This window comes from Vicia villosa, linkage group LG4 (genome assembly GCF_029867415.1).
Source record: "Vicia villosa cultivar HV-30 ecotype Madison, WI linkage group LG4, Vvil1.0, whole genome shotgun sequence".
Classification (NCBI taxonomy): domain Eukaryota; kingdom Viridiplantae; phylum Streptophyta; class Magnoliopsida; order Fabales; family Fabaceae; genus Vicia; species Vicia villosa.
In genome coordinates this window covers 174763394-174835482 of record NC_081183.1, presented here as the reverse complement: position 1 = coordinate 174835482, position 72089 = coordinate 174763394, and the positions used below count along the sequence as shown (strand labels likewise).

The 72089-nt window shown below is 34.5% G+C and overlaps 4 protein-coding genes and 1 non-coding gene across 6 annotated transcripts; 3 read left to right on the top strand and 2 right to left on the bottom strand.

The window, feature by feature from the left end:
• Window positions 1-8314: 8314 nt before the first annotated feature.
• LOC131596039 (probable inactive receptor kinase At4g23740) lies at window positions 8315-11692 on the bottom strand. Of its 2 annotated transcripts, XM_058868595.1 has the most exons (4): window positions 11548-11692; window positions 11396-11457; window positions 9533-10828; window positions 8315-9219 (listed from the first exon to the last, which is right to left on the bottom strand). In XM_058868595.1, the coding sequence occupies exons 3-4, from the start codon at window positions 10755-10757 to the stop codon at window positions 8570-8572; spliced, it is 1875 nt and encodes a 624-aa protein (XP_058724578.1). In that variant the 5' UTR covers window positions 10758-10828; window positions 11396-11457; window positions 11548-11692; the 3' UTR covers window positions 8315-8569. The 2 variants fall into 2 exon arrangements, with proteins under 2 accessions (XP_058724578.1, XP_058724579.1); XM_058868596.1 differs by lacking the exon at window positions 11548-11692 and having other exon boundaries at window positions 11396-11529.
• A 23626-nt stretch (window positions 11693-35318) lies between these two features.
• On the top strand, window positions 35319-36035 carry LOC131598354 (uncharacterized). The gene has a single exon (XM_058870967.1). The coding sequence runs from the start codon at window positions 35319-35321 to the stop codon at window positions 36033-36035; it is 717 nt and encodes a 238-aa protein (XP_058726950.1).
• Window positions 36036-37369: 1334 nt separating this feature from the next.
• LOC131600356 (glycolipid transfer protein 3-like) lies at window positions 37370-41664 on the top strand. The gene is made up of 6 exons (XM_058872528.1): window positions 37370-37686; window positions 37819-37874; window positions 40380-40510; window positions 40991-41126; window positions 41210-41353; window positions 41469-41664. Exons 1-6 carry the CDS (start codon window positions 37521-37523, stop codon window positions 41502-41504), a joined length of 669 nt encoding a protein of 222 aa, XP_058728511.1. The 5' UTR covers window positions 37370-37520; the 3' UTR covers window positions 41505-41664.
• Window positions 41665-46546: 4882 nt separating this feature from the next.
• Window positions 46547-49679, top strand: LOC131596038 (uncharacterized protein C57A10.07-like). The gene is made up of 3 exons (XM_058868594.1): window positions 46547-47352; window positions 48230-48354; window positions 49112-49679. The coding sequence occupies exons 1-3, from the start codon at window positions 46764-46766 to the stop codon at window positions 49427-49429; spliced, it is 1032 nt and encodes a 343-aa protein (XP_058724577.1). The 5' UTR covers window positions 46547-46763; the 3' UTR covers window positions 49430-49679.
• Window positions 49680-56788: 7109 nt separating this feature from the next.
• LOC131600904 (small nucleolar RNA Z221/R21b) lies at window positions 56789-56875 on the bottom strand. The gene has a single exon (XR_009283506.1). It is a non-coding gene; the product is annotated as a small nucleolar RNA Z221/R21b (small nucleolar RNA).
• Between the last annotated feature and the right edge of the window lie 15214 nt (window positions 56876-72089).

Below are 72089 nucleotides of genomic sequence, written 5' to 3'. Positions count from 1 at the left end.
TACATAGATAATTGTTAACCTAAATGTAACAATACATTTCATCATCAAGTTGAACTTTTCAACAACTTCAGAATGTCTTTGGTCGATCTCGTAATCTTTGCATCCCCTCAATCAGACATTTTATTTCGTAACAGTGAAATGAACATCACTTAATAGTAAAATTTGCATCTGTTTTCAACTCAAAGACGTTGTCGAATTGTATCTTTCTTTCGTTGTTATTAAAGGTGAACGTTAATAGAGCTTTCAAACTTTTCTATTGTTTAGATACATATTCTCTAGTATTTAGTTTAGATCAATAAGATGAGTGATCTATGTGAACATAAGTTGAAGAGGGGCTTCTCGCCGTTTGAAATAGACAAACGTGAGATATGCATATTGAGACATTTTGTGTTTGAGTTGTGTGTATTTGTGCTATGACACCCATATTTATATGTGTTTTAGATTAATATGGACCTTATAAACTCAATCATGTCTTAGAGATTATTTTGAACATATGTGTGCAAATTATATTTTTAAGGAAACAAATCCAAGCACATGTATGATTTCAAACATTGCTATATCATTTAATGTTACTTTTTTTAATATGTAGGGTTAATCTAAGGCAATTAATTTAGAAGTATGATTGTTTGAATATGAAGGTAGTGTTTTTTGTTTTTGATTTTTTTAATGTTAATTCGAACCTCTATGTTTGAAGGGCTTTATATCAGGTAGAAATATTAAAGATGGAATTTGTCTCACTTCTGAGGCAATTAACATCTTAGGTAATAAAAGCTATAGTGGTAATGTGGCCCTCAAAATTGACATTTCCAAGGCTTTTTACTCTTTAAATTAGGACTTTATATTGAAAACTATGGACTGCTTTGGCTTTAACAACAAATTCTAGTTGGATCCACACTATTCTTAATTCTGCAACTCTTTCTATAGGAGTGAATGGCAAGATGGTAGGTTATTTCAAATGCTCTAATGGGGTGACATTGGGACCCTCTCTCACCCCTTCTTTTCTATTTGGCTGAAGATTTGCTCAGCAGAGGCATCATTTATCTGGTGCAAACAATATGCTTAACCTCACTAAAGCCAATAGATATTGTATTGTTCCATCTCATACTCAATTTGCGGATGACATCATGATTCTTTGCAGGGGGGTTGTAAATCTCTTACTTCCATTTCTAATCTCCTAAAGGAGTATGCTCTAAACTCTAGTCAAATATGCAATGGAGATAAATCCATTATCTATGTTAGGGGTTTGTCAATGAATAGACACCGCAGGCTTGCTCAAATTATAGGCTTTTCCAAGGCCACTCCTCATTTTGTCTATCTTGGTGTTCCCACATTTGTTGGTAAGCCTAAAGCCTCTGACTTTCTTCCTCTTGCAGGTAATATCAGACTCAAATTAGCAACATGGAAGGCTAACCTTCTTTCAATGGCTGGAAGAGTCCTATTAGTCAGAACTGTTATTCAAAGCATAATGGTGCACAACATAACCATTTATGATTGGCCCTCGAGCATTATAAAAAGTATAGAAGGTTGGACTACAAATTTCACTTGGAGTGGTAACGTTGAGAAGAGGAAGCTGGTGACTGTAGCCTTGAGAAAATGATGTACCAAGGAAACTGAAGGAGGGATTGCCATCATTTCTCTGAAGCATTACAACAAGGCAACCAACCTTCACCTCTACTTGCATTTTCTCAATAAAAGTCTATCGTGGTCAGCTCTCTTGGCTGCTAGGGTCTTTAGAAATGGGAGAATTATCAAATACTCGATCAAGTCTTTTCTGTGGAAATGGCTTAAGGATTGGCATAACACTGTGATTGAGAATAGTGTGTGGATTCTTGGAAATGGCAAGAAAGTTAATTTCTGGTTGGATAATTGGACAGGGGAAAATCTGGCTTTTAAATACAGGATTCCATGTAAATTTCATGCTAAGATCACTACAAAAGTTGTTGATTGCTGGAAGAACAATGCTTGGTCTTTTCATGACAACATCTTGCTTTCAATGCCTTCTCTTCTTGAAACAATCAAATCCTATTCCATTTCAAATTTAGACTCTGAAGATGCTTTTGCTTGGAGGAATGTGGAAAATGGAAAACTATCTATTAAGATTGCTTATGAGATGATAAAAAAAAAGCTGACAAGTTTGATAAATGGAAATCATTTCCTTGGGACATTGACTTTGCTCCTACTCATTCAATGGTTGTTTGGAGGCTTACGCATAACAAAATACCTACTGATGAAAACCCAACTTTGAGGGGTCTTTTCTTCCCATCAAAATGCATGTTGTGTGATAGCAATGAGGAAAACTCCAATCACCTATTTTTTATTGTACTTTTGCAGTCAATTTGTGGCGTTGGTTCAACAATCTTCTGGATGCTCCTTTCGTTATCAAATCCCTTGCTGATTGTGTGCAGGTTTTAAATGGAGACTCGAATCCTCAAGCATTGGCAGTGATTAAGGCCAGCTTGATTTTCATTCTGTACCAAATCTGGAAGGCCCGCAATATGGCAAGATTCGATAATAATTTTATGCATTGGAAAAGGTGCATTACTAATGTTACAGCAAGCGAAAAAATGGTAGGGAACCTAACTGCCAAAAAGTCTGATAATTCAGTCAGTAGCTTCTCCTTTCTAAAGAAGTTTGATATCTAAAGGCATCCTAGAAAGTTGAAGGTAGCAGTTGATGTTTTGTGGTGTCTTGCCACTGGTGACTAGATTAAATGCAACATTGACGGGGCAGCAGCCTGTTCACCCTTACTTGCGGCGAGTGGGGGGATTGTTTGTGATGCTGAAGCAAATCATATAATTAGCTTTAGTGTCTTTTTGGGTGTTGGAACTCCAGTTTTGGCAGAATTCATAGCTCCAATTCTAGCTATAGAGAAAGCCAGGCAAATGCATTGGTCGAAACTATGGTTGGAAACTGATTGTGTTCTGGTTGTTAAAGCTTTTTCGAACTCTAACCTGGTGCCGTGGAAAATCAAATCTCGTTGGCTTACGTGTTGGGCGTTTACTCTTTCCATTGATTTCATAATCACTCATATATATATATATATATATATATATATATATATATATATATATATATAACATTTTTTTGGCTAAAAAAATCTAAATGTTGTATTTATTTTTTCATTCAACCCTTTTATTCAATTGTTTCCTTCATCTCATCATTGTATATGTGTCTGAAAGCTATATTTGTGTTTTCATCTAAACATCTTATTATAATTTTAATGAAGTGTTTGTTGTTGAGTTTTTTTTATATTCATTGAAACCTATATATTTTAATCTGAATGTTGTATTCATTATACCTTTTTATCTAAGCCTATTTTTCATTTGTTATCTTCATCCAAACGTTGTATTTTTGTATTTGTCTTAACATGTTATTTTATTAATTTTTTCTTTTAGAGGTAGTATGGCTAGACCACTTGAACTCATCAAGGATGTTACTAACATGAAAGAGCTGTGGAAAATATCACTTAGGATTGAGGATCTTTGGTTTTCACACATAATCAACCTTTTTTATTATGACAAAAAGGGGGAGTAATGTAACTGAAGTAATTTTAATTTTCATAGTCATATTTCTGAAATAAAACTGCTCACATTCTAACCTCATAAACTTCTGGTTCTTTTAGAATCGTTTGTTTTTTTCCAGGTTCCACGAACTCCGATTGGAATCAGGATCTGAAAAGTTATGAACAAAGTTTGTGTCTAATTTTTGGAATCAGACTCAAAGAAGATGTTATCCATAATTAGGCCTCGTACATGCAAGATCTTATCTATCAATCAAGCTCTAAAAAATTCTTTCAATATATGAGTTTTCAAGATTGGAAATCAGGCTCTGAAAAATTCTTTCAAGATCAGAGTTTTCAAGATTGGAAATCAGGCTGTGGAAGAGAAAGATCTCACCTATCAAGATTCTCAAGATCTAAATATCTTATCTATTGGAACCAGGGGGAGTTACCCAGAACAGTTCATAATCAGGATATCTGATCTTCATCGAGTCTTAGACTTAGGGGGGGTTTCTCACTTAAAGGATAAGTATTCCTTACCCTTATCTTCTAAAACTTTTTCTGATTATGTACAAAATTGTATCATCAAAATACATAGTTTTGTCATCATCAAAAAGCGGGAGATTGTTAGAACAAGATTTGGTTCTTCAATATATCTCTGAGTTTTGATGATAACAATGAGTATGTTTGTATGAACAGTTTTGGTACCCTAATGTTTGTTATCTTTGAGTATCTAACAAACATGTTCTGCATCTGATAAAAGGCGCTTCCAACACATCAGAAGATACCAAGTTCCGCTTCTACGTTACACAAGTTATGATGAACAGTAGAAAAATGCTTCAGAAGGACTCTGAAGTGTGAGACTCTGATACACCATCTAAGAAACCAATCTGAAGATCAATTGCTGAAGACTCTGTAGACGCAGTTCAAGAAGAATCGAAGATAACATTACGTAGAGCTGACAAAACGGGCTATTCGGCCCGTGCGGGCTGGCCCATGACGGGCTCAGGCTTTTATCTGGCCGGGCTAAAAAGCCCGAAATATAAACGGGCCAAAATTTAACTGTTCAAGCCCGGCCCTTTGCGGGCTACAGGCTTTCGGGCTGGCCCGCTTTATATTTAATATTTATTATTTATGTTAAAATGATTTTTTTTAAAACACTTCTTATAAAATAGTGGTGAGAGTGAGAGACAACAATTTTGAAATTGTTTAAGATATGTTTAAATTAAATATAAGACATTGCAATTTTGATGTGTGGAATAAATTATGAGAAAACTATATTCGTACAATAATTTAAGATAATAATGGATGATAACATTGTAACAATCAGAAAATGAATTAGACTAATGGTATGTTTGGGTTACTGGCAGAAAATGAAAAAAGCACGGTGAAATATCACGGTACTGTAGAAGCTACCTTTTGTAGCTTTTAGTTTTCACGGTGAAACACTTCCCAAACGTACGTTGGCGGTGGAAAAAAAGTTAATATAACCAAACACACGCTAAGTTAATTGCAATCTTCCTTTATATACAATGTGTGGATAGTAATTATTTAAATTGTGAAAAGATTGATTATAATAAAATTTACTGTATCTATGAAATATTAACTTGTGAAAAGTCTAAATTAGCTTTTGATTCTGTTTGGTAAGACACAATTTTGAGCTTATAGCTTACAGCTTATAAGCTCATATGAAAATTTAGATATGTTTGGTAATCGTCTTTTTATCTCGAGCTTATAGCTTATTTCACAAGCTTATGACATGTTTTTTAGACACTATTTTAAATAGCGTTTTAGCTTATAGTTTATCATTCTTTCTTTCTTTTTTATCCTTATTATTTTAGTAAGAACTCACTTTTATCCTTTATAATTTATTTTAATCTAAAATAAAATAATTATGTATTGAATATCTTTTATGTCATTTTACATTTATAAGTTACTTGAACCGCTAATTTTACCAAACACTTCAATTAACTTATCCGTTATCACTCTCAACCACCAGTCATAAGCTATAAACTATCAGTCATCTACCATCAGCTATAAGCTATTAGTTAGCTTATCAGTCAACCGCTATTTTTTTATCAAAAATACCTTAAATGTCTAATACAGTTACTTATTGATGATATATCATGATGAGAATGGCTACTGAGTATGTGAATAGTTGACAACATTTGTAGGTTCTCATGGGTTTAATATGCCAATTTCATGTATTAAAGTTGCTGGTGAATTAGTTAATATAGCAATAATAATAATAAAGTTTCTATTTTGAATCAAAAGCATTCTATCATTGTAAACAAACCTTTATTCAAACTGTTGTTTATTTGTTCCTCAAGAGATCGGTTGGTTAGAGTTTCTTGGGAAGTTTAAGACTTGTGTGTCTTAAAGGTTGCATTGTTAGTCACTCGCGGTTAGCTTGTGCACTGTAATAATCTTGAGACTATTAGATTAAGTCCTTGTTGATAAGGCGAAATCACCTTGGCGGGTGGAGTAGATTAGCTTGATAATTTTCAAGTGAACTAGTATAAACATACCTTTTTCTTTCCTTCTTGCAATTTATTGTTATTATCAAGAGTGAAGTATTTTGTTGTTTTTAAGAGGGGATTTGTTTTTGTGGCAAAAGCTTTGTTTGTTAAAAACCCTATTCAAATCCCCTTTTCTAGTGTTTTTCACACCTTTAGTTTCTTCCACAAATATATGCTCATATCTTGGAGGATTTTGAACCAAGTCATGAAAGCTCCATTAAATTTTAAATCTAACAATTTACACTTCATGTCTCCCCAGGCGTGGTAATAATTTAGTATGTTATCGACATGTTCGACGTGTTCATTTGAATCCCTAACATAGTCGTAACTTTCTAGCTTTAAAGGTTTCTCGAGAGACTATGGGATCTTGCTGTCAAGAATGTCTGTGAAGAGTGGGTTCCTCTTCCACTTAAAAATTAAGGCATATATGTGTTGTACCTTTCCCTTTGGGGGAGTCGGGTGCTGGCGAGCTATGGGGCCAGCGAACCTCTGGTGGAGTGTGAGTGTCACTTCCCCCTCCGATGTCAGATGTGGGAGTACGATATCTTACGACTTGGTGACTTCGGAACTGCTCCGCGTAGTGCAGTTGCATTTACTGGAGCAGACTGTGGTATGACGTCGTGGTCGCCACGTGAGACCTCCTTGCACATAGTGTTAATTCTTGGAGGAGTGCATTGCATGTTCTCTTTGATTTTGAATATCCTATCTACTAAAGCTTGGGAGTTTTGTTGATGTAGCATGTATCACGTTGTCAACACTATTTTAGAGGTCGACTGCTCCTTTCATGCTTAGGTTGACTTCTAACTGTTGAATGTTCATGAGCATCTCGTGTCCAAGCATTCAGGGTTGTGAAAAAGGTTGCCCTTGGAAAAACTATTGCATAGGTTGGAAGAATGGTAAGACTTTGAACATTCTCCAATCAATTCTTAAAGGAGAAAGATCTACTTGTGAAGAAGCATACAAAGAAGACACTAGAACTGGATCATTCACTACCGAAAGGAGAGATGTAGCTTTGTTGGCTTTAGCGGTTGCAACAACGGTGTGACGTTGAGGGATAAATCTGATAACATTTGATGTCATTGACTTTAATAGTTCGTTATATGATATGTTTGAGAAAGAAAATAGTGTTTCGCAAGAGGATGATTGGTGATTTGTCCTCTACAAATAGATGGTGATCTTTATAGAAAAGTGTCAGGAATCAAAAATTGACTCACGCATAAAATATCAATGTTCCGTTGTAAAACCAAAAATGTGTAGTAAGTTGAAAAGTTGAAAAATTAGAAACTAACTTGTACAATAATAATGAAACTATAGATATTTTAGGTAGACTTATTCAAACTAAAAAATTAGCAACAAAAGACGGGTTCCCTCTCTTGATATATAGAGTAGCTACAATTTCAAGGTCAACTTAATATTTAAAATATCTTAATCAATTGTTTACATATCGTAGTTCAAAGAGTAAAGTAATTAAAAATTTCCACAAATTATGTGTGACAAAGACATAGCATAACATAATATAATACTTGCTTTTGTGGTGGGTGTCTCCTTTCATTTTCAGAAATGCTATCTATACACTGAAACTAACACCCACACCGTATAATGATACGGTTTTGTTTTTTTTTTTAATATTTAATATTATTTTTTATTTGGTTGGACACACAACCATTCACATGGCATGTTTGTATTAGATACGGTGTACATCATAGGTGTTAGATTTTGGTGTACACCTAGCAAGCCTCTTTAATTTTTGAACACTGCAACGTTTTATCTCTTTCTCACTATCTCAAACACAATCTTTGTGGACCTTTGCTACATGCAAAACACCAAATTCATAAATAGTAGTACGTTTCTTTAGACTAACTTTTGCGCTTCACATAAAGGGAAATTGCTCCGTAATTTTATTCACACTTCACACCCGTGACAAACATGCCCACACAAATTATGCACTTGTAAAATAAACACATCCAAATACTAAGGTTTAAATTATTTTTTTCCTTTTCATTCACTTAATTTGACTAAAGTTTGTGATCCTTTAACTTCTTGGCAGAGAACAATTGTAGACCCCATTCCCTCAATCATGGCTCAAAATAAGATTCCCTCACCAAATAATACCAAATCAATGGACCCAACTTGATACTTCCTAGTTCCTACATTTGGTTACTTAACAACTTATACCACCAAATATATTCTCAATTTCATACCAACTGTCATTTCTATGTTTTTCTTAAAACTCGTGTCCGGCCGGCCCTAGAAATCTGAGGAAGATCAATTTCACTGTCTATATCTGAGGACCTCATTTAAAGGCAGAACAAAACTTTATATGAAATGACTTAACACCTAGTAAAATTCAAATCTAAGACCTTGAGATGAACACATTCTCATTCTCAGGTCTCACTGTAGTGACCAAAATCTCAAGTCTTCGTCAAGTCAAGATATCACTGTAGTGACTAAAATACATATTTAACAACCATTCACTAAAATAAGCAATAAGAATATATTCAATGCATATTGATATAAACTAGTTTTGCATTGACAATATACTCAAAGAATCTCAATGTGGAAGAGAAATAGGTGTTTCCATTACATGAGGAGTTATTGGAGTAGAACCATCTGATCTAGATTCAGTGGAAAGTCTATTTCCACTAGTACCCCTATGAATGTCTTCAACCATTCTCAAAACTTCATCCATTTTTGGTCTTTGATCTTGCATCCTCACAACACAAGCCATACCAATTTGCAACATCTCAACCATTTCCTCCTCTATATTAGGATATCTCAATAACTCCAGATCAAACACTTCAGAAGTCCATTCTTCTCTAACCACAGAATTCACCCACCTAACCAAATGAACAACTTCCTCACCTACATGTAAAGGAGATTTACCAGTTAAAAGTTCAAGTAACAAGACACCGAAACTATAGACGTCAGCCGCTGGAGTTGCTTTTCGAGTTTCGGTTACTTCAGGTGCAAGGTATCCTGTTGCTCTTGGAGATGTTGGACTTATTATCATTGTTGCTAGACCAATGTCAGAGATGGAACCATACCCTTTGGAGTTGAGGAAAATGTTTGAGGCTTTTATGTTTCCATGGACTAGTTTTCCTTCTTCTTGTGCATGGATGTATGCAATGCCTCTTGCTACACCAATTGCTATTCTCAACCTGGTTTCCCAATCTAAAGGAATTCTATCTGCCCCTCTTTTGCCTGCAAAGTGGTACATCATGCCAACTCATAATTAAAATTCATAAAAATCACATACACCCGACACTGACACATTAACACCAGTAATAATTTGAAAAAGATTGAATAAATTCAACGTAATCACAAGTATTGCTGACGGTTTCAGATATTGACACTGACACAAATACCTTTTTTCAAAGGTGTCGGTGCTACAGAAGAACTATCTCAATGAGATACAAGTCACATGTATTGTAACCCGTAACATATTTCAACTGCATTTAGAACTAAGTAATTCAAAATATCGGTTAGATAGGAGAGAATGTTAAGAATAACATACCATGCAACATTGCTGAGACACTGCCTTGTTCATAAAAATCATAAACCATAAGTTTCTCCTCCTTTGAATAATAATAAGCCCTTAGTGCAGCCACATTCTCATGCCTAATCCCTCCAACCATCTCCATCTGCTGTTCAAACTCGCGCTTCCCGACCGTAACCTCCTTCAGCCTCTTAACCGCGACTGTCGTTGCCTCCTCTAAAGCAGCCTTATAAACAGTACCAAAAGTTCCCTTTCCAAGCACCTCAGCAGAAGCTCTCAACAAATCTTCCAAGTCAAATACATAATTGCAATCTTCAAAGAAAACAATTTTGTTTCGTTCTAGACTCTCAGAAGATTCTTTTTTATCAGAAAAAACTTCTTTGTTATTCTGAGACTTAACAAGTTGTCCCGCTTCACCGTGTTTCTTGTAACAGCACACAATCCAGAAAACTCCTATGATTAAAATTCCTAGTACACAACCACCAATGATGATACCTAATAACGCTTGTTCTTTAAGCCCTTTGGTTTTTTTCCTTTTCTTATGAGAATTTGGAGGATAAACATCTACAAATGTAAGATTGTTACCTGAGAAAGACAATCTTGGAAATCTATGAAGTGTTTTAGGCACAACACCACTAAGATTATTGTTTTCCAAATTGAGATCTTTCAGGCTAGCAATATTGATATCAGGAATTTCACCTGAAAGAGTGTTATTAGCTAGAATCAAAGAAGTGAGATGAGTCAACTTCGAAACTGATAAAGGAATGCTTCCATTAAAACCATTGTTGGAAAAATCAACAACAGCTAGATTATTCCAAACTGAAAAATCGAATGGCAATGGCCCAGAAAACTTGTTGAATTGGAGGAAAAGAGAGGTCAAATTTTTCAGCTTATAGAAATCAGAAGGGAAGAAACCAGTTATACTATTGGAAGCAAGATTCAAATTTTGAAGTGCTGTGAGTCTAATAAGAGTGTTAGATGGAATTGAACCATTCAATCCAACACTTTGTAGCTGAAGCGATATAACTCTTGATTTTTCGGTATTGCAGGTAACTCTAGTCCATTTTTTGCATACAGAAGAACTCTTGCTCCAATTGATATGTGCAGAGTGATTCATGTTGTGAAGGAAATCCAGTAAAGCTTGTTTATCTGCTACTGGTTCAGCTCCAATACAAATAAAGAACATTGCTCCAATTATGAAAGTTTCTGAATAAAAGCATAAAAGGGCCATCTTGTTTCTCATTCTTGTAGATTGAATAAAGAAATTTGGATGTAAACTTGTAAAGCAAAGCAAGTATATGAAAGTTTTCAAAGCTGAAATAAGAAAGAGAATTGGGTGAGAAGCATGATAGAATCTATTCTCATGTGCTTTATATATGTAACTAGATGATATATTGGAGTAATTTTCTTAAGTTTGACATTAAAGGCTAAAACATAATCAACTATAACTAAAGTGTGTTTTGTAGTCAAAATAAGCAGCACTTTGACATGGAAAATAAGCTAATTAGCTTTTTGCTGTTTACCTACTTTGTTCGTTTCCCAAAGGAATCCAATCAAAAAGATGTATACCAAACTTTGAAACTGTGCATTCATTCATAACCTCAGTATCCAATAATTTAATGACAAAGACATTGTCACTATATCAACAAAAAAAAATGTATCATTTTGTGGAATATATACACACATCATTTTCCATATGAATACTAAAAATATCATGAACAAACCATATACTAAAGATAACTTTTTCCATAAGAATAAAAATAGAGCATTTGAAGAAACCATACTCATTGAAGCAATAAGACAAACACATTAAAGGCTATACATGATTTTGTTATGTCACATACACACTAATTTAGTTAGAATCTTAAGCTTAAATCATACCTGTGTTGCTTCTTCTCTTCCTTTATTTCTATGTTTTATGAACAAAACTTTCTATGATTCTTCTGCATATAGAGAATTGAGTGATGAGTGAGGAAATAATGGAGATGCAATTATAAAGAGGAGTGTTGATTGAAAGACTAGACAGAGGTTACCTCATAAGCTTTGTCTTGAGCTTGGTTTACCCATGTGCTACAATATAGCTATAGCTTATAGTGTATTTCATTTAATGTAGCCTATAGTTTATTTCATTTAGGTCTATCATGTCAAAATGTTATTATTATTGTTACTATCATCTTTGAATTAAGTGCTGCTTGGACATAGTGGGATCTCAATGCTCTAGATTCATTTAATATGTGATAATGAAAATAGTAAATATAGTACCAAACTTATACTGTACATGAGAGTTGGTAGCTTTATGAACCAAAATATAAATACTCCTTCACTTAAAAAAATTCATATTATATATATATATATATATATATATATATATATATATATATATATATATATATATATATATATATATATATATATATATATATATATATATATATATATATATATATATATATATATATATATATATATATATATATATATATATATATATATATATATATATATATATATGAGGGCATATCATATGAGAATGACATGTTTATATGAGAATGTGAGAATGAATCTGAACCATTGAATTTTAAAATAAATAGTGGAGATTATGAGTGAATTTTTTTTTCTCACTCCTATATTTTAAAATAAATGGTGGAGATTATGGGTGAATTTTTTTTTCTCACTTCTATATTTTGAAATAAATGTAGGAGAGAGAAAAAAAAGATCCACCCATAATCTTCACCATTTATTTTAAAATTTAATGATTCAGATTCATTCTCACTTTCTCATATAAATATGGCATTCTCATATGATATGCCATATATAGGGGACGACTCAAGTGAGAACACTTGGTTATTATGAGAAATGAAAAGAAAGAATCACGACCATTAAATTTTGATTTTGTTGATTTTAATGGACTGGATTGGTTTCTATTTCTATGATCCTTAATATTTATTTTAAATCAACCTAAAAAGAGAAACCAATCCAATTCATTAAAATCAACAAAATCAAAATTTAACGGTCGTGATTCATTATTCTCATTTCTCATAATAACCAAGTGTTTTCACTTAAGTCGTCCCCATATATAACTCCAGAGTACTTAATTCGAGTGATTAGTCTTTCTAGTTGCGTCAAAAATTTTAATTACAACAAAATTATATTTTAAAAAAAAAACATTGTTTGGATACGGATGAAGACTGAAAAAATGAACATACATAGGTTGGTAATACAATAGATAATTTGTCTTCTTAGGTTTACATTACTCAACCTCGGAATAAATAAAGATCAATGACTTAGTTGACTAATTTGGGATGGATTAGGATAAAATCAACATCATAAAATGATGATATTACTTCACCGAAAGAAGAGGTTTCAACATTGTTGTTATTAGGCACCAGCACCACCCTCTATTCCTAACCAATGGCATCTCATTTTTCACGTGTCCTTTCAAAACTTAGTCAATACTTATTCATTTTTTTCTGATAAGGTTACGTTTACAAGTTGTATTACCAAAATACAGGATAATTTAACAAAAATGCTACTAGTAGTTTACATAGAGTATAATTATTTGAACAAAAAAAATGAAGAAGAAAAGTAATCATTAATAACTATCTATTGTTATTTATTTATTTACTCATATCATATTAAAATTTGATATAACTCATCCTTATAAAATTAATTTATAAAATAAAAGAATCACTTAATATAAACTCTTTTAATATTCTATCTTTAAAAATCTTTCTTATAAAAGTTACAAAACGCTGTGCATAAAATCAAAGAAAAGTTTGAAAACACACATTATTGCACTGTTACCTTCTTTTGAACAAATCGTGTAAATGGAATCTAACTTCTAGATTATTTGTTCTCGTTTGAGTGTTAAAATAACCACAAATTTAAATATCAAAGACCTAAACAGTCTATATGAGACTCATCCTCGTTGTCAAACAAAGACTGTAGCTTACATATATTTTTTATAACATGCTACTTAATGATGACAATTATATATTGTTATGTACCCATTTTGGAACTGCTTCTCCCACCAAACTACCTAAGCCCACACAATAAGTAACATAATAAAATATGTTATCATAATAAGACAACCAACAATCCATTAGGAAAACTGCGGATAGGCAGGGGAATTTCTTGCTGATTTGAAGGTGCTTTCTTCAAAAAGTCAAATAACTAGCATGAATTGATGCTTAAAATAAAATAATCATAAGAAACTTAGTAAACAATACTTCAAAGTTTCTCCAGCACCCTGCTGCATTAGTCTATTGGAGTCCGACAATAGATTTTGTCCTTCCATCCTTCTCTCTCCTTCAACCAAATTACATGTAATATACTAGTATAGTGAGAATTTAGAAAAAAAATGTTAAATAGAAGAAGAGAGAAAAATTGTTGGAGAGATAAAGGAGATAGTTGAAGAAAAAAATGTTGAAGGAGAGGATTCAAGCCCAATCTCCTTGTATTTCTGCCCTTATTCCTAAACATCTATTTCCTCATCAATAAATTCATATTTGCTTAAATTGTGAGCAGGGCCGACCCAATTGATTTGGAGGCCCTGTTCTAATTTTATACATGAGGCTAAATTTTTTAAAGATATATGTTTTTAATACTTATTTTAAAAAGGCAGCCTAGAATTTTTATATTTAATGTTCCATTTATTTTAAATATATTTATTTCCAATAAAAAATTGAATCCCTAAAAGTTGTACAACTAATTACATTTGTGAAGGATAAGGGCTGACTTAAGTTACACCCTTCAAATTTAACTAGAACATACAGGTTAATCTACTCCACCCTTCTTTCAAACTCCTATTAATACAAACTCCTATTAATATTCCTACAAGTATATCATGATAAAATGCACTGCAGTTATTAATGCTTCATAACCATAATACACACTATTTAGAACTTTTTTCAAGCTTGGATCTCTTATCTCTTGGAATATGAACAAAATCTCTGCATCTAAACACTCTCAAGTGATCATAAGAGACATCTTTCTCTGTCCATACTCTGTTTATAACATCACCATCAAGTGGAATAGAAGAAGAAAGATTGATTAAATCCACTGCAGTTATTAATGCTTCATCCCAAAATACTTTTAATTATTTTGCATGAGAGCACACACCTAATTCTATCATTAATAGTATGATTCATTCTCTCTACAATTATATTATGTAGAGGCGTCTTTGGAACAATCTTCTCGAGCTTGATTCTACAATATTTACAATATTCTTCAAACGAACCTCTATATTCACTGTCATTATCAGCTCTGACACATTTTAACTTCTTTCCTTTTTCTCTTTTAACACTTGCATGAAGTTCTTGAAAAACACCGAGTACCTAGTCTTTAGATTTCAAAGCAAAAGTCCACTTTTCTAGAGTAGTCATCAATAAAAGTAAAAAAATATGATTCACCACCTAAGGATTTACCATCCATCATGCAGACATCCGTGTGAACGAAATCTAGAATATTTGGCCTTATACGAGGACCATTACTATTAAAGGAAACTCTATGTTGCTTACTAGAAAAACAATGAGTACTTGTTTTTAGAGGAGTATCTTTCACCTGAAGAAAAATTTTCTTTGCAAGAATATTGAGTCTTTTCTCACTTAAGTGACCAAGGTGTGTATGGCATAAATCACTAAATGCATCTCCAACTGCACTCATTTCCTCCTTACACAAATTTACATGCACCCTATAAAGAGTTATGAGACTTTACTCATTCACTACCACTAGTGACCCTTTGGTAATCTTAAATATGCCACCACTACCGAAGTAAGTGTGATAACCTTCAATATCCAAGGCTTTGACTAAAATCAAGTTGAGATGAATATTGGGAACATGTCTCACAGTCTTTAATTTAAGCTTGCATCCAACACCACTTTCAACCTAAACATCTCTCATATCAACAATTTCCCAAACTCCCTAATTTCCCATTTTTACCGTTTCAAAATCACCAATACTATAAGATGAGAAGAAATTACAACTAGGAGTAACATGGTACAATGCAACTGAATTATTAATCCAAGTTGAATCTTGACATGCAAGGCTTAAGGAATTATCACCATAAACAATACATAGACATCACAGTCACATGCAAATGTGGTCGTGTCTTTATTCTTTTTCTTCTCATTATCTTAATCTTTTTCCCTTGAATATTCTCTTTTGAGAAACATGCAGTTCATTTAATGTGTCTCACCTTGTTACAATTGTAGCATATGATTTCTTTTCTAGTTCTTGACTTGCTTATTGATTTTCTGCGACTCTCATATTTGACACACTTATGAAAAGTTTTGGTTTTGCTTCTCCCCCTTGACTCGGTAACTAGAGCTTGAGACTGATTAGAAGTAACAATCACTCCACGCTCATTTCTTCTAACTTATTTATTAAGCATGTTATCTTTCTAGTAAGTGTCATAACACAAACTTTCTAGTTATTAGGTAAGGAACCAAGTAGTAATAAGGCTTGCAATTCATCATCCAACTTAATATTAGTAGCTGCTAACATATTCACAATACTCTGAAACACACTCATATGCTTTGCCATTGAGTCACCATCCTTGTATTTCACATTAACCATCTTCCAACTGATTCACAATATTCTGAAACACACTCATATGCTCTGCCATTGAGTTATCGTCCTTGTATTTCATATTAACCAACTTCCAGCAGATTCACAATATTCTAAAACACACTTATATGCTCTGCCATTGAATCATCATCCTTGTATTTCATATAAACCAGCTTCATGATCAAACGTATTTTATTATGCACGTTCTTGTGTTGATACAACTCTTTTAATTTATTCTACATTTTCTATATATTAATTTCAGATATACATTTAAGTTCAAACATTGTTTAACTAGTTGCCTTTTTTTTTTTTTTAGTTTATCTTTCTGTTATTACTACTGTGTGACTGTTATAGAATTTGTTATAGTTTCCTTTGTTATAGGATTTCACTCCATGTATATATATTTGATCAAATACTTCCTCGGGTCCTTAATACAAAATAAAAATCAAACCTAATATAATGATTATTTATGGTCATTTTTTGAGTGTTTTTACAAACACACCTTATAAAATTGTGAAGCATAAAATATATCTATTTATATTAAAAAGAAAGCACTAAATAGAGATTAAGAAGTATTTTAAATTATAAATATATCTTAAAATTGTGCATTTTCTTATGGTTAGAATCAAGAAAATTTTCAAAAAGTTTCTTATAATAAAAATCAAAGATGTAATATCCAAGAGTTAAGTACAATTTCAATTATCATTCAGATTCTATTATCAAATTGACTTCTTGTTTTTCTATATTTCTAACATATATACAAATTTCTAATTAAACCTCAACTTTAAATAACAACAAATTTAATCTTTGGAAGAAGAGGAAGAGCCGGTGAGGCGTTGAACGAGGCTCATGAATTCATTTGGTGTGGCGTGAATAATCTTTGGAGAGACTGAATAGATGATAACCGGTTTGTAAATTTGAGCTTGTGGACACAATGGTGGTTTCTTGATCTTATGAGAGTTTTTGTTTATCCTCAAAGTTGTAGGTCGAGGTCCTTGTAATTGGAGTTCTCTATTAGGTGATCTTCCATTGGAAACATCCTTAGGGAAGTTCATGTTGCTAATGAAGATATATGTATTAAATTAAGGGAGGGGGGAAAATACGGTGTTGAGAATAGCTTGTGCGTTTGTAATGTATTTATATATCGTAATATTTTGGAATTAGGACCATGTCATAAGATATATATGATGAACTAGTGTATGATTGACGGAGGATCCCCAGCTCATGTGGATTTCTGATGATTGGACAAAGTAAAGACTTAAGACTAAGTCACACGGGGGCTATTTGATTATGTCTTTTGTGTATGCATGAAACTTTGTTATGTTATTTTTCTCAAAGTTAGTTGAGTTCTCTTAATCAAAAGGAGTAGATACAAATGATGTACAATTGAAAATTTCCAAAAAACAAAAAAAAAACAAAGAAAAGAAGAAGAAGTGAATAAAAAGTTCGATTTCTCTTTTGTATTTTAAAAAAAAAAAAATTGAAAATAATTTTAAAATATTAAAAGTTTGTTTTAACTTATTTTTTATAAGTTAAAAAAATAATTTTGACATATAGTAACATAAATGTATATTATTGAAAATTAAAATAAAATAATTATTATATAATTTTTTTAAAAAGATATCTCTAAAGTGACATTTATGAAAAGTTGTTCAAAATAATTTTAAATTTAAGTAAAAAAAAGTTTTAAAATATCTAAAATAACATTTTATGAAACTTAAAACTTCAATTATTTTTTAAAAAATTTAAATCAAAGTAGTGATGCACATTTAAGCTTTTGAGGGTATATTCTTATGGGGTTGTGAACCTCCTTGATGAAAAGATAGAGCATGACTTAAAGGTTAATGGTTGAAGAGTAAAACAAAAATTTGACGATCATCTCTAAAATAAAGATCACCATATATCTTAATGAAACATAATTTTTTTGATTAAGTAAGACTGAAGACTTCACAAAACTAAGGCTTTGTTTGGATGACGAAAAAAAAAAAGAAAAAAATTTTAAAAAAATCAAAAAAGAAAATGAGTAGAAAATGAATGAAAAGTGAAATAATAGCATAGTTATTTGATAGAGAAAAGTTATTCTTACACTGCTTACACCGTAAAAGTATAGCTATATTCTACTAATTTTAGTTTTTTTAATAATTTAATCTCCATTGATTTCTGTGCATGAATGTTTTGCAATGTAATCATATACGGTGTATATACTGGTGTATTGAAAAGTGGTGTAGAAATAACAAGCCTGTATTTGATATGAATGAAAGTGAACAAAAAATGAAAGGAAAAGAAATTATATATTTTTAAAATGTCATAATATTCTTACATTTTAAAATAATTTTTTCTTATTATACATATATTCACATTGTGCTATATTTACTTTAAAAAAATGTTATATAAATTGTCCCAAGCCTAATGTAAAATAAGTATAAAAAATATTGAATTAAAATAAAAACAAATCTGTTGAAGAAAATAGAACATAGTGTACATTAAAGAAAAGCATGCTTTAATTAGATGGATATTGAATGGGAAGTTTCTAGACGTGGGATCCACACAATTAAGACGTTCTTTCCTCTATAAGATATAGTGATCAAAGGCAGGGCCGGTCTTGGGCCAGGGCAACCGGGCCCACAGCCTAGGGCCTCAAAAAATTTGGGGCGTCAAAATAATCGTTGATGGACTTGATAAAAAACATTAAGTTTTGTATATATAATTTGTAATGAAATCACTATATGTATTATAGTTGCAGCCAAGTGGATGATGATTGTTGTTTTTAATCAAAAGGCAGTGTGTTCAAATCTTGGCTCTAGCAAATATTTTTTCCTTTATCTTCAAAGAAGAACTGTAAATTGATACTATGCATCATACATACTTTTATTGTTATTATTTTTGTTTTATTTTCAGAAAGTAATCCTTCTTTTTTTTTTCAAAAAAAACTATAACCTTATTAATATAGGTAGATAATATTAATCTAATAAGTAAATAAAAGTTCACATCTTTCTCTAAAATAAAAGGGTAAAGTGGTGATTTTCTCCTTTTCTTTTTCTCATAAACAAAAGAGAAAAATAAAATTCAAAAATCAAAATTCAAGATTGATTACTTAATTTTTTTTCCTTTTCTAATTGGTAATTTTTTATTGTTTTTATTTAATTTGTATAAATTTTTCAAATTGAAATTTGTTTAGTTCGATCGTGTTTGTTATAACAAAAATTGTTTTGATATAAATTCTTCAAAAATCAAAAGTAATTGTGAAAATTTTGTTTTAAAAAATATTAGAAGAGAGACTTTTTTTAAATAGCTAGAAGGTATTTTGATAATATTTATTGGAATATGATTTTTTTTTATTGGTGATGCTATTTACAGTTTAAATAAATGATATTATTTTTTTAAAACAAATATATATTATTTATTAGGGTCTATTTTTATTATTCGTCCCGGACCTCTAAAAAATCAGGACCGACCCTGATCAAAGGAGAGAAACACGGATTTCAACAAACTTTTCTATCCTTCATCTTTTCACTTTTAGCAGGAAACTTTCCTCTATAAAATGCTGGAAGAATTTTTGATAGCATGGTACTCAGTTGAACTTCCAACTTGAAAAAAGAGTTTGATGTGAATCTAACTAATCCCACACAAAAAATGAAAGAAGTAATAGTGTGGGGGTAGGGGAATCTATTTTGAAGCTACCGTTAATATGCATTATGCATATTGATGAACTATAAGATACTTAACTATGCAACTCCTAAACATAGTTACATGCTTCCTTGATCACATATTGTATATGTCAATAAGTATGCGTAAGAGAAAGACTAAAAAGAATTAAATAACACAGGAATTGAATGCAATTAAGGTCGTTAAAGAAATATAGTAGTACCAGGTCTAAGTCTCACAAAGAGAATGACTCCTTAAATAGCAACAAAAGTCCCGATAGAAAGCTTGGTAGAATTTTTTATTTGAATGCAATTGAACCTCTAAAAGTGCGTGACATCAATCTTCAAGAATATTGATTGTAAATCTTGATTGACCAAATCTTGAATATATATGAAACTCTTAAACGTACAAAATTCAATCTTACTGAAACCGATTCAGATTTAATTTTTTTAAACCAAACACCCACATAAACTATATATAAAATCTCTAATTGGACATAAAAGAAAACGAATCTCAATAAACACAAAAATTACTACAATTAAATTGCACGCAAAACAACTTGAGCGAGACAAGATGTCTTATACAATGTGTGACATTTTTCTTAACATGATACTTTCTACTAAAGTGTCTTGATCACTTTGAGACAAAATGTCTCACAACTTTGTCAAAATATCTTACACATGTTATCTATAAAATATTGTCAATTATATATAATATCAACATTAGGATCTATTCTCGCCAAATTGTCCTTGAAAATTCACTGATTGCCTTGTTTAAACTGTTTCTCATTGATAATTGCAACAATTGGCTGATCTACTTACCAAACCATTAACCTATATGGCTTTTCCCAGTTAGTTTTTAAACTTCATCTTCATTGCATTTGTTAATATATTGTTTCGTTATTATTGTCACAGTGACTTTGATGGAGTTTGTTATGTTTTTCTTGATTATTGGATTTCACTCCTTGTATATAGATTTCATCTAATACTCCCTCTCACTCTGGTTCTTAATATAAAAAAAAAATTCAAAAATCAATGTAATAATTTATTTTGATAACTTTGAGTATTTTTACAAATAAGTCCTCAAGCGAAATTGCCAAGCATGAAATATACTACTTATATTAAAAGGACAAACATTAAATGAGGGTTAAAAAAACTCTTGTAAGCCATAAATATAGCTTAAAAATTGTAACATTTTCTATTTATGTTTCATTGCTACCATTCCCAATTTGATGCTATTTTATCCTCAATTGTTTAAACTCTACCCTCCTCGTTTGTAGTACAAGATACCGCAGTCAACATTGTTGTTTCACAACTATTGTTGTCGTTTAAAGAATTACTTGACATTGATACCGTTTTGGATGATGGTGAGGAAGAGAAGGAACATGTGAGACGTTGAACTAGGCTCATGAACTCACTTGGTGTGGTGTGGATAATCTTTGGAGAGACTGTATAGATGATAACCGGTTTGTGAATTTGGGCTTGTGGACACAATGGTGGTTTCTTGATCCTATGAGAGTTTTTGTTTATCCTCAGAGTTGTAGGACGATGTCCTTGTAGTTGGAGTTCTCTTTTAGATGATATTCCATTAGAAATATTGTTAGGGGAGTTCATTTTGCTAGTGAAGAAATAATGAATTTGTAAACAAATTAAGGGAGGTGGAAAATATGATGATGAGAATAACTTATGCGTTTGTATTTATATATCGTAATAGTTTTGAAGTAGGACTATGTCATATATGGTGAAATAGTGTATGATTGGAGGCTCACGTGGATTTCTGATATTAATTACTTGACATTATGATTGGACAAAGTAAAGACTAAGACTATGTCGCATGTGGGTTATTTGATTATGTCTTTTTGTGTATGCGTGATACTTAGTCGAGTATTTTTTTTCTTCAAAGTTAGTTGAGATAAAAATGATGAAAATTTCAAAAAAATGAAGTGATAAAAATAATCAAATAAATCCAATTATACAAACTTGTGAAGTGATAAAAATAATCTAATAAATCCAATTATACAAACTTGTGAAGTGATAAAAATAATCTAATAAATCCAGTTATACAAACTTGTGGAAATTTGAGAAATATGAGGATGTGTCTATACTTGTGAGTTAATACTTTGGGAGAGTGTGTGGATTTTCTATATCATCTTCATCTTGCAAAGTTTGGTTGAGCCAAGGACCATTTGGAGAACATCTTACCCAAAATATTAGGCAATTTTTTTTCTCCCTCTTATGTGTTGTCTTCAAATAATTTCGAAGATAAATCTCTGGACACATCTTATTTTATTTTTGTCAAAAATTGGTTTGGAGATGTATTTCTGAAATTTTTAGAATTAATTCATAGATGCATCTCTGAAAACACATTGACCTTATTTACTACACGTTTTTCTTAAAATTAGCGTCGCAGCCAGAGACTTTGTTGATTTTAACCAACATTAGAGTCATAGGAATTGTATCCTCGCGTTTTGGCCCTTTCCTTCCAACATTTTTTGCCTTTATGCGAACTAGCGTAAAAAACTCGATTTTCTAGAAAATCGACTATAAATCGAAATTTTATCGTGCCATTTCATCAGAAGAACTATGGGACACCACCCTAAAAACCATAAACTCCTTGTTTTTCTATTTTATTTGATTTATTTTCTCTTTTCATATTTTCAAAAAAATAATCTGAAAAAAATTGTAGACTCTTAATTTGATTTTTAGTTGTATATTCAAATTTTTATAATTTTACTTTAATCGTTTTTCTATTTTTCAATTGTTTTTCTTAATAGGGACATTGTTGGTATATACATATTTGTTGCATACACTCAATATTAAATTAAAAAAAACACACCATGGCACTTTACGGATATACATATTCGAAAATACCATTTTCTATTAAAAAAGTGTTTATTTGGACATGCATCTCCAAAATTAATTATTATATGGTGACTCACCCATTTTCGTTCAATTTTGTGGAAAATGTTTGCGTTCAGAGATGCATCTCCAAACTCTAAAGACATTCTTGGGTTTTCACCAAAGATTTACGCCTAGATTCCTGGGAGGCCCGAAATATGTGACTGTTGGGAATCTAGGTGTAAAAGTAGGAATCTTGGATGGCTGCCCGTAACTAGTTGTTGGTCGGGCAGAGATGTACTTATGAGCGGAAGAGGTTCCCAACGAGCAAGAGGCCACGTTGTCCTTGACTAGGGGGAAACGCGGATGTCTTGCTGCTGGCACAAACAGAGGTCTGGCCGGGGAAGTCCATGGTCTACTGTCCTCAAGGAAGGTAGTATTTGTTGTTACTAGCAGTCATAACGATGTTATCACTTTTAATTTTGAGTGTCCTGAGAAGTTAAAGACCTTTAGAACTCTTTTACCCATCTTGGCCTTTAGGATGTAGTGCAGAAACAATTTAAGTGCAGACTTGAACCAGTTGTTATGCGATGCTACACTCAGACGAGTTTCTCTTGAGAATGTCATTGGTCTATGAGCAATCAATAAACCAGTAAAATCTGAAAGAGGATCGTAGACTTAAGGAACTTTTAGAAGCTTGTTCTACATGTGTTTTAACCCTTAGTACATACCTTGGTGGTTGGTTCTTATCCTTGACTCCATGCTCGTGGTTTCTCGTGTGCCTTTTGCAGTTTTTACCTGTGGATCTTGTAGTGATGCATTGCATAACATTGCATTTCATTGCATCATTTGCATACTTCATGCATATATCCAGGTTATCCAGAAAACTTATTCTCGTATGTCCTCATCTTCAGAGTGGTTTGTCTAATGTCAAGATGTTTCCTCAACACAAATATGGAACTAGAGCCAACATCAGAAGAAGAGGAAGAAGAAGAATGGAAAATCAAGAACAACATAACGCAGAGGTCAGAATGGAAATTGATGAGTTAAAGTCAGGCATGACCAAACTCACTTAAATGTTGCAAGTACATATTGCTAAAGGTGAACCACCTCAGAGGAGTGTCATCTCTAAAGTCACAAGTGTTGTTGTTGACCCTCAACATGTTCAGCAACCAGCTTCTACATGGCCTGAGTTACACTCCTCCCTATGAGAAGACTCCTGAAGTGTTGTTGTTGTTGCCACCGAATTACACTCCTCCCTATGAGAAGACTCTTGGGATTGGTCAATCTTCAAAGTTTGTGATCGGTCAATCTTCACACCCAGTGTTTCTGAGCCTATTGCTTAGCCTACTTATGAGAATCCTGTTTTTGAATATCGTGTTGCACGTCCCCAGAACGGAAGTCAAGGAGATGCTGGATATATTGAAGATGTCAACGAGAAGTATCAGACTTTAGAAAAGAGAATGATAGCAATGGAAGGAAATGATTACTTTGGGGTTGCTACTGAAAAACATGTGTTTGGTTTCTGACTTTGTCATGCCTTCAAAATTCAAGACTCATGATTCTAAAAGTACAAAGGAAACACATGTTCAAGAAGTGACTTGATCATGTACTACTGCAAGATGGCTACTTACACCAAGAATGACAAACTGCTTATTCACTACTTCCAAGATAGCCTGAGTGGAGCTTCATCGAAATGGTATATGGGACTTGAGAGGAATCGTATTCATTGCTTCCAAGATTTGGATGATGCTTTCATGAAGCAATATAAGTATAATCTGGACATGTCACCTGACCTCCGACAACTACAAAGCATGTCTCAAAAAGAGAAAGAATCCATCAAGGAGTACGCTCGTTGTTGGAAAGAGCTAGCTTCTTAAGTGGAGCCACCCTTAACTGAGAAGAATTTATTGGCATGTTTATGGACACTCTTTCACCTTTCTTTTGGGAGAATATAATAGGCAGTGTATCTTCAAACTTCACAGACTTTGTGACCATTGGTTATACCTATAGCAGACCTAGAATAGACAACGCTTAAAAGTGCTTCCTAAGGTCTTATTTGACATAGTGTCATCCTTATTACTTCTAGTCAGGACCTTCGTAAAATAATCGTGTCACTCTTGGCCTCGGCGTTTGTGATGAAGGATCTGGGGCCTTTGCGTTACTTTTTGGGTATTGTAGTATCTTGTCATCCTTACGGCACCTTTCCTAGTTAAGGCACTTATGCCTCCGAGATAATTAACGTTCTGGCATGGCGTACTGCAAACCGTCAGCCACTTCTGTTGACACCAAGCATAAATTCAGCACTTCTTATGAGGATCCATCTCTCTATCATAGTCTTGTAGGGGCTTTATAGTTACTCACCTTTACTCGATCTGACATATCATATGTTGTTCAACAAGTTTGTCTTCACATGCATGCACCTCGCACAAAGCACATGGTTGCTTTCAAGCGCATTCAGCGCTATGTTCAGGGCACGGTACATTTTTGGGTTACACTTATCACCATCTCCTATTTCAAAGCTTATATCATACACTGACGCTAATTGGGGTGGATGCCCTGACACGAGACATTCTACATCTGGCTACTATATTTCTCTTGGTGATAACCTCATCTCTTGGTCTTCCAAAAGGCAATATACTCTCTCTCGTTCCAAGGTTGAGTCTAAATATAGGGGTGTTGCCAATGTTGTCTCTAAATCGTGTTGGACGCACAATCTTCTCATGGAGGTTCACTTTCCTCTTCCTCATGTCACTTTGTTGTATTGTGACAATGTTAGTGTCATCTATCTATCTAATAACCTTGTGCATAATCAATGTACCAAGCATATTGAGATGGATATTCATTTTGTTCGGAAAAATGTAGCTCATGGACAGGCGCGCGTTCTTCATGTTCCCTCTCTATACCAAATTGTAGATATCTTCACCAAAAGGCTTCCTCACATTCTCTTTGATGATTTTCGAATCAGTCTAAACATTTATAAACCTTCTGCTTCGACTGGGTGATGTGATAGAATAAAATATTTAAATAGTTGGCTGAACGTTATAAATTGATGTATTTATATTCCTTCCACTTAAATGAGAAAAACAAACTTTTAGTTATCTTACATTTACAACAATAATAATTTTTGTTACATAAAACTTTATAAACAATTTTATATATTAAAACAAAAACTAAAAAAGTACATCTAGTACGTATCTCACACAATTTACAAAAATATATATGGACACTATATTCTTCTACATTTAAGTTTACAAAAATAAAATGCAAAGCAACTTCCTATGGGGAGGCGGCTCGGAGGAGAAAAGGAAAGTGCATTGGGTTAGTTGGAATGATTTATGCCTCCCGGTTAAGAAGGGTGGTCTCGGTTTTAGAAGATTGGAATATTTCAACAATGCGCTTCTATTAAAGTGGAATTGGAGAATTTTTTGGGCTTGTAATTCTTTGTGGTTCCGTATGTTGAAGGCGAGGTATACGGATGTGAAGCTAAGGGCTACTTTTGGTGTCAAGAACAAAGCGATGGATCGGTCATCCTCTGTGTGGTGGGAGGACATTTCCTTGATGGGGAATAAAATACCGGATGATTTTTTTGCTAATGATCCGCTGTCGCTCGCGGGTCAAAACGAGTAGTTTTCAAAACGTAGTATAGCGACAATGGCTCGAGTCGTATCGCAAGGATTCTTGGTATTATTAACTAAAAGCAAATTCGAAATTAGGGGGAGGTTTGGTTTAAGGTTCGATTTAACAAAAAGAGCAAATAAGTGATTTTGAAAAGTGATTATAAAATAAGCTGTTCTACTGTTCGGGTTCACCACTTATCATCGGTAATTATAAATCTAATCCCCAAGCGAATTCTATCCCCTATTCGATTACAGCAACAATAAACAAGCGAGATTGATACTATACTGTTTATATTCCTATTATCCGAATTAAGCAAACGGATTCAGCACTCATGAATTAAGCAAACATGAATTGACATACGCGAGTTAACGATAAAGCAACGTTAAATCACGAAACAGATCAAGAAACATAAACTGATCGAATTTAATCAATAATATTATGTATGAATCGAATTAAGCATGCAACACATATATAACATTATTGAAAGGGAAAAGAATTGGGATTAAATTATAAAACCTCAAAGATTCGGTGGAACATGAACAGTAGATCAACGATAGGATTAGTTCGCCATAGGATTCGTCAAAAGCTTGCCAAAATTCGTGAACGGAAGATGATCCGTACAGTAACTCGGCTGCTACCCTAAGGGGAAAGTGTACGACCCGTTTTACAATCCAACTGGGTCAAACATACGACCCAGGCCCAAAACTAATTGACCCGAAACTGAAATAAAACTAGTGCTGCAACTTCAACGAATATTCTGGCCCTTCTACAGTCCGATTCTGACTTTGACTCCAACATAAGAATTGTAGCTCTTTCTCTTAGCTTTCCGGCAATTATTAGAACGCCTCAATTGGACTCCTGGAACTCCAGATATGATCGTTTCCGTGCAGACTGTTAATGCTAAAAAATTAATACGAAAAACAAATAAGTGCAAAAATAAAATAAAATATAAAAACATATTAAAACATAAAAATAAATAAAACAAACCGAAGAAATGCTTGACTACAAACATGGAAGAACGTGCATTAAAATGCATTGATCAAATTCCCCCACACTTGAACTTTTGCACTCCGAGCAAAATGAAAAGAAAGCAGAAATACATCAACAGTTACTCATCCTAGGCTACAAATCTTCTTCGGGTAAGTTTGCATTGACAGGTACTAATCTTGCACACTAAGGACATGTTAAGAACACTAACCACAGATATGCAGACATAAGGCTCCTAAATACACAAACCAATTCAAATCATATTATTATACCATAGCCTAACTTACTCATCCTTTTTGCTCTTTTTCATTCAGGCGCAATCACATTAAGCCCGTTATCTCCACACACTTATAGTAGGACAACCGGTTAGTGACTCTGATCCTTTTGCACGGGGTTCCGACACTTGCGTGGCATAACCCTTTGCTTACTCAGATGTAGTTGCGGGGGATCGGACCGTAATCCTCCCTACCAAGTTCAGCACCAGAAACCGCTGAACCAACTAACAAAGAGTTTTGAAAACTTTTTTTTTTTGAAGATTACACAACCGTTGGGTTAAGTGACCGGGTGAGGATCACCAAACTTAGAAGGTGTATTACCTTTTTCTTTTCTCTTTTTTTTTTCTTTTCTTTTTGGAACATTCACTTATATTCATCGGCTTCCTGCGTAAAGTGTATGAGAGATGGTGCCGACTGCTGAAATAAACTACTCAAGAGCTGTCAAAGAATGAGAAATTAAGGCTAAAACATAATAACAAATTCAAATCAATTTCCGTATGCAGGAGACTTACGGTGTTAGAACGATACCGATCTTGTGAACTTTTCCCAAGTCTCCGCAAACCCGACTCAAATCAGTGTGTAGCCTAAATTTTCAAGAAGATGCATTTTTTTATTGAAATTAAACAAAATACTAACACACAAAAAACAAATAAAACACACAATTTCCTTCCCCACACTTAAACTAAGCATTGTCCTCAATGAAAAGACATTACTAACAAAGTAAAGAGAAGGAAAGAAGGACTCCCTGATCAAGTTGCAGTGTAGTCAGGTGCTTCTAAAGAAAGCTCCTCTATGCTGACATTTTCAGGCACCGAACTTTCATGGAATAACTTCAGCCGCTGCCCGTTAACCTTGAAGACTTTGTCAGTACCTGCACTTTTTATTTCTACTGCACCATGAGGGAAAACATTAGTAACAACAAAGGGGCCAATCCATTTGGATCGAAGTTTCCCAGCCATAAGCTTAAGGCGGGAGTTAAACAGTAAAACCTGTTGGCCCACAGAAAATTCCTTCCTAGAAATCATTTTATCATGGAAGTGCTTACTTTTTTCTTTATAAATCCTAGAGCTCTCATAAGCCTCTAATCTAAGCTCTTCCAACTGTTGCAATTGGAGTTTTCTTTCAATACCTGCTTGTTGCATCTCCAAATTACAACTCTTCACCGCCCAAAAAGCACGCTGTTCTATCTCAACAGGAAGATGACACGCCTTACCAAAAACAAGTCGATAAGGAGACATCCCAATGGGTGTCTTGAAAGCTGTCCTTTGAGCCCAAAGTGCGTCTTCTAGACGACGGCTCCAGTCTTTCCTGTTTGGCTGCACCATTTTCTCTAAAACCTGTTTGATCTCCCTGTTGGAGATCTCAGCTTGCCCATTAGTCTGTGGGTGATATGCAGTAGAGACTCTGTGCACAACTCCATACTTTCGGAGTAAGGCTTCCATGGTGCGGTTACAGAAATGAGTGCCTTGGTCACTTATGATAGCTCGCGGTATTCCAAACCTGCAAAAGATATTAGACCTGACAAACTCTGCAACAACTTTAGAATCATTAGTCCTAGTGGGGATAGCTTCCACCCACTTTGAAACATAGTCAACAGCAAGCAAAATGTAAAGGAAACCAAATGATACAGGAAAGGGACCCATGAAATCGATACCCCATACATCAAATACCTCACAGAAAAGCATAGGATGTTGAGGCATTTCACTCTTGCGAGTGATGTTGGTACCTGCTATCTGGCACTCTTTACAAGTGCGATAAATCTCAAAAGCGTCCTTAAAAATAGTTGGCCAATAGAAGCCTGAATCAAGGACCTTTCTTGCAGTCCTTTGAGGACCGAAATGTCTGCCGACTTGAGATGCATGAGAAAATTTTAAAATAGATTCAATCTCATTGTCGGGGACACATCTCCTGATTACCTGATCACTACCAAACTTCCATAGATATGGATCATCCCAAACATAATATTTGGCATCACTTTTGAGTTTGTGAACCTGTGATCTAGATGCACCTGTAGGAAAAACACCAGCAACAAGAAAATTAACAATGTCAGCAAACCAAGGCGTAATCCCATGCAAAAGAAACAACTGCTCATCAGGAAAATCATCCTTAATAGGAAAAGGATCTTCATCTCTCTCTATCCTGCTCAAGTGGTCAGCCACTAAGTTCTCAGCTCCACTTTTGTCTTTAATCTCAACATTAAACTCTTGGAGCAGCAACATCCACCGAATCAATCTCGGTTTTGCATCCGGCTTCTTCAGCAAGTACTTTAAAGCTGCATGGTCAGTAAAAACAACAACCTTGGAACCTAGCAAATAAGATCTGAATTTGTCAAGAGCAAAAACAATAGCTAGCAGTTCTTTTTCAGTGGTAGTGTAATTAGACTGTGCAGAATCTAAAGTCCTAGAAGCATAGTAAATAACATGGGCAGCCTTGTCAACCCTTTGTGCAAGGACAGCCCCAACAGCATAATTCGAAGCCTCACACATAAGCTCAAAAGGAAGTGTCCAGTCAGGGGGCTGAATGATGGGAGCGGAGGTCAATGCTTTCTTCAAGAAGTCAAACGCTTGTTTGCATTTGTCATCAAACTCGAAAGTGACGTCATTCTTCAACAAGTTCGACAGCGGAAGAGCTATCTTGCTGAAATCCTTGATGAAACGCCTGTAAAAACCTGCATGACCAAGAAAAGAACGAATCTCGCGAATGCAAGAAGGGTAAGGCAGTGTAGAAATCACATCAATCTTAGCAGGGTCAACAGAAATTCCTTTTTCAGAAATAATGTGACCAAGAACAATTCCCTGCTCAACCATAAAATGACACTTTTCATAATTCAACACAAGGTTAGTCTCGATGCATCTTTCTAAAATCAAGTTTAAACTGTTCAAGCATGCATCAAAAGAAGAACCATAAACAGTAAAGTCATCCATAAACACTTCCATGCAATTTTCAATAAAATCAGAGAAAATACTCATCATGCATCGTTGGAAAGTGCCAGGAGCATTGCAAAGGCCAAAAGGCATCTTCCTGTAAGCAAATGTACCGAATGGGCACGTGAAAGTGGTCTTTTCTTGATCTTCAGGTGCAATATGAATCTGAAAGTAACCTGAAAAACCATCAAGAAAACAATAATGTGATTTACCAGCTAGCCGTTCAAGCATCTGGTCAATGAACGGCAAAGGAAAGTGATCCTTTCTAGTAGCCTGGTTCAGTCTCCTGTAATCAATACAAACTCTCCAGCTGTTCTGGACTCTAGTGGGAACAAGTTCATTCTTTTCATTTTTAACCACTGTGAGTCCAGATTTCTTAGGTACAACCTGCACTGGACTTACCCACTTACTGTCAGAGATAGGATAAATGATACCTGCTTGCAAGAGTTTGGTTACCTCTTTCTTTACAACATCAAGAATCAAAGGATTAAGCCTCCTTTGGGGCTGCCTTACTGTTTTCGCTTCATCCTCAAGTAAAATCCTGTGCATACACATCGAAGGACTAATACCTGGAAGGTCGGCTAATGTCCACCCGATTGCTTTCTTGTGCCTCTTCAATACCTGCAAAAGTCTGTCTTCTTGATTTAAATCAAGGTTAGAAGAGATAATAACAGGAAGTTTTTCATTATGCTCCAAGTAAGCATATTTCAGGTTCCCAGGGAGCTCTTTTAGCTCTAAGGACGGGGGCTGAATGATGGATGGAAGGCTTGGGGCAGCCGGGATGTCAAGAGCATCGACAGCAAAAACAACCTCATCGGTAACAACTTCACCTGTAGGAAATGTATCAGGCTGCAAGGAAGCATCAATCTCAGCACAAAGGACACAAACGTTAGTGTCAGTGCAGTCAGGACATGAATAATCATCATCAAAATCAGAGAGAGATGGAAAATCAAATGCAAATAATTCAGAATAACTCTCATCAACTAGTTCAGAAATCAACTCAATGTTAAAAACTGAATGCTCCTCCACAGGGTGTTTCATGGCATCGAAGATATTAAATTTTGCGACGATGTCACCAAATTCCATGGACATGGTTCCATCATCAACATCAACTTTTGTCTTCGCCGTTTTCATGAACGGTCTGCCTAAGATGATGGGAGCTCTGCTTGACTTAGTTTCTCCTTCCATGTCCAGAATGTAAAAATCTGCAGGAAAAATTAAATCGTTAACTTGAACGAGGACGTCTTCCACTATGCCGGTGGGACGTGCATTGCTCCTGTTCGCCAGTTGAACGATTAAACCTGTATGCTGCATGGGACCAAGGCAAAGGTTATTATAAATAGAAGTAGGCATAACATTAATGCCCGCTCCTAAATCAAGCAAACAGTTATCAAATTTCTTATCCCCGATGGTACAAGGAATAGTAAAAGTTCCCGGGTCCTTTCACTTTTGTGGCAAGACCTGAGAGATGGCCGAAACACTTTGTTCGGGCTGAATGAAAGCAGAGATGCTTCTTCCCAAGTTGACTCTGTCACTTCCTTTTACTTTTCTCTTGTTTGTACACAAATCCTTCAGAAACTTTGCATACCTTGGAACTTGCTTAATCACATCAAGAAGCGGAATATTTACCGCTACTTTTCTGAACATATCCAGAATTTCTTTTTCTTTGTCTCCTTCCTCAATTATTTTATTTTTTAGAACTCTATGCGGGAAAGGAACTGGTGGCACATACTCCTTTTCTTTATTTTTTTCAGTTCCGACCACAACAGAAGAAGGAGAAGAAAGCTCAGTTGGAGGAGGTTCAGAAGAAGAAAGTTCAGAAGTTACCTCAATGATTTTTTTATTTTTTTTCAGGGGCTGGTTCTGTAACCTTTCCGGATCTCAAAGAAATAGCGCTCACATTAGCATTACCATTCGGATTGACAACAGTTTGTGCTGGAAGTTGGTTCGAACCTTGAGCTTGCATATTATTTATTTGAGTAGCAAGTTGTCCCATCTGTGTGGTCAAGGTTTGAATGCTAGTGTCGGTTCTTTGTTGAAAGTGAAGGTTGTTCACAGCCATTTGCTTAACAAGATCTTCCAAGGATGGTCCGGAAGTAGTAGCTGGAGGGGTGTGATGTGGCTGGGGTAATGGAACGGTGAGCTGTTGTTGGGAAGGCTGCTGATTTCCATATCGGAGGTTGGGATGATTCCTCCAATTGGGGTGATATTTATTGGTAGACAAGTCAGGGGTGTTGTTGTACCTGTTCTGGTTGTAAAGGTTGGCTGCATAAGCTTGAGGCAGCTCGGTAACAGTATCATCTTTCAGAAGAGGACAAGTATTAGTGGGGTGATCATGAGCTGTACAAATGCCACATACAATTGCTGTTTGAGGTTTCGCAACTGCAAGTTGTTTAACTAAAGCGGTCAGCTCATCAAGTCTGGTTTCTAAAGCTCTGTTCGAGGAACCTTGAATTTGATGTACACCCTTGGTCTGGACAGAATTGGTTCGAGTGGTGAACTGCTGGGAATTTAAGGACATATTTTCAATGAGGGCCCTGGCAGCAGCTGGAGTTTTGTCAACAAGTGCTCCACCACTAGCAGCATCAAGAATGTTTCTATCCATAGGCAACAACCCCTCATAAAAGTACTGAATAAGAAGTTGCTCGGTAATCTGGTGTTGAGGACAGCTTGAAACTAACTTCTTGAACCTATCCCAATATTCAGCCAATGACTCGTTATCTTGTCTAATGCCACATATTTCTTTTCGGATTGAAGCAGCTCTAGAGGCAGGAAAGTATCGCTCCAAGAACACTCTCTTCAGAGCATTCCAGCTTGTGATTGAATTTGGTTCGAGATCATATATCCAGTCCTTCGCTGCACCCTGCAAAGAAAAAGGAAAAGCACGAAGTTTGATATGATCTTCAGTGATCCCTTCAGGCTTCAATGGTGTAGAGCACACCACCTGGAATTCCTTTAAATGTTTGTGTGGATCCTCACCTGCAAGACCATTAAACTTTGGCAACAAGTGTATTAAACCCGATTTTAATTCAAAAGGAACAGCAACAGCATCATATTCAATACACAAGCCATTATAATTAACATCAGGGGCTGCAAGTTGCCTTAGAGTTCTATTTTCAGCCATTTCAAAAGCAAATTCACAATCAGAATCAAACAAATTATGCAAATAGTCAGACTCAGAATCAGACTCAGCTATGGTCGGTGAAGGTGAACTATTGCTAGCCTGGCCTGCTCTACGAAGTGTGTGCAAGGTTCTCTCTACCTCAGGATCAAAAGCAACAAGTTCAGGACAGGAAGACCTAGTAGCCAGGACTAGTGCACAGCAATGCAGCAACAATCGTGAAAATACCAACTATGTCCCTAAAACAACACAATGAAGCAAATCGATTAAAAATAATTCAAAAAAATAAACTGACACCAAAAATAATCTAATGACGTAAAGATAAAATTTTGATATTTTTTTCGGAATTTTTCGACTCTATGAAAACAGAAAATAAATCATTAAAAATAGAAAAACGATGAATTTGGCGATTTTGGGGTCGAATTCCCTTACGCAAAAAACTGATCGCACGATTTTTCTACTTCCAGTAGGCAAAAACAGTTTACAATCGAATACAATTTTTTGCAAAAACTGATTTTTTTTTCGACTCTAAACGCGGACGGACCAAAACCGTGAGGAAACTACGGCCTAAACGCACAAACACTAAATCTAAGACTCTAAAATCAGTTAATATTCACAAGAATCCCCGGCAACGGCGCCAATTTGATCCGCTGTCGCTCGCGGGTCAAAACGAGTAGTTTTCAAAACGTAGTATAGCGACAATGGCTCGAGTCGTATCGCAAGGATTCTTGATATTATTAACTAAAAGCAAATTTGAAATTAGGGGGAGGTTTGGTTTAAGGTTCGATTTAACAAAAAGAGCAAATAAGTGATTTTGAAAAGTGATTATAAAATAAGCTGTTCTACTGTTCGGGTTCACCACTTATCATCGGTAATTATAAATCTAATCCCCAAGCGAATTCTATCCCCTATTCGATTACAGCAACAATAAACAAGCGAGATTGATACTATACGGTTTATATTCCTATTATCCGAATTAAGCAAACGGATTCAGCACTCATGAATTAAGCAAACATGAATTGACATACGCGAGTTAACGATAAAGCAACGTTAAATCACGAAACAGATCAAGAAACATAAACTGATCGAATTTAATCAATAATATTATGTATGAATCGAATTAAGCATGCAACACATATATAAGATTATTGAAAGGGAAAAGAATTGGGATTAAATTATAAAACCTCAAAGATTCGGTGGAACATGAACAGTAGATCAACGATAGGATTAGTTCGCCATAGGATTCGTCAAAAGCTTGCCAAAATTCGTGAATGGAAGATGATCCGTACAGTAACTCGGCTGCTACCCTAAGGGGAAAGTGTACGACCCGTTTTACAATCCAACTGGGTCAAACATACGACCCAGGCCCAAAACTAATTGACCCGAAACTGAAATAAAACTAGTGCTGCAACTTCAACGAATATTCTGGCCCTTCTACAGTCCGATTCTGACTTTGACTCCAACATAAGAATTGTAGCTCTTTCTCTTAGCTTTCCGGAGATTATTAGAACGCCTCAATCGGACTCCTGGAACTCCAGATATGATCGTTTCCGTGCAGACTATTAATGCTGAAAAATTAATACGAAAAACAAATAAGTGCAAAAATAAAATAAAATATAAAAACATATTAAAACATAAAAATAAATAAAACAAACCGAAGAAATGCTTGACTACAAACATGGAAGAACGTGCATTAAAATGCATTGATCAGCTAACAATTGTAAATTTCATGTAGGTCTTGGGCACTCAATTTCTTTTTGGCATGCTCTTTGGTTGGATAAGGGCATTTTAAAGGATCTTTTCTCGAATCTTTATAGTATTTCTCAAATGCAAGATGCCTCAATTGGAGTCATGGGAGGGTGGAAAGATGGATGTTGGCTATGGGGTGACCTTGGAATTCCGGCCCCCACTGGTTCTGGTTCGGCTGCTGGCTGTTTGGAGTTATTCCAGCTGTTGTCGGCAGCTACTGTTACGGCTAACCAGCTGGATTCCACCTCTTGGCAGCATGAGGATGATAGAGTTTTTTCTTTTTCTTCTTGTTATAATGTCCTGTATAGAAAGTATATTCCTTTTGGCCTGAACAATTGCTATGACTCGGCTTTTGTTGCTATTTGGAAGGTAGAAGTTCCTTTAAAAGTAAAAGTGTTTGGATGGAGGAGCTTTCTCAACAAAGTCCCAACTAAAGACTTGCTTTTGAATAGAGGTATTCTTAATTCTTCTTCGAGTTTAGAATGTGTTTTTTATGATGACTTTGATGAGTCTTTGCACCATTCTTTCTTACTTTGTCGAAATGTCGCTATTGTTTGGAAGGAGATGTCCGAGTGGATAGGATTGTGTTATATTAGCATTTTAGACTTTAAGGAGAATTTTTGGTATTGGAGCACTTTTTGTCGCGCAAAGAAGGTCAAAAGAGGAAAGGAGGAAATTGTTTTGTTAGCTATTCTTTGGAGTATTTGGTTGCGTAGGAATGATATAGTTTTTAACAATTCTTCTTGGAATTCAAGAGATGTGGTGTGGAGTTGTAAAGCGCTTATTTGGAGGTAGTCGTCTATCGGGAAAATTACTCATCCCAATTGTAATTTCTATGAGTTTAGCAATAACTCATTGTTTTACTTAAGTAAGGATTCAATCGGTGAGTAATTTTCTTTGTAGGGCTCTCAGCCTTTGTACTTTGTTTTTGGTTGGATTCTGATTAATATATTTCTTTCTTTTAAAAAAAAAAGTTCACATTTTATTCTTCTATCCCTTTTTTATATGTTGCATCAAAAATCTATTACATAATTCTCAAATTTTTAGATATTGCATAAATTTGTCATATTTAACCCCGACATAAAATTAGAGGTTTTATTTTATTACATTGTGGTATATTTATTAAGAGGCCTTATTTAACAAAGATTTAACATTGAAGTTTTTTTAACTATGTACTATAGTCTATAGTTTCATTTATTTATTTTATTTGACTCTCTTTATTAGGGTTGTTTGCGGTTCATTTCGAATCGGTTTTGAGGTAAAAACTCATCTGATCCAAAAATAAATGTATTTGCAATTCAATTTAATTTTGAATAATTGATTAAAACAATCTGATTCGATCCAATCCAATTTGATCATCAATATTCCATTTCACACCTCTTGTAATCCATATCATCTTTTGAGTAACCATTAAAGACGCATTTCATAACCTTACCATTAAATTAGGCTATCTTGATTGGCACAAATGGTAAAGTTTTGAAGACCTTCAAATTATAGTATATTGATTTCCCAATTCAAATCATCATAGATGATTGGAAGGTTATATTAATGACAAAACAAATAGGAACCATATTTAATAACGGTTAAATCGTGACAAATTTGTTAAAACATTCTATTTAATCACGGTTTAACCGTAAAAATTTTAGACCATATACACTAGTCCACTGTACGATGTTACTCCATTCCATTTATATCTTTCTCTCTTAAGATGTATACATCGACGTGTACACCACACATTTTCTTTAATTAAATACAAACGGATTCTATGAGCAAAAGAGTGGCATGTCCTACCCCATTTGCATAATAAAGAGGATAAAACATAACACATATATATCTTCCTAATGCCAGTTATTATCCTTATGACCGTATGTGCCATGTGAACTCTAAATTACATCAACATGGCAAAATGATTCCTTCTATATTCTTTTAGACCTTTCAATTTCAATATGGGACCTACATGAGTTTTACTTACTAAGATAATGTTTTAAAAAACATTATAATCATAAATAATAACTATAAGGTCAAATATATATGTCATCGTACGTATATATTTTAGAGGGAAATTGACATAGCACAAGAGTTATCTTATACCCAAAAAAATAATTAAATTAAATAAAGAGTTCAAGATTAAGAAGGTTTTGGTAAGAGAATCGCAGAATAATAATTTAATAGTTGATAGCTTGCAAGGTTTTTTCTTAAAGAAGCAACTTGTTCATTCGAAGTTGGACTGTATATATATAGAACACTAGTTTGGAGAAAGAAGAAACTAAGAAGTGAAATATGAAGAGTTGTAAGAGAGAAATGGAGAAGAAATCAGAGATAAGTTGTGTCATTGAAGAGCTTTCTATGGTGGTAATTGTTAAACCTTCTGAAGAGAATCATGAAGCTGCTCATATCCCTACCAAGCCTTTCCTCTCTATATGTTATTCTGTTCTACAAGTTCTTGGTAGGTTTTCTTACTACAAATCTTTAGTGTTTATGCTCAAAGTTTGATGTGATTTTTAACATTTATGTTTAAAGTTTGATTGGTTTTTAACATTTTATATTGACACATTGGAAATTATGTGTGTAATAACAGATAAAATTGGACCAACAATGGCTGTTTTGAGAGAAGATGTGCACCAAAATATCAAGGTACAAAAAAAATATAGAACCATATATAGCTAAATCTATCATTAATCTTATTACTCAATTATATTAATCCATTCCATATTATACATCATTTTAGCAACAAAATAATGCCTTATTTTATAAGTTATTTCTATAATTTTAATTGAGGGTTTATTTTTGAGAATTTCTTTACCCACCTCCTAACCTTCTTAGTCATCTCTGGCGAATTTACCAAAATACCCCTTGTTTCGGAAATACATTTCCGAAAACGTACTTTTATTGAAAAAAAAGGTGTTTTCGGAAATACACTTCCGAAAACACAAAAAAAAAGGTGTTTTCTGAGATGCATTTCCGAAAACACCCCCTTTTTTTAGTATTCGGAGATGCATTTCCGAAAACACCCCTTTTTGGGAGAGGGGGTATTTTCGGAGATGCATATCCGAAATATTCCAAGACCAAAGTGGTCTTGGAATGTTTCGGATATACACTTCCGAAAGAATTCAATAATTATTAAAAAATTAAAATCAAGGTGAATCAATACAATTAATAGGTATAAAATGAAAGTGAATCAATAAAATGAAAGTGAATCAATAAAATCAAGGTGAATCAAAATTTCTTAAACAATTTTAAAGTTAAAAATTATTTTACTAACTTATATAAATCAAAAACATCTTAATTTCATAAGTAAATTTTGAATTATATAAAATTAAATATAAAATTTATTCATTAAATAAAATTAAGACAAAATCTTTTTTTAATTTTTTTAAACTAAATAAAAAATTATAACTCATTTTTAATTATGAATCAGAATAGAAATATATAAGTATATAATCATAATTATTAATTTTGTAAGTGAAATATATAAATATATAATATATAAATATATAAGAATTATTATATAAATATATAAATATATAATAATTATTATAAATTAAAACACTCATTTTTTTAATTTTTATAATATATAAATATATAATAATTTTTATAAATATATAATAATTATTATAATTATTATATAAATTAAAACACTCATTTTTTTAATTTTTTTATAAATATATAACAATTATTATAAATATATAAATAAAAAATTATAACTTATTTTGTAAGTGAAATTATTTTAATTATTTTAATTAAAATTATTTTAAATTTTAAAATATGAATCAGGATAGAAATATATAATAACTATTATTCATAACTCATAAATTATATCAAAATATATAATTATTATTCATTACTCATAAATTATATCAAATTTATGATATGTGAATTAATTAATATCTTAAAATTAATTTTTGGGATTTTTTTAAATTTTTTTTTGTTGTTTCGGAGATGCATCTCCGAATTAGTCAAAATTCCAATTTTTGGAATTTTTTCGGAAATGCACTTCCGAAGTCTGGAAAAATTTTTAAAAAAAAAAATATTTCAGAAATGCATTTCCAAAGCGAGGTAAAATGGGGTTTTCGCTGGGGGTGACCCCCATAGGGAAGTGGGTAAAGAAATTCTCTTATTCTTTTCTATTTTTTTATAAAATATATTTACATTAAATAAATAAATGCGTCTCATACGAAGAAATAAATACGGTCAATATAGGTTAAATTTCAAATTAGTAGTTTGCACCTATTTAATTCAAATATCACGTCTTTTTTTTTTTAGAACAATCTTGTAAGTCGGTTTTCATCTTAGATTCGGGGATTGGTTTTTTAGTTTAATCACTTGTTGGGTTATTTGGAAATATAGGGATGGTTATTATCATTTTTAAATGTCACGTTTTAACAAATTTTGATGGGGTTGGTTTGATAAATTTGCTTGCATAGGATTTATTCTTTCCGAGTTTTAAAGTCCCGCTTACACTTTTTTGAGCGGATTGGTGTATCGACCCGAAAAGGGCTTTGTATTGATATTCTAGGTGATAGTGGTTGGTTTGATTTCTTTTGGTTGGGTATCCTTTTCTTTTCATTTTTCATTAATTTGTAACCACGGATTTATCACCCCTTGTGTTCTTTTTATTTGATCCCTTTGCTTATAAAAAGCTTTTTTATTTATTTCAAAGAGTTTAGCATAAAAAGAATTAGAAAGTGAAGATTCGAACCCAAACTCTTCCCTATCAAATATCCTTTGAGCTTATTTGAATTGTAACTATGAGATTGTTATTGTTAACTACTTTTCTTATTATATTCTTGATGATATATAATTCTACTTCTTAACTTATATTCTTAGAATACACTATATGAGATGCTAGATTGTTAATTGGACAAAATCTTAAATTATAATTTAAGATTTTGTCTCTTAAATTATATTATATGATGGTTGAAATAATAACTAGTAATGGCCCAATTAACGGAACCTTTCTTATTTAAACTAACATATATAGTTCATGTGAGTCAAGTTAGTAAACCGACTAGTGTATAGTATTATTGTTTTGGTGTATATGAGTTGAGAAACTTGTATTATATGAGTTTGATTATACTTAAAATATTCTTGATAGGTCAACTACCAATGATTGGGTATTAAATTGTGTTTCATTTTCAGAGATTGGAATTGATGCATGAATCAAATCCGACAACAATATCAAATTTGGTTGAGATATTAAAATTAGAAGCAACAGAAGGCAATGCAAGGAAGGGGTCTAGCTGCAGTAAGGCCTTTGTTTGGCTCACAAGGTGAAAAATAAATACCTATAACATAACCCTTCAATAATCTTAAATTTGTCATATAAATAAAATATATATACTCTGCAAATTTTAACTTAAATGGAAGAAGTCAATATTGTTAGATTGAACATCAATAACAGGATTTGAACCCTAATCTTAGTTTAACGGACAGAAATCCATATTATTAGATTGGACATCATCACTAGAGTTTGAACTCTGACCCTCACGGTTGTATATCATCACTAGGGTTTTGAACTCTATACTCACGGTTTGTATATCATCACTAGCATTCAAACCCTAATCTTAGTTTAACCGGCAGAAATCGATAATCGTATATTAGACGTTATCACTAGAGTTTGAACCCTAAGACTCACGGTTGTGTGTCATCACTAGGGTTCGAATCCTGGTTAGTTGTCCGTTATAGTAGTTATCATCATTTCGCTACCAAAAATATAAGTGTTACCTAATTTTAAGAGTTATATTATGCAGGGCCTTGGATTTCACCTCATCATTACTAGAAATACTATCAAAAGATCCTGAAAAGAAAATGAACAAAGCAGTTGAAGAATCTTACGATGTAACATTAAAACCCTGGCATGGATGGATTGCATCAACTGCTTCTAGGGTAATAATAACCACGTTTTCATCATATTTTTTATGCTGAATCAATTTTTTCTCCACTCTTAATTACATATGGCAATATTGTAGGTTGCTCTAAGATTAGTTCCAGAAAGTAAAACATTCATTAATCTCCTTAAGACTGAAGATGAAGAAACTGACATGCTTATACAGAAAATGCAGATATTAGTTTCTCTACTTGTGCCTTTTCTTGAGGATATCCACTGTATTTTAGTAAGTTTCATTTTCATCTTCCTAATATTATATCAATTGTTCATGAAATTAAATTCCTATGATACAAACCTTACCTTATATTTATCTTTTATTTATATGTATGTTTGTTTTGTAGAGATTATACAACTTGGACAAGCTGAAATCAACCTGAAGTCAAGATAAAAGTAATTAATAATAAATGTGTATTTCATATATTCCTTCTTCAAGTTTTTTTATTGTATGAAATTCTGTTATTGCTTCTTCCGGTTGATTTTATGTAAATACTAATGTAAATATCGTGTATATATCAAGAAAGGTTTAAAAGGAGCATTGAAGGTTCTTTAATTTTATTTTTTATATCCTTTGTGCTTCAAAAAATATTGAATAGAATTTTTTTAACAAAAAGTTGATATTTTTAATTTATTTAAAAGAAGAGTTAAATATGTTTTTGTCTTTATAAATATTTTAAATTTTATTTTCATTTCTTATTAAAAAAATAATATATTTTAGTCTCTATAAAATTTTCATGCATGTAGTTTTGGTTCATGTTATTTTCGAAAATTTTAAAAATTATTTAATTAGTTTTTAAAATTTAAATTTTTGAATAATTTTTTGGCTAAGTTACAGTTTTGGTCTCCCTATTTTTATGTTTTTATGATTTTAGTCCCCCTATTTTATTTTTAAACACTTTAGGTCTCGCATCTTCACTTTGACTACAAAGAACGCTTATGTGTCACATTTTAAAATACGGTTTTTGGTCTCCCCATCCTCACTTTCGGTCCTCCATCCTCACTTGAGGATGAACTACATATTTTAAAATGGGGATGAGGGACCAAAAGTGTTTAAAAACAAAATAAAGGGACTAAAATCGTGAAAACATCAAAATAGGAGGACCAAAATTATAATTTAGCCTAATTTTTTTATACATATTTAGAATATTATAAAATATTTATTTACTAAATGTTAGAATTTTTTAAAATGAAAAGAGTTAAATATGAATTTTTTTAAATTTCAAAAAATAACAATAAAAGTAATAAAAATCTCGACGTTGAAATCAAATTTTGAGTTCCTTATTTTTCAATAAACTTTTTATAACGTTCTAAACATGTATGTAAAATAATCATTCAAAAATACACATTGGTTTAACTGCATAGACTAAAACTACATGCATAATAATTTTGTAGTGACCAAAACATGTTTTTTTTATAAGGATCAAAAATAAAATTTTATAATTTTATTGAGACCAAAAACATATTTAATCCTTAAAAAAATAAGAAAATTAGTCAAAGATAATCATAATCTTCAAGAAAGAAAGTTACTTGTTTTGAATGTGGAAATAGAGGTCATGTCAAAAGTGAGTACTCTGCTCTTTAAAAGAAGATCAAAGTCAACAACAAGAAGGATATGAAACCAAAAGGAGCATACAAGGCATGGTAAGACAATGAAGTAAGTTCATCTTCGGATGAAGAACAACCAAAATATCACTAATGGTTTCACACCATTCTGATGATGAAGAAAATGAGGTTAGTAGTCTTGAACCATCTTATGAAGAATTTCATAATGCTTTCCTTGAATTGCATACAAAATATTGGACACTTTCTAAAACTAGTTTAAAACAAAAGAAAATAATTTTATTTCTAAGTAAGAGCAATAACATGATCAAAGTGGAATTAGACCAAGTCAAAAATTCAACATGTAATAAATGTGAAGCTCTTAAATAAAAAATATTGTTGAATTAAACCAAGTCTTACAGAAATATGAGAAATGACAACTTGATTTAGAATATGTGTTAAACAAACAAAAATATTCTAATGATAAATATGGATTTGGATACTCTAAATTTAATCAACGAAGTACAACTCAAACTATATTTGTTGAGGCTGGCAATAAATTCAATAATGTGGAATCAAGTAAAGTGCAAGTTGAAATTCATCATAAAAGAGCATATGTTAAAAATAATTCTTATGTCTCTAAAGATAATAATTTTTTATCAATAATTCAAACAAAAAATTTCATCAATATATATTGTCATCATAAAAAAGGAGGAGATTATGAAGAAGATGTTCATCATCTATCTTAGGCTATGTTTGGATGCAATAAAAAGAACGGAGCGGAATGGAACGGAGCGAGATAGAATGGAGCGGAACGGAGCGGAATGGAATAAATACGTCTTTCCATTGTTTGGGAACTTCACGATGGAATAGAGTAATTTTTTCATCCCGCCCAAATCGGAGGGTACAAAAAATGGTGGAAAGTGATGGAATGGGATGGAATGCATTCCATCTTATACCACTCCATTCCATCCGTTTTTAATCAATCCAAACGATGGAACATAAACTTATGTCATTCCATTCCGCTCCATTCCATCCTATTCCATCAATCCAAATATACCCTTAGTTTAGTTTTGATGAAGACAAAATCTTATCAAAGAAGAAAAAGTTTGGAATCAATAATAAAAAATGCATAAGTTAATGGATATTTCGGAAGAAAGGGAAATTGATCTTAATGCTAAGATTCTAAATTGCAATTCATTTTATATATATATATATATATATATATATATATATATATATATATATATATATATATATATATATATATATATATATATATATATATATATACATGCTCAAAAAATCAATCATCATTTCAACTCTAATGTTCCTAAGCATTCATGCATCAAAATCACACAATTTAAACATTTTCAAAGCATATTTTTCAAAATTTATAGGGCGGTAATCAGTTACACTTTGGTGCGATCAGTGCATACCCATTCTGCCAGAAATTTTAAAACATTGAATATGCACTTTTTAAGTCAGGTAACTCGTTACCCGGTTTAAGAAATTCACTCTATTTGAATTTTGAAAATCGTTCTGCACTTTTTAAATCAGGTGACCATTTAACTGATTTAAGAAAACGGGTAAATAATGCAGAATTGTGTATTTTCATGAACCATTGTCATTATAAACTATTGTAAACCTTTATAAAAATGTCTCAAACTTATGCATCAATTCATAGAGGCTTCTAAGGATGTATTTAAGGCAAAATACACCAATGTTTCAAATTACCTCTTTCATACAAATTTTAATACAATTCAAATCAATTTTTCAAGTGTTCATTCATTGTCAAAATGCTAAAACTTTGTGCATAACCTTCAAATCATTCAAAAAGTTTCATAATATATTCTGAGCATTTAGGGTTTATATATTATATTTGAATTGTACATTAAAAGAGAAGATCAAGGTTTCATTCAAGATTCAAATACTTAATATTATTAAAAAAAAATGTGTTGTAGCTTAATCACCAAGGTTGTGGTGATATGTTGTTTGTTGTAAAAGGTTCTTTGAATTGGTGTAATTCAAAATCCATCATCGTGTTTAGTGTATTTTAAAAAAGATTCTTTGGTTTTGGGAGATTCAAAGTCCATCATAGGTTTCGTGTTTAAGTTAGAAGATTGTAATTGGTAAGACATGTCTTAGTGTGAAACTTGTACAAAGATCTAACATAGTGAAAAATACTTCAAGGTGTGAATGGACTAGATGAACCCTTTGTTGATAAGGGAAAGTAGGATAATTCTTTGTGTTCATTTATTTTCCAACACTTTAATTTTCTGTATTTTATGTTTCTAAGAAGATATCATTTTCATATTCAAAAAAAATTAAGAACATAGCGCAAAATCGAGAAAAAACGGACAACCTTAATTCACCCCTTCTAAGGCTGCATATCATACTAATATCCTCTAGTTCAGCTCTCAAATAGGTCATGATCATCTCTAGTGCCTCAGGTTTAGTCATTATGTGATGGTCAAATAACCTTTCCCTAATCGGAAGATGTAGAAGGAATATCACATCATCCAGTGTGATGGAGATTTCACCATGCAGGAGATAGAAAGACGAAGTCTCTTAGTTCCATCTCTCAACGAAAGCTGACATAATAAAATCATTGCTCCTTAGGTTGTTGTAGCCTTGCAATCTTCCTACCATGGTTGATGTATTATAAAGCATAACGGTACTACCAAAAAATACATCATCGTCAAAAAGTTTGTATATTATAACACGTGTTTCAAAGAATAAATATAGATAAATTTTACCTCTCTATCTCATACATGCCTAGCAACATAGTTTTCTTACAGAGGCAATAGTGAAGTGTAATAGGGACTTCCTCCGAATTCCTTAGGAACGACATCAAGAACAACAACATTAACAATATGTGCGTCAACTAGTGAGGCTTCTAGGGAAGCATGTGCGTCAATTGGTCGGACTTTTTGGGCAGTAGCAGGTGACACTTGCCTTCGAGAAGACAAAGCTGGAGACATCTGAACTCTAGAAATGGACTTTTCCACATCAAATGATCTAGCACCAACCGGTGGTTGCGAAAGTCGCACTTTCTCCCTGCGAACATATGCATGTTGGGACACTCTATAGTCCCTCAATCGTTCTTGGTTGTTAGTCATTTTACTTATAAATATAGCACAAAGCGGACAAAATCAAACTCAGATAAAAGACATTCAAAATCAAATAATGCAAATATAATACGGAAGTGCACTTCTATATTTTTGAAAAATCAACTTCAGACAGAATACAGAAGTGCACTTCCGTAGTTTCCTAAAACACAGAAAATACAAAAATGGCAGAAACGCAAGGAACACAAAAATGGCACAAAATGCATGCCTTGATAAACTACCTAACTATGAGTGTAACTACCTATATAGTAATGTTTTTTAAACAACATAATGTACCTATATCGTAATGGATTAAGTGAAAAAAAACACTTGAAATGAAATACTTATTGAATGTGCAGTTGAAGTCGAAACACTTAGATTAAATGGATGTTGAAAAGTAATTGATACACCACTTGAATAAAATGTAGTAGGAAAAACACTTGGGGGTATTAGAGAAGTTTGAGAAATCATTGAGAAGTGATTTTGCTGAAAATAAGTAAGGGGGAATGTTTGGCGCGTACTTGATTTAAACTCCGTCCGAATGTATATTTTCGTAAGTTTTGCAAAAATGCATCTCCGTACTAGTTTTGTCAAAATAAAAATATGACTCACTTAGAAATAAATGAAATACGAAATAAGACTACGTTCGAAAATGCTTCTCCAAATCCTAAATTTTTTTTAAAAATTTTCACAAAAATTAAGGGTAATGGAACCAATATTTTTATCTAAACCATCATGTAAATACTATAATATAACAAACAACCATACAAAATACTTCAACTAGGAATTCAACATTGACTTTCCAAAAGAGAAAGAAGAAGAAAACACAAACAAAAGCATTGCTTTTCAGAAAAATGAGATCCTCTGAATCTAGATCCCATCATCGATCCCTCCCAATTCCACATTTTCACTCCATGTAGCTTCTCTTCTCCTCAACCGCGATCCAATGATTCCATTGCATCGCTTCAATTCCAATCACAAATCACCACAATGAACAACGATTACACTCTCGGATCCCAATCCTACAAATCCTTCCCCGCATACCCAGACACCGATTTCGACATCGAATCCGGAAACACCATCCCAACCAAACGAATCAGAAAACCCAAACCTTCACCAATTCGTCCCCTTTACAAAATGATCCAAAAGTTTCACCATTTTTTCAAACTCCACCCTCTCGTTGCTCTTTTACTTCTAGCTTTCTCTTTTGGGGTTTCACTCTTGGTTTTTCTCTCTTACAACACGACCCAGTTGAAGGATTATGAGAAAATTGAACCGGGTTTGGATGAGTATCCGTTTTCGAAGCTTAGGAATTTGGTAATGGTGGCTGGTCATTCGGTTTATATGAGTAGTGGGTGTGGGAAGATTGAGAAAGAGGATTCTTGGTTTTTGGAGTCGTATCAGAAGAATCCGGGTCAAGCAGCGACTTTTGTGAAGCATATTGAGGAAGGGATTGAGATTGTGGATAAGGATGAGGCTGCTTTGCTTTTGTTTAGTGGTGGAGAGACGAGGAAAGATGCCGGACCGAGGAGTGAGGCTCAGAGTTATTGGGCTGTTGCTGATTTCAAAGGATGGTTTGGTGAGTTTTCGTGGTTTTCGTGATTCTGTAAGGTTTTAAATTGCGGTTGCGCTTAAGGTTTTAAAAATACCTATGAAGTTGTGGGTACATTTGCGATGAGATAGACCATTTTTAGAATTTGATTGTGGTTAAATTGCGAATAGGGTTTTAAATAGTTTTGATAACAATTGCAGTTATGGCATGATCCTTGATTGTGTGTAGAATTGAGGTCAATTGTGGCTGATGTAGCCTCTATCACAATCATGTTATGGTTTTTATATCATCAAAAACTGTTATGTTGTAGCTCATATAACAGTTGCAGACCTTCATTTTAAACCCTGGTTTCGATATTGATACATTGTGGAAAATGCAAACAAATGGGGATAGTTTCCCACTGTAATTGTGGTTGTTAGCTTGTTATTAGTTGTAGAAACGCTTGAAACCTTGACTTGAGGACCATAATTTAAAACAATGGTTTCTGATATCAAATTGGGAGTGAATGAAGTGAAATAGATTTAAGTTATTATCAATCTATTGATTGAATTTGAATGTTTTTATGTTAGGGTAAAAAATTGGTTTTATCTGATACTCTTAAATTGTGGGGAAATAGAAAGAAGGGTTTTTGATGGAATCGATTCAGATTCCATTTCACTATATCCTATTTTTAAGTAATGTAAACAATGGAGTATATTATATTTTAACTCCATTTGCTTCACCCATTTCTTTCATCAAAAATTATCTCCATGAGTCTCTATTGCATCATCTATCTTTGTTTTCTCGGGGTTTTATTGTTGGTATTGATGACTTGAAATTGTTTCTCCTTTAATTTATTTGCATATGCTTCCCACTTAAACTGTTTTTATAGAAACAGTCTCAATTTCTTAGGTTGTCTGTGTAGGTAAGGAAGAAAGTGTGAAATGGAGATCACTTACAGAGGAACATGCTCGAGACAGTTTCGAAAATCTTCTATTTAGTGTCTGTCGATTCAGAGAGCTTACTGGCACCTATCCTCAAAATATTACTGTATGTAATCCTTACTTATATGAGTTCTGAAGCATTGTGTTCATTTCTGTCTAAAGACACATCTTTAATATTTGGAATTGCCATTAATAGGAAGAATAAGAAAATATTAAAACTTGCGGCCATACTTTTGTTATATAACAATATCAAATTCTCAGATTTGTGTAATGGCTGCTGAGAAATACTCAATTGAATGCTGAAAAATGTTATTAATATGCATGCAAATTGCATGTTGCGTACGAAAAGAGACAATATCAGTGGCCAGTCGATGCTTTACAAGCTGGTTTTGTAAGGGTTGAGTTAGGCCTAACCAATCCAAATTCGCATATGATATTATCAGAGGCTATCTAAGTTCCATTAGGCCATCAGATCATGCTCCAAATGTGCAGTCTTGCGCATGAGGGGGTGTTAAGAATTTCGCAGTGATGATATATGGTCTGGAAATGTGTTTTAAGTGGGGAACAATCATCATCTTACAATTTGGTTTTGTAAAAAGGTTAAGTTAGAATCAACTCAAATTCTAAGATGAAGATTCATGAAAGTTGTTGCGCTTTCTTTTTACGATTAGACTTTCTTTACATAATGACCACTATGACTTTCTTTACATAGTAGTTTACAACAGCATGTTAAGTTTTCTGTTTTGAGGATAATTTTCTATTCAAATTTCATGCTTCAATACAAATATAAGATGAATGATGATTTGCATTGTTCTTTCACTTGCATTATGAGTTTAATCTGATTTGCTAACTCTGGGAATCAGGTTGTAAGTTATGATTTCAAGGAAAACAGATTTGCAAATCTACATCGATCCGCAATCGGCTTTCCAGAGTCAAGATTCTTCTATGCTGGCACACCTGCCACAACAAATGCAGTAGCAGCTGCTCTAAAGGGCGAGGAATTGGTGAGAACACAATTCTTAAGAGATCCATACGGATGTCGGGGTTCACTCTATCACAAAAAGCTAAAGCGCGACCCTTTTCATCGATCAATTCCATATCCTAATGGATGTCCAGAAATGGAAGCTTTGTTCAGATATTGTGGACCAGCTCCATACCCCGGCGCACTCCCGTGGGCATAGTAACGGTAGTTCCCTAAAGTATACAAGTGTAAACTAACAGCATAGAGATATTAGACACATGAGATATATTGATACATGATATTAAGATTAAATTTTGTTTAGATGATGATAAATTGTGTAGATGAATCATGAAACTTGTTGCATCTTTCATAGAAGAAGTTTGACGAGGTTTTTTGTAAGGTGGATTTATTAGATATCTTGGTGTTCTAAACATGACACAGTTCAATATGAAATATGGTTAATGAGTTCATTTTGAATTTCTTTATGCTATGTTACAAATATGGGATCATGTAGAAGATAAATACAGTTATTGATATTGCATTCTAATTTTAGTTACAGAGTTAATGCTCTTTGAAAAATTATGTTTGATGGAAATCACTATTAAGATCATAGATTTCATAAACAATTTACAAATCTATATTCTCATTGATTCAATAAAGAAAACATGCTTACTCTTATCTAGTGTTATAAAACTAGGATAACGGCACAGGGCAACCATCTTAAAAAAAAATGGAACGGAATGGGAACGCATAATTAAATGGGTGTTATTTTAGTGACGTGGACACTAATATATTTACTACTAACGCACATAATTGTTTAAAACGCACATAATTGTTTAAAGGTTTAAATAGTTGACTAGTCTTTGTAATTTAGTGAGTTTTTAGTTTGTGACTCTTGTAATTTAGCGAGTTTTTAGTTTGTGCCTCAGTATTATTTGAGTGTTAACATTCTTTTGGTATTTGCCCCTAAAGTTAAAATCCGTAAGAAAATCTGCATGTTTCCTAACAAGTGGTTTTGACTCATAAGGCATTAAGGTATTTGCCCCTAAAGTTAAAATCCGTAAGAAAATCTGCAGGTTTCCTAACAAGTGGTTTTGACTCATAAGGCATTAAGGTATCTTTGGTGAACGAGAAATATTAAAGAGGGAGGAGGGGAGTAATAAAATAGTATGAAAATAGGAAATCTTCGAGTTCTGGTGTATTTTTGAATGAGAGATCTCATTTATATAAGAGAAAATGTGACTCAAAAAGAAAACAACTAATGGGCCGAATTAATGTGATAATCAATTAGGCCAATCCATTATTATACCTCAATAATCGATTTTTCAAACCACAATGGAAGATTTTCATGTTTTGTCTTTAGTAATCATTAAAAGACTATGTCAATCGATTTTAGACTTTACAAGTAAAAAATAATCTATTAGAGCTTTAGGGTTAATCAATTATCTAGTTATAAAAAGCCCTCCAATTGATCAGATAATCCATTAATCAGTCAATTAGGCTTTAAAAAGGTTTTTAGATAATTTTAGCAAATAAAGAGAGGTCTTAAAAAGGTTTTAAAGTGTGTGTTTGGATTGTCTTAGTATCATAGGAGTTACTCTCCTACTTTCACAAGACTCTGGTCACTCAGACAGACACAACCAGACGAGTTTTCACACTTTTTGTCTTTCACAATTCTGAAGCTTCAAGTTCTTTTGCCAGATACACCGATCATAACAACACTTCACTAGACCTTGAATATTTTACTAGATGAGACTTGAGATATCTTTAATTTAATCAACATCATCAGAGAGTTGGAAAGATATCATTGTTGACTTCAACAAACATCGGTGATGTCGTCATCAAAACACCAAGACAGTCAGTAACATCAGGAACATTAGCTTTATATCTACAAGCACACAGATCCACACCTCTATCCTGGGTTAGACTTGATCCAAATGGATTTGTTCAAGGTGCTATGCGATGACCAATTGGTGGACGCAAGAAGATCTTTTCCTCTGGTAATGTCGCCCGAAATGAGCATGGGGGGCATAAGGCGACAAAAGCATTCTCCAAGGGAGCGTTGGTCGCCAAGAGGATGCTTTGGATGAGTGGTGAGCTCTAGTGGATTTATAATCTTGAGCCTTACTTATTCATGCCTTTAGCAGCTTTTTATAATGGTGCTCAAAGGGTTACTATAGTTATTTTTTCTTTGTAATGTTTTTAGAGGTTCTCTTGTGTTTATCTATATGCTTGCAGGTATAGGAAAGGAAGTGATCCAAGATGGTAAATCTTATGAATATCAAAGATGCAAGTCAACCAATAGCTGATTAGTTTTGACGATGACAACACTTGAAGTCATGCAACTGTTGAAGATAGCTTAAGCGGTCAAAGATGCAAGAGATATTTTATCAAGCTATCATTTCAAATTAAACTAGACATTTGTTTAAAGTCAACAATATAGCCCAACGACTCAGAAGTGAAGACTTGGGGTTTATGATCACCAATGGTTTTAACTTTTAAACTCTCATATGATGGTATTTAATATGGAGATATCTCAAGCCTCGTCAAGAAGACTCGAGGTTCTTGTGTGATGCTAAAATCAAAGATAATGATTCCAAGACTTGAAGCTTCAAAGTAAGAAAGAGAGAAAATGTAAAACCTAGTTTAATTGTGTCTGTTTGAGTGATCAATGTATTGTAAAGACACAAAGGCATTATTAGAAGTAATATTAGTAAACCATAAACACACGCTGAAAATTTTGAGAAGCCTCTCATGTTTTAATTAAAATCACCAAAAATTGTTTTTGCAGCCTAGGCAGTTGATTAGGGGATTGTTGGCTTGATTAGCAAATTTTATCTAAATTGTCTAATCGATTATATTTATAGCCTAATAGATTATATGATGTATAATAGATTCTATAATGAATAATGTCACTCTCTTGATGATTGATAACGGTTCTCTATTGAAACCTTCCATTTTGGGCACCAACAATCAATTAGTTGAACAACCTAATCGATTATGTTATTAATTTAGCCCATGAATTGTTTCCAAATATACATCATGTGTTAACCTATAAATAGATATTTTTCTCTATCATTTTTCATCATCTAGAATATGTGAAAAACCTCAATTTTCATTTCTCTTATCACCTCTCTAAATTGTTCTTATTTTTCTCACATATTTTAGCTATAGTGCTTTGAGAGCGCTCTTAGGTCTAGTGAGAAATATTGTTTTAGGTGGGGTCATAATCGTAAATTTACCGAGAGTAGATTTTTCTCTTGAATAAATAATTTTTCCTTATGAAGTTATTATTTTGGTTGCGAGTTAAACCATTGAAAAAGTTAGAGTTTGTATTTAGGGAATTTGTTTAAGCCTCAATTTGTTTCGTGAACTCCGACATTGAAAAAGCTCTCTTTTGGTTCGTGGAAATAATTTAGTAAAATACTCCATAATGATTCTTGAGCTCAACACGGTTAAAGCTCTATTGGTTCGAGATTAGCTTGGTATAAAATCTTTCTCGGTTTATGTGTTCATTCTTGTGTAAGAATTCAATAGGTTTGAGATCATCCCGGTATAAATCTCATTTCGGTTTATGGTCAGCCCGTAAAAAAAATTGGTTATGCTCGGAGGATAGCTAATTCAAAAATACATTTTTGGTTCGAGATTAGCCAGTGCAAAATCTTTGTTTAATTTGAAGACTAATGGCTTCAAGTTTTGTTCATTGTTTGGATTGGAGAATAACTGTTTCAAGCATTGTTCACTGTTTGGTTAAAAGTTAGCCTAAAATTTCATTTCCTTGTATAAGGGGGTTCGTGGGCATAATCTTCTAAAAACTCTCAAGCATAGTGGATACTCTCAAAATTAATTGTTGAGGACAATATTAAGTCTTCTTGACTGAACCTATATAATTTGCGGTGTTATTTCTCTTTTCTTATCTCTTTTTGTTTTCGCTTATTGTCTTTACTTTGAATTTATGTTGCATATTATTCCAAAGTTTTTATAAAATATTTTTAAACTGTGATTTATCAAATAACTTTGCTTTAAATGAATGGTTTTACAAACCTCCATATTTCACCCCCCCTCCTTTTGGAATCACATGCCCAACAAATATCATTAGAGTCTAACTTATATTTAAAGACTAATCGTCTCGTGAAGAAGATGACCTCCAACATTGTCTTTAACACGAGAATTTTCCTAAACACATATCCCCCATTTAATGGTTATAGGTTTCAATTATGGGAATCTAGATTTAAAATATATATTCAATGTTTTGATCTTAAATTATGGGAATCAACTATCAACGGTTCATCTATCCCTACTCAGTGAAAATCCATCGTATGCTTCTCCTTATTCCACCAAGTCCAAAGAAAATGGCAACCCGTAGCCCAATAGTTACACCACTAACTATCCTCCTGCAAATTGGATCCATAAAACGCTTGCATAATGCTGCCAGGAACTCTATTATCCCAAACCCTCTGAGCTTTACTACAATCGCGCAAGGCATGAGTAGAAGATTCATAACATTACCATAGATATTACAACTTGCACTGCCAAGACCCCACATGCTCAATATGTAATTGGTTAGCAACCTATCATGCATGAGAATCCAAAGGAAGCTTCTCACACTTTCCAGAACCTTCAATAGGACAAAATATGCTTCCAAAATTGATTTCCATCTACAGTTCCTTCCTGCACCAGTTTACAATACATAGTTCTAACAAAAAAAATTCTATCCTCTTCACTTGCAATCATAATCCTACTTCCTTGATATCCACCATCGGAGGCAAAGTTGCATTAATACAAAGCTCGCACTCATCTGTACCAACCAGATCACGAACAGTAGCATCCATAATCTCATGTGGAATATTCAAATCATACTCATTAATGCACTTATCATCAACAAGCCATCTATCACTCTACGCCTTAATCATCGTTCCATCTCCAATCCTCCATCTGCCACTCTCTATCAGCTTTGGACTAGTTTTCATAATGGCCTTCCACACATTAGAATCGGTACTCCTAGCCTTCACACCACCAATCAAATTATTGGTGTCATATTTCCCTCTAAGCACCTTGCACCATAAATCAAGATCTTGATTAATGTTCTTACACCCTAATTTCATAATACAAGATTGATTCATAATCACTAAATCTCTAAGCCCTAGACCTCCTTCAGATTTTGCCAGAGTTATCGTAACTCAGCTTTTGAATCACCCCAGATAAACTTCCTTTGGAGCTTTTGAAAATCATTAATACACTTTTTAGGGAGCATATTAGTCATCATTGGATATACAGGAATAGCCTCTGTCACACTCTTTGCTAATGTAATTCTTCCTGCAAACGATAGCTGCCTAGCCTTCCAACTAGAAAGCTTCTTCGAAACTTGCTCAAGAATATAGTCAAAATCCTAACTTTTCAACTCTTTACCAATAATAGGAACACCCAAATACTTACCAAGGCCATTAATTTCTCGAATTCCAGAGATATTAACAAGCTTAGACCTTAAGCTTCTAGAAACGTTCTTGGAGAACAAAATCCCAGATTTCTCAATACTAACTTCTTGCCCAGACATCGTACAAAAATTATGCATTGTCTGACACAATATTTGTTTTTCAATTGCATCCTCAAAAAGGAAAAGATCGTCAGCAAACAATAGATGAGAAATGTGCACACCATTCCTACCAATACGAAAGGGCTTTCAATTATTATGACGCACTTCATTCTCAATTAAATGGGAAAGCTTGTCCATACAAAGAACAAATAAATACGGCGAGATCGGATCTCCTTGCTGAATACCACGCTTAGGACGAAGATATTCACTACGACTGCCATTCCATTTTATGTTCATCTCAACACTAGTGACTCAATGCATAATGAGGTTCTTCATATTATCAGGCAGCCCTATTTCCGGAAGAATATACCAGATATACTCCCAATTGATTTTATCATAGGCTTTGGATAAATCAATCTTAACTTCAAAGAAACCTTTTTTCCCTTTCTTCTTATCTATTTCATGAATTATCTCCTGAACTATTATAATGTTCTCATGTATTGATCTCTCGTAAGAATTTGGTCTAGCAAAGAGTTTCTTATAGAATGTGACATGCATTTGAAGACATTCAACATCCTCAATCCAATTTCCATTATCATCTTTCAGCATAATAATTTTGTTCCTCTTTCTTCTAGCAAGGGTCTTCATGGGATAATATTTAGTATTACAGTTGCCATAAGCAAGCCATAGTTCTCAAAATTTGATGCCACATTAACTCTTCCTGGTTTAAAATATCACTCAGCATCTTTTGAGATTCCTTTGCACCCTATTCAGCCTTCCCACAATCTCCTTTTTCATATGCTTAACCGTGTTAAAAGTATCAAATTTTCAAGCCTCAATGCCTAACTGAATATTCTTCTGATATTCTCAAAGTTCAAACTCATGCTATAATCTTTCTTCCCGGAGCTGTTCAACATAGTTTGATAAGAGTTCCACTTCACTTGCTGCACATGATCCTCCATTAAGTTAATCAGAATTGGATGATGATCTAAAAATGCAACACCTTAACTGTAAAGTTGGAAATCGTAAACACCACTTGTCATTGTTCATAAAGCTATCAAGTTTTTCATAAATTTCCAGGTCATTTATCATTTATCATCTTCCTTCTCTTCTTCATTCCTTCGTTTTAAACTTTATGAATGTTTCCCACCATTCTCTGTTTGAGTAGTAGTAGTTTGGTCAGGTGGTTTATCTACAGTTTGTCTAAAGAAAATTTCTTTTTCCACAAGTTTATCTACAGTTTGACTTAAGTTAATGTTCATATGATTTTTTCAACAAAACTAATTTGTGTTCAATTAAAAATATGTCAGACAATAAAATGTAATAAACATTCAAAAGCAAATAAGTTTAAGTTATCTCCATGGGTGTTTAACTGCAAAAAGAACAAAATGTTTAATAGTTTTCATATACAAATCAATGTATGAAGAAACAAAATAGAATTTTAAAGGATAACATACTACTCAACTCCCGAACACATTAGAGCAAGAGAGCTAGATTATTTTATCGATGTAAATCTTTGTATGAGGGTGTTCTTGCAAACATTATAAATCGGAGAGATCAAAAAAAAATGATGACAGATATTTCAATCCATTTTAAATTTGCAAAACACCGAAAATTATTGCAATTGGGGAGACTTGATTCAACATGAATATGTCAGACACATGAAACTAATGGCAACATAGAAAACATATAAAACAAAATCACTAAAAATATTAAATGGAGAAAGCACATCTATTGTAATACTAAAATCGCTGATGCAGATTTCAGAATTAATATCTAATCAGAATAAATAAAAGGAATTGTAAAGAGATGGGATCATACAAATAAATAAAAGAAATAATTTAGAATATAGTTTAAAAAAGAGAACCATCAGAAACCAAAATTTCATCCCCAGAAGCTATAAAGCTGTACGGTCCGCATCATGGTTGGGGTTATAAAACCCCGCATCATTTGGTTCCTCAATTATCAAAAAAACAAATAACACAAGAAAATTAATTAGTAATAGAAAAACAGAAAATTGTTCAACAGGATCTATAAACATGAAAAGGGCTCAGAAAAATAATGGGTATGAGAAAGTTATCAGCACTGAAAATCAGAGTGGTGCATGACTATCTCTATGAATCATCATAGCCCATAAAATAGAATACAAAAATTGATTATCAGCAGTAAAAGAAAAACAGAGAGAAGATTTGTGAAGAAGATGATGAACGAGAAAGGGTTTGTGGCGTTGGTTATATACTGCTAATGGTAGAAACCCTAATTGGTTTTATGGTTAAGGTGATTCTTCATTGTGATTGGGCCGGTCCATCTATGATTCAACAACATGGCCCAATTCTAAAATTATACCATGTACCCCTATATTTATCCTTATACCCATACAAAATATACATTTGAACAGATATACCCATATATATATATATATATATATATATATATATATATATATATATATATATATATATATATATATATATATATTTCACTGGTTTGCTAAAAATTTACAAAGAGAGTAAAGCATAGAAACACAAATCGAACAACTTTAGAGTGTCATTTTCGGTTGTCATACCCCAAATTTGTCCTACCATTTATTTTATTTGGCTTATACTTCTCATCTCATGTACATACCCCCATTAGATCATTAACATAACTCATGCATTCATCAGCTTTGGGATCAAGGTTTAAAAGGTTAAGGTCTCCCTATAGCTTTGAGGTTCTATCTCAGATAAGCTTGTCTCAACTGGTTTCTCGGTGTGCATTAAAATGCGTGTTATGGTCGATTCATAGACTTCTTCTTCTTCAAGTTACAAGGTGCGCGCATCCATCAAAAGTTTGACTGAAGATCGCTGAGTTAGGGTTTCTTACTCGTGGTGTTCGAGTTTGTTAAAGTACATCAGCAAAGGTCAATTGGATTTCATGTCAAGATTGTTACTATGTGCTTCAACTCTTATATTCTTCAAAGACTCCTCAAGGCACTATTGGTATGATGAATCGAAATACAGCGCAAGCAGTGGCAAAGATATGAACTCGTGGATTCGTTTTCATTTGTTTATGGTTGGTAATATGAATTGGTTTGGGTTAGTCATTGAAGTTGAACGTTCATTAATAATGTAAGATGGTTCAAGGTTGTGAAATTGATTCAAGGGATCCCATAAAGTTGAATTAGTGTTCAGGATTAATTGGTGAGATCAAGGTCCTCAAACATGATTTGGTTCGATCATTCATGAGAACTATGAATTACTTGGAGTTTAAGTTGCAAAAGTTAAAGGCAATATCATTCGAGTCAACATTGTTCAATTTCAAATACTCATTCAATAATTCATACAAGTGGATAGGAGGAATTACATGGCATAATCTCGCGTGGATAATTCAAGTTGATTTAAAAGGGAAAACCATGTTTGCTACCCAACAATCCAAGGTTCATTACAAAGATCATCATCAAGAATCGCACATGAAAGTCCATTTCAATTCACCCTAAGCTCACATGAAACAAGTCATACATTCCACACCAAAAGCCATTATCTAATTCCATTACAAATTCAATGTGTCTTGTTACATGTTTCAGGACCACCCACTTTGAAACCCCATTTCAATTGTCATTACATACATTAAAAAGTTCATATAAAAACATATACAAAAGTCAATAGAACTTCCTAGATCCCTCTGTCCTGATCTTCAAGTTGTCACCGCCACGGTTCTATCTTTGTCATCCTTGCTTTCATGATCATCTTGTCTTCATGTATACCACATTGCCAAGCATACTTCAATTTCATGTGCAGCAGCTACCAATTCAAGCCCACAACACTGCACTTACACGTGACTGAACGAATTGGTTCCTCGACACAAAATAGATCCTCAATCAACCTGCAAGAAAGAATTGCATCAGAACGGAAAATAATGGGTCTTTGAGTCAAGTACAGCTCACAGCAAGTTCCAATTACCCAACAAACATACCTTGATCCAGTATATGCTAAAATTACAAATGAAAAATCTGCAAGTGCAAAGTTACAAACAGTTGGGAAACAATGTCCCTGAGTTACCACAACAGCAGGTTCTTGAATCCCAACTTACCAATTCAGCACTTCGCAATATACAGGGCCCAAAACCAGTGTTGCTGCCATATTCAAATACATACACATTTACCTCATTCAACTTGCACAGGCTGCAACATAAGAAACAATCCCTGCCCTATGCCAAAAGGAAACCCCGACAATTCGATATCTAACCCCTTGCAACCAATTCAATTCCTAACTATCAGCTAACCTAATGCTCCCTAATTCTTAACCCAACAGATCTTATCCATACCATTTAACTAACCAGAATTTATGTCTTTAACCTCTAACCAACAGAACTTAAACTTCTAATCGAGTTTTAGAATCTCCCAGGCCATAACTAACTTCTGTAACCTGTAACAATTCTAGACCAAACCTTTCATAACTAAACTTCCAAAAATTCAGTTACAAAAACCCTAACAGAATAACAAACTCAATCCTAACTGTCCAGCAAACCATAACAGTTATAACCAACTATCCCTAACCATTTTTCAAACTAACTTCTATCCGATTCTAACAAACTCCTAACAACCAAACTAACTTCCAAAAATTCAGTTACAAAAACTCTTCACATCATAACAGAACTAACCACAGCTATAACAGAAAAAAATTGAGAAAAGTGGAACTAACCTTCGATCCCTATAAAATCAGAACCATCAAGCTTTAGAGGCTCTCTCTCCATCGATCTTCATCTTTCACCCTCTCTGAAAACCTCGAATTTCTTCCACCTTCATCATCTTCAGACTCTTCAGCCACTTTCCACTTCACTTCTCACTCTCTCCCATTCATCTTCATCCACACTTCACCAACCTTCTCCTCCATCACCATTCTTAGTATCACCTCCTATCTTCACTATCGTTCTCCACCACAATCCCTCATCGTCTTCAATCTTCACAATCTTCACTCTCACTCCCCTTCACCTTGCTTCAATTCAGTTTTCATCATCTCACCACCTTACATCCCTGCAAGAAAACGATACAAAAGGAATTCAGAATCACTCATTTGTTCTTCGATGCTCCAATTTCACCATCTTCTTCAATCTTCTATCCAATCTCCAGAAAATCCCTAACGGAATCGTCATCACGAAGCAACAACAACGATAGCACACCGGTTCAGAAACAAAAACGATACAAGTCAAGAAGAGGAAGGTTCGAATTAGAAGAAAAAAAAGAAAGAAGAAGGGGAAGAATTGGCAGAAAGTGATGACGCCAGGATCCATTACCTGAAGAGCATCCTCTCCGGTTATCGTTGTTCATCTTCGAGATCAAGGTTGCGTGTTAGGTTTTTTCTGATTGAGCTCAGATATAGGAATTTCCAGGCTGAACAATGGTAGCGGAGTGAGAAGTGAAAGAGATGAAATCGGAGATGGAAAGCTTGAGCCGGAGAAGCTCCGATTAGGAGTGGATTTGAGCCACCGCACCGTCCCTGTTATCACCGTCGCGCGCTCGTGAGAAGGAGGAAGAAGAAGCTTCGAACAAGTCCGACGGCGGTAACGCGTACCCTAATTCCTCTTCTCATTTCATTTCTATTTTATTTTTATTATTTTTTTTAGTTTTAACTTAATCTATTTTTATTTTTTTTTTGAAGAAAGTCTGAATAACAAAATCCGATTAGGCCATACGAAATGCTTACCCCCCTCAAGCCCAATAGCACTCCATCTTTTTTTGGTGCTGAATAAACTGTGACAGAAATATGTTGTGGTGCCTTAACGCCTAAAATGCTTCCTGCACCTGTAATTCAACTTTAACCCCCTGTTTCACTTCAATTTTTGCTTAGAATTTAGGATCTTTGGCAAGGTTTTGGACCTTTTTTAGATATAAAAAAATAATAAAACCAATTTTCTCATTAGTTTTTTTTTAGATTTAGATCACAATTTCTTTGATAGAATTTTAGATAATAAAAACACATAAAAATAGTAGATTTTTAGGTTTACTTTTGACATTTAATTTCTTTCATAAAAACCCTTAAAAAATAGTAGTTTTTAGCTTAATTTGGCACTAATGCTTGAATTGTCTTTTGTGCTATTTCCATGTTATTTTGGTATGATTCTCGTATGATTTTATTGCTTGTATTTTTGGCCTTATTTTAGGCCTATTTTGATACCACTTTCATTACTCCCTTTAGAATCTATCCCATGTTAACATTAGGATTTAGACTTGTATAGATAACACTTAGACTAGAATTTAGAAATAGTTCCCTTATCATTTTTCTTTTCCTTTTCAACTTTAAAATACTTAATAAAAAATTGATGAAGATCATACCGTTGCTTTAGTTCATGGTAGGAAAGAAATGATTGTGGTGTAGGCCTCGATGTATGTTCTTTCCTACTTAGCGGAGAAGAAATGATTGAGGTGTGAAGCCTCGATGTATTTCTTAACCGTTATTTAGAGAAACGATTGTGGCGTAGGCCTCGATGTGCATTCTCTAAATATTCACAAAAGAACTCCTTTTTGTATTCCTACTTATCGGAGAAGAAATGATTGAGGTGTGAAGCCTCGATGTATTTCTTAACCGTTATTTAGAGAAACGATTGTGGCGTAGGCCTCGATGTGCGTTCTCTAAATATGCAAAACAAACTCTTTTTGGTATGATCTAAATCACAAATAAATTCCCCATAAAAAACACCAACCAAAAACACTTCAAAAAACCTAATAAATGTTCAGACTTAAAACAAAAGTGAGGAAGTGATGCGAGACCTTGTAGTGGGTTCTCGTCATCATGGAATTACCCTTAAAAGATACAAACCAATCTCTTTTTCTCCTTTCTAAGGGCAAGTTATCTCCGCTCCACTGCATCCTAGGCTGTCCCCTTGTGCAAGAGCGTGAGCGTTAACGCCGCCCAACTAAAAAACACAAAAACAAACAGAAAATCGTGAGCCGAGCTACGGTAACTCTGATTCCTGAAAAGGATACGTAGGCAGCGGGGTAGGGCCCGTGCGAGTACAACTTTTATTTTCCCTACATTTTGCATTCATTTCGCATTTAGACATAGACATAGATATACACCCTTTAGATAGAAACAAACATAGGTGGATACCATCGAGTACGATGGGCGCGAGGGGTGCTAATACCTTCCCCTCGCGTAACCGACTCCCGTACCTTGATTCTCTGGTCGCAAGACCCTGTTCTTTCCTCTGTTAGGTTTTCTGATATTCCTTTCCCTTATGGGATAAATATATTGGTGGCGACTCTGTTCATTTTTCGCGAGCGTGCGCCAGCTGGCGACTCTGCTGGGGATGTTGCTAGACCTGTGCTGGTCCATTCTTAGCGAGTCGATCCTAGCCTTTGTTTGTTTCTTTTATTGGGTGTTCATTTGTTTGTTTATGTGTTTACATTTTATTTATATGCTTGCATATCATGTTTATTTCTTGCTTGCATATCATGTTTACTTTTCGCATGCATCTGGACTATATTATGGGTCCCCGTGGGGGCCACATATTTTCTCTGTTTGCAGGTTGGGTGGGATGTTCTATGAGGTAAAAGGCCCAATACCCAGGCCATGAGTGATACCTTAGGAACTAGGAATAGAGTGGCCATGACGGACAGAAGACGTATGTCTGATTGATCCGATCATGTATCCACGGACAGAGCTTGGTTGAAAGAGGCAATATCGTATGATTACGCCTACTTTCAATCCTCTGTTGGCTTTTTGACCTACCCTGACCTAGATTCACCTGTGAGTGGGGAGGGATATACATGACAGGTACCGTTGGTGACTATTCTGTTCTGTTGGTGACTATTGGTTTTCCTGGTATTCAAAAAGGTGTCGGACCTTTGATCCTGTGACATTTGACCTGTATCAGTTATTCAGAGGATTGTACAGTGGTTACTAAGATTATATGGACCGAGGATCCCATGCTTTTGCATTGCATAACATCATTGCTTTGTCCACTCCATTTATGAAAGATCCTAAAGTCTATTTCCAAAAAAAAAAGAGAAAAGAAAAGAAAAGAAAAGATATGTAAAAGAAAAGGAAATAGAAAAGCAAAAAGAAAAGAAAAGATATTCTATACAAAAAAAAAAAGAAGAAGCTTTAATTCCAAAAAGAAGAATGAAAGTGTATGAAAAGACTTTAGGATCTCTCATAAATGAAACATGCATTCATACTATCATGCATTTCATGGTTCTTTCAAAGACTTATGGGACCATTTCTATTCAGATTCCAAGATCAACAACATATTTGACTTCTCACCGCCACAACTCCAAGATCAACTATGGAACAACTCCTTGAGGAAATGGATGAGATGAGGGAACAAATGGGTCATCTTATGTTGGAGATGCAAGACTTGGTCCATAATCAGGATGCACTAAAGGAGGAAAATAGTCAGTTGAAGACTCAATTGAGCTTGGTCATGGAAGTTCTGAAGACGGTATTAAGGAAGGAAGGTGACGTTGTTCCTGTTGCTGCAACAGAAGTTGTTGATTCCATCTCCCCAATAGGATCTCTTTTCACTCATGGGATGCCTCAGGGAGCTCTCCCTCGATTTCAAGTGCCATTGCCTCCACGTCAAAATGTTCATGCCCCTAGAATGAATCAAGGAGACCGGATGTGTGGAAAAAAACTTAAGATGCCTCAGAGGGTTCTTGATCCGATCCCGATGCCTTGTGCTCAGTTACTTCCCCGCTTGCTGGGACTTCGGTTGGTTGAGCTACGCGATTTGTCCATGCCTGAAAAGCTTCCCCCCAGTTTTGATGCCAATGCTCGATGCGAGTTCCATTCTGGGGCACCTGGCCATGATATTGAGAATTGTAGGGCGCTGAAGCAGCAAATTCAAGATCTCATTGATTCAAAAGTGATTTTGTTCACCCCCGAGGGTATGTTTGTTCGAGGAAATGGGGTTCCAACTGCGGTGGAAAAAAAGGTTTATTCATACTTCTATGTCAGATCTACTTCAAATCAGAAGCATAATGCACCATCTTGGGTTCCAGGTTTCCCACCGCATCAGTCTCCATTTGTTCCACAGCTAGGTCAAAAGAGGAAGACACCTGAACAGAATCATCAACAAGGTCATCTGAATGAATACCCACCTAGAAGTAATTTGGGACGAAGAAATGCTCCTCTGGACCATATTCCTATAACATACACTAAACTTCTGCCATATCTAGTGCAAAGCTCATTGGTGGTCCCCAAATCTCTGAAACCTCCACCACGCCCGTTTCCACCTGGGCATGACCCTAATGTGCAATGTGGGTACCACGCTGGATCAGCAGGGCACTCAACCGAGGACTGCAATGCTTTCAAAGCCAAGGTGCAACAGTTGATCGACGAGAGACATATAACCCTTCAAGGAGGAAACATGTGGGTGAACGGAGAGTTCATGCATAAGTGAACTCCCGTATTCCAGAAAGTATCACAAAAAAAAAAAAGAAGAATAAGCCCAAATGGAGTCAAGGCTCCTCAACATTGGCAATCATCATTTCATTTCCGTATTCTCACTTCAGTATTCCCTATTTTGTTGAAGACTACTTCCTTGTCTGAGTTGGTTGGTATGATAATAATAAAAGCACCACAAAATCTCGAGCAACTTCGTCATAATCTTTTCCAAAAAAAAAAGAAATCAAGAATGTTTTGTAGAAGCATCTCTCATTCTCAAGGTTCTTATGCTCAGTTGTATCCGTGGAGGTTGGTGTTTCAGTTGGTGTTTTGGTCTTTCCTTACAACGGATAACTTCTCTAAGTTTGATGACCACGCAAGGTTCCTCCATGTTTGATAGCAAATACTTCTTCAATGAATATGCTTGGGGCTCCCGCACGAGGGATAAGCAAGACGCACTTTTATCTTGAGCATTGCACTATTCGCATTGCTCGAATCCCTAAAAGCATTGCGAATTCCTGGGTGACTTCGTAAGGATCTCCTTCCATGTGATAATCAAGAGTGTTCTTCACGATGCTTCTCATTCTCAAGGTTCTACTTCATATACCAGTTGCCTATTCTTAGGATCTCCTTCTCAGTGGCCTTGCTAGTTAACAGAGACAAGAAGAACATGAGGAAAAAATTGATGTGATTATATTGCCTTGTGCTCATTTGTTTGTAGGAATTCCAATTGGTTAAGATTCGTGTTTTGGGCCTTCTTCACCACAAGTAGCTCTCTTGAATTTAATGACCATGCAAGGTACTTCCATTTGTGATGGCGATTACCACTCTAGCAACTATGTTTGGGGCTCCCGCACGAGGGATAAGCAAGACGTACTCTTATCTTGAGCATTGCATCACTCGCATTGCTCGAATCCCTAAAGCAAGGCAAAAGTTTGCAACTCATGGGTGACTTTGTTGGAGTTCTCTTTTGAGGTAATCTGAAGTATTTGGAAGGAACTGCAGAAAGTATCCAAGCTCAACAAGTCCAGACGGAGTCAAGTTTCCTCAACAACGACACTCATTTAGTTTCTTACTGCATTCTCATTGTAATTTTTCATTTGTGTGTTTAAGCATCAATAGCAGGTAAAAACTTGTTAATTTCTGAATGAAAATCATAATACATTGTCTATGTTTGTCTTGAAGTAATCCATTCGTTATCACTCATAAAATGTTTTGGCACTACGATACCAACCTTACTAATTGCTTGCTTATGCAAAAAGCTGAGGGAGAGTGATGAAAAATAAAAATGCAAAATCTCTAATCATGTGTTTTTGAATAAAAACCCTACTGAGGATGTACAGGCATTATTTCAAATCCCCAAACACCGGAGATATAAGGGAGATAGACCCTCGTTAACCCCTTTGAGCCTTGAAGAAGGAGTTTCATTTCTAATCATAAAAAACCCTTATTTTAACCTTGGGGCAAGGTAATGTTCATTTAACTTGATTGAGTGTTCAAAACTCACCAAAAGGGTGTGCATCTAAGGATACAACAATGGTTATCCTTCCAAAGGTTGAGGAATGTCAAAACAGCAATGATTATCCTTGTTTCATCAAGAGATCAAGAGATGACGATACTACAGTGGTAATCCTTCATCAAATCAAAGGAGTGAGGCGGTCGCAATCACCTCCAACGAATCAAAGATAATGCGAGGTCACACGACTTGTTAAAAATATATAGCAAAAAAAGAAATGGCAAAAAAAAGGGAAAAGGATGAAAAGAAAAATGACAAAAGAAGCAAGAAAAAAAAAAGATGATGAAATTGCCAAGCAAGAACAAAGTCGTGTGACAATGAATCAAAAGAATAAAAGGTGAGAGACTGCCATGTCCAAAGAACCTCATTGATTCCTCAACCATTTCAAACTCCTTGTGAGGGATGAACACTCGTGTTGAGTTAACTGAACATAGGAATGGAGAACATCACGAAGGGGGTGGGTACAAATAATTTTGAGCCTAAAAATCCTTTGTTTTCTAAAAACCGTGAACCCGGCCAAATTACAACCCTTAAAAGTCCTAATTGAAGTAGGGTTTATTTTGAAGATGCACTCCAATGAGATAGCGTTTAACTGACTCCCAATGAAGCGAGACTCATATCCATGTTGGTATCGTATGTTTGCTTTATCTTCCACGTGCAAAAATCGAGGTTGTGTCAACTAGTGATCCATTCACGAGAGGTCGCTACCTCATTTCAATAAAAAGTTTCTTTAAACTTCAAGACTAACGTACACTTTGCATTAGAATCATCATTCTTAGAATTAACATTCTTTTGCATACAAATATGTGCTTAACATCAAGGAAATTTTCAAGGATGAGAATCAGTGAGCAACTTGATCATGTCAAAATACAAGAGACTTGAAAACTCTGAGGAGTAAAAGCTAATCATTTCAAATGTTGACCATCAAGGTGCAGATTCTCTAAAAAACTCCGTTGGGCATGAACAGTTAATGCTTTCCTCGATTACCTTGAGGGGAAGAGTTTGAAGACTTTGTTGAGCGTGGTGAAGTTGTTTCCATGTTTGTTGACCCCAAAACAAAGTAAGCCCGAAGATTCTAAGTAAGATGTACTTAATCAGGGGCAATTGAATCGAGGTTTGACCTCTCAAATTCAGCATATCTGGGACAATCATGTCGATAAATCTCTTCAAGCTTTGACCAATCTGGGGCAATCACGTCGAGGAATCTCTCAAATTCAACCAATCTGGGGCAGTTACGTCGAGATTTGACAAATCTCTCCAAGGATCCACTGGGGGAAAATTCCTCCATAAGTCACGAAGCTTGGGGCACAATTCTGAGTTTTATTGTCCTCTCCCTAATCATAGGAGTTTATTTCTCCTGGAACCCTGGTATCTCCCCAAGCATGGAGTTTATTTCTCCCGAGAGTTTGTTCCATTCCTCAAGCATAGGAGTTTATTTCTCCTAGGAGTCGGCCTACTTCCCTAATCAAGGCTCCTTATTTGGATCTCTCATCCCCAACATGGCGAATCGAGGGAATCTCCTCAAGTTGAAAATCCTCCAAGCAGTGGCACATGGTGAGAAGTCAGAAATCATTCTTCAAATCAAAGAAAAGTGCATCTTACAAATCAAAGTCCAATATCTATTGGCACCTCCACATGGTCCTTAACACTAAGGGGATTTTCCCTGGTGTTTACCTCACTAACGCCTTTATTTGGCACTCTGCATATAGCGTTCACTGCATATAACATTGCATCCTCAAAAGCGTAGCATATCCATCAAAAGGGAGCATTACGCCACAGAAAAATTCAAACATGCATACAAAGCATAAGCCAGATAATACAAATCCGCACCCAGTCAAGACAATAATACATCCCCGCACAAAGGGTTGTCCTTACAAATTCTGATTGATATCTGCTACTACATTTCAAATCTCTTCCAACCACGGTGCCGATGCGAGGTATCCTCAGTTTCTGATGAGTGTCTGACACAATGTCTTCTTTTGTCTCCTGGTGTCGAGTCGATGTTGAGTCATAGATCGTAAGAGATCTTATTCTTTCAGTCCTGAAGATCATGCTTAGGTCTTCTCCTGACGTTGAGTCGATGTTGAGTCATAGATCGTAAGAGATCTTATTCTTTCAGTCCTGAAGATCATGCTTAGGTCTTCTCCTGACGTTGAGTCGATGTTGAGTCATAGATCGTAAGAGATCTTATTCTTTCAGTCCTGAAGATCATGCTTAGGTCTTCTCCTGACGTTGAGTCGATGTTGAGTCATAGATCGTAAGAGATCTTATTCTTTCAGTCCTGAAGATCATGCTTAGGTCTTCTCCTGACGTTGAGTCGATGTTGAGTCATAGATCATAAGAGATCTTATTCTTTCAGTCCTGAAGATCATGCTTAGGTCTTCTCCTGATGTTGAGTCGATGTTGAGTCATAGATCGTAAGAGATCTTATTCTTTCAGTCCTGAAGATCATGCTTAGGTCTTCTCCTGACGTTGAGTCGATGTTGAGTCATAGATCGTAAGAGATCTTATTCTTTCAGTCCTGAAGATCATGCTCAGGTCTTCTCCTGGTGTCGAGTCGGTGTTGAGTCATAGATCGTAAGAGATCCTATTCTTTCAGTCCTGAAGATCATGCTTAGGTCCTCTCCCGGTGTCGAGTCGGTGTTGAGTCATAGATCGTACGAGATCTTTTTTCCTTTCGGTCATTGTTTCATACAACCATTCTCTTTGAAAACCCCGTGTCGGTACCGCTACCACGTTATAAGCTATCTCCATTCAAACCCATTACCCACCGTAAATTCTTCCACCAGAAAAAACAAAAATTTTCTTTCCCCAGCAGATATCAAAACAAAAAACAAAAATAAGGATAACATTTACACCATCTTCTCTTTAGGACAAATTTCTGGTCTTGATATTTAATCTTCTTCCGCCTTGAATGTTCGAAAGGCTAGCGCCAATCTCACCTTCAGGTTTAAGACGATTAAATAGGGGCAGCTGTCATACCCCAAATTTGTCCTACCATTTATTTTATTTGGCTTATACTTCTCATCTCATGTACATACCCCCATTAGATCATTAACATAACTCATGCATTCATCAGCTTTGGGATCAAGGTTTAAAAGGTTAAGGTCTCCCTATAGCTTTGAGGTTCTATCTCAGATAAGCTTGTCTCAACTGGTTTCTCGGTGTGCATTAAAATGCGTGTTATGGTCGATTCATAGACTTCTTCTTCTTCAAGTTACAAGGTGCGCGCATCCATCAAAAGTTTGACTGAAGATCGCTGAGTTAGGGTTTCTTACTCGTGGTGTTCGAGTTTGTTAAAGTACATCAGCAAAGGTCAATTGGATTTCATGTCAAGATTGTTACTATGTGCTTCAACTCTTATATTCTTCAAAGACTCCTCAAGGCACTATTGGTATGATGAATCGAAATACAGCGCAAGCAGTGGCAAAGATATGAACTCATGGATTCGTTTTCATTTGTTTATGGTTGGTAATATGAATTGGTTTGGGTTAGTCATTGAAGTTGAACGTTCATTAATAATGTAAGATGGTTCAAGGTTGTGAAATTGATTCAAGGGATCCCATAAAGTTGAATTAGTGTTCAGGATTAATTGGTGAGATCAAGGTCCTCAAACATGATTTGGTTCGATCATTCATGAGAACTATGAATTACTTGGAGTTTAAGTTGCAAAAGTTAAAGGCAATATCATTCGAGTCAACATTGTTCAATTTCAAATACTCATTCAATAATTCATACAAGTGGATAGGAGGAATTACATGGCATAATCTCGCGTGGATAATTCAAGTTGATTTAAAAGGGAAAACCATGTTTGCTACCCAACAATCCAAGGTTCATTACAAAGATCATCATCAAGAATCGCACATGAAAGTCCATTTCAATTCACCCTAAGCTCACATGAAACAAGTCATACATTCCACACCAAAAGCCATTATCTAATTCCATTACAAATTCAATGTGTCTTGTTACATGTTTCAGGACCACCCACTTTGAAACCCCATTTCAATTGTCATTACATACATTAAAAAGTTCATATAAAAACATATACAAAAGTCAATAGAACTTCCTAGATCCCTCTGTCCTGATCTTCAAGTTGTCACCGCCACGGTTCTATCTTTGTCATCCTTGCTTTCATGATCATCTTGTCTTCATGTATACCACATTGCCAAGCATACTTCAATTTCATGTGCAGCAGCTACCAATTCAAGCCCACAACACTGCACTTACACGTGACTGAACGAATTGGTTCCTCGACACAAAATAGATCCTCAATCAACCTGCAAGAAAGAATTGCATCAGAACGGAAAATAATGGGTCTTTGAGTCAAGTACAGCTCACAGCAAGTTCCAATTACCCAACAAACATACCTTGATCCAGTATATGCTAAAATTACAAATGAAAAATCTGCAAGTGCAAAGTTACAAACAGTTGGGAAACAATGTCCCTGAGTTACCACAACAGCAGGTTCTTGAATCCCAACTTACCAATTCAGCACTTCGCAATATACAGGGCCCAAAACCAGTGTTGCTGCCATATTCAAATACATACACATTTACCTCATTCAACTTGCACAGGCTGCAACATAAGAAACAATCCCTGCCCTATGCCAAAAGGAAACCCCGACAATTCGATATCTAACCCCTTGCAACCAATTCAATTCCTAACTATCAGCTAACCTAATGCTCCCTAATTCTTAACCCAACAGATCTTATCCATACCATTTAACTAACCAGAATTTATGTCTTTAACCTCTAACCAACAGAACTTAAACTTCTAATCGAGTTTTAGAATCTCCCAGGCCATAACTAACTTCTGTAACCTGTAACAATTCTAGACCAAACCTTTCATAACTAAACTTCCAAAAATTCAGTTACAAAAACCCTAACAGAATAACAAACTCAATCCTAACTGTCCAGCAAACCATAACAGTTATAACCAACTATCCCTAACCATTTTTCAAACTAACTTCTATCCGATTCTAACAAACTCCTAACAACCAAACTAACTTCCAAAAATTCAGTTACAAAAACTCTTCACATCATAACAGAACTAACCACAGCTATAACAGAAAAAAATTGAGAAAAGTGGAACTAACCTTCGATCCCTATAAAATCAGAACCATCAAGCTTTAGAGGCTCTCTCTCCATCGATCTTCATCTTTCACCCTCTCTGAAAACCTCGAATTTCTTCCACCTTCATCATCTTCAGACTCTTCAGCCACTTTCCACTTCACTTCTCACTCTCTCCCATTCATCTTCATCCACACTTCACCAACCTTCTCCTCCATCACCATTCTTAGTATCACCTCCTATCTTCACTATCGTTCTCCACCACAATCCCTCATCGTCTTCAATCTTCACAATCTTCACTCTCACTCCCCTTCACCTTGCTTCAATTCAGTTTTCATCATCTCACCACCTTACATCCCTGCAAGAAAACGATACAAAAGGAATTCAGAATCACTCATTTGTTCTTCGATGCTCCAATTTCACCATCTTCTTCAATCTTCTATCCAATCTCCAGAAAATCCCTAACGGAATCGTCATCACGAAGCAACAACAACGATAGCACACCGGTTCAGAAACAAAAACGATACAAGTCAAGAAGAGGAAGGTTCGAATTAGAAGAAAAAAAAGAAAGAAGAAGGGGAAGAATTGGCAGAAAGTGATGACGCCAGGATCCATTACCTGAAGAGCATCCTCTCCGGTTATCGTTGTTCATCTTCGAGATCAAGGTTGCGTGTTAGGTTTTTTCTGATTGAGCTCAGATATAGGAATTTCCAGGCTGAACAATGGTAGCGGAGTGAGAAGTGAAAGAGATGAAATCGGAGATGGAAAGCTTGAGCCGGAGAAGCTCCGATTAGGAGTGGATTTGAGCCACCGCACCGTCCCTGTTATCACCGTCGCGCGCTCGTGAGAAGGAGGAAGAAGAAGCTTCGAACAAGTCCGACGGCGGTAACGCGTACCCTAATTCCTCTTCTCATTTCATTTCTATTTTATTTTTATTATTTTTTTTAGTTTTAACTTAATCTATTTTTATTTTTTTTTTGAAGAAAGTCTGAATAACAAAATCCGATTAGGCCATACGAAATGCTTACCCCCCTCAAGCCCAATAGCACTCCATCTTTTTTTGGTGCTGAATAAACTGTGACAGAAATATGTTGTGGTGCCTTAACGCCTAAAATGCTTCCTGCACCTGTAATTCAACTTTAACCCCCTGTTTCACTTCAATTTTTGCTTAGAATTTAGGATCTTTGGCAAGGTTTTGGACCTTTTTTAGATATAAAAAAATAATAAAACCAATTTTCTCATTAGTTTTTTTTTAGATTTAGATCACAATTTCTTTGATAGAATTTTAGATAATAAAAACACATAAAAATAGTAGATTTTTAGGTTTACTTTTGACATTTAATTTCTTTCATAAAAACCCTTAAAAAATAGTAGTTTTTAGCTTAATTTGGCACTAATGC

Excerpts from the sequence above, each read along its gene's own strand:
- LOC131596038 (XM_058868594.1), top strand. The coding sequence starts at position 46,764 with ATGAACAACGATTACACTCTCGGATCCCAATCCTACAAATCCTTCCCC. Across the intron at positions 47,353-48,229 it reads TGATTTCAAAGGATGGTTTG|GTAAGGAAGAAAGTGTGAAA; the intron begins GTGAGTTTTCGT and ends TTGTCTGTGTAG. Across the intron at positions 48,355-49,111 it reads CCTATCCTCAAAATATTACT|GTTGTAAGTTATGATTTCAA; the intron begins GTATGTAATCCT and ends TCTGGGAATCAG.
- LOC131598354 (XM_058870967.1), top strand. The coding sequence starts at position 35,319 with ATGCAAGATGCCTCAATTGGAGTCATGGGAGGGTGGAAAGATGGATGT.
- LOC131600356 (XM_058872528.1), top strand. The coding sequence starts at position 37,521 with ATGAAGAGTTGTAAGAGAGAAATGGAGAAGAAATCAGAGATAAGTTGT. Across the intron at positions 37,875-40,379 it reads ATGTGCACCAAAATATCAAG|AGATTGGAATTGATGCATGA; the intron begins GTACAAAAAAAA and ends TTTCATTTTCAG. Across the intron at positions 41,127-41,209 it reads TTGCATCAACTGCTTCTAGG|GTTGCTCTAAGATTAGTTCC; the intron begins GTAATAATAACC and ends GCAATATTGTAG.
- LOC131596039 (XM_058868595.1), bottom strand. The coding sequence starts at position 10,757 with ATGAGAAACAAGATGGCCCTTTTATGCTTTTATTCAGAAACTTTCATA. Across the intron at positions 9,220-9,532 it reads TGTCTCAGCAATGTTGCATG|GCAAAAGAGGGGCAGATAGA; the intron begins GTATGTTATTCT and ends ACCACTTTGCAG.